The sequence below is a fragment of the Sorex araneus genome, chromosome 7, assembly GCF_027595985.1.
Source record: "Sorex araneus isolate mSorAra2 chromosome 7, mSorAra2.pri, whole genome shotgun sequence".
NCBI classification, from domain to species: Eukaryota; Metazoa; Chordata; class Mammalia; order Eulipotyphla; family Soricidae; genus Sorex; species Sorex araneus.
Window position 1 is genome coordinate 14516790 of NC_073308.1, and position 70060 is coordinate 14586849.

At 53.5% G+C, this 70060-nt stretch overlaps 2 protein-coding genes across 2 annotated transcripts; both read left to right on the top strand.

Annotated features, from left to right (window-relative positions):
* Positions 1-34896: 34896 nt before the first annotated feature.
* On the top strand, positions 34897-43148 carry ATF3 (activating transcription factor 3). Its single transcript, XM_004613001.2, has 4 exons — positions 34897-35193; positions 40035-40281; positions 41583-41690; positions 42203-43148. The coding sequence occupies exons 2-4, from the start codon at positions 40039-40041 to the stop codon at positions 42398-42400; spliced, it is 549 nt and encodes a 182-aa protein (XP_004613058.1). The 5' UTR covers positions 34897-35193; positions 40035-40038; the 3' UTR covers positions 42401-43148.
* Positions 43149-45633: 2485 nt separating this feature from the next.
* GARIN4 (golgi associated RAB2 interactor family member 4) lies at positions 45634-47244 on the top strand. The gene has a single exon (XM_012933726.2). It carries the CDS (start codon positions 45634-45636, stop codon positions 47242-47244), a length of 1611 nt encoding a protein of 536 aa, XP_012789180.2.
* Positions 47245-70060: the final 22816 nt, after the last annotated feature.

Below are 70060 nucleotides of genomic sequence, written 5' to 3' on the forward strand. Positions count from 1 at the left end.
GCAATCTGGGGACTTTAAACCGTCTGGGCTCAGAATCAGATGGGAAGCTTTGATGGCCACAGAGCCCCTTCGCTCTGGAGGAGGAAACAGGGACTGACTGGCTCCTGCCTACCTTATCGACTCCTCAGGGGATACCAACCCAGAATCATGTTCCAGAAAATGCCCGACCTCCCAGAGAATGTTCTAGAACTTTGATGTTTGCCCAATCCAGCTTGCCGGGACTACTAAAAAGATCCTAGGTTTGCCTCTACCCTCCACTAGTGGGACACAAGCATAAAGGAACCACGGGCCTTCCCCTTCCTTGGCTCTCCAGGGGCTGCCGTGATGGCTGGGGGCTCCCTCATGCCAGCCTGGAAGTTTGCACCTCGGGCTGTGGAGCTTGCAGGTGCCTGGCCGTGGGCACTCCCCAACAGCAACCAAAGACACAGTCTGGGTGAGACCCAGAGATTTGCCACGAGGCACTACACACGCAAGACCCTGCTCGCCAAAGCCCACAGGGAGAGTCAGGACCCCTCTTGGCAGACCCCCAGTTCCCCACTTCCTGAGCAAGAGGGAGAGATTGGCTGCAAGAAGCCAAATTCTTCTGTTAGCTCTGGGCAGATTCTTACATCGATGATGGTGCTTATGAGGTAGAATTTCTGAACCTCTGGCCACTGTCGAATCACGAATCACGAAATCCCATTGATTGCCAATTTCTCGAGCGGGCTCAGTAACCTCTCCATTCGTCCTATCCCTGAGATTTTAGAAGCGTCTCTCCACTTGGCCTTCCCAATGATGCTGCATTGGAGGCTCTTTCAGGGTCAGGGGAATGAGATCCAGCTAGTTACTGGCTTTAGCATATGGATACACCATGGGAAGCTTGCGAGGCTGTCCCATGTGGGCAGAAAACTCTCAGTAGCTTGCTAGTTTCTCCCAGAGGGAGAAGTAGGTTATAAGATATCCTACTTCTGGGAGCTTGCTTTTAAGTCTCTGGATGTTGGCTGTTGATGGGATTACACACACCTGGGTTCCTCTGCCGGTACCTTCATGCGTGAGCGTGAGGCCTGTCCAAACGTGTGGAGAGGGGCCTTGAGCATGGTTGTAGCTAGGTTCCGGTGGTCTTCGGCTGCCGGGAGCTCTGCTCGGGGCGGGGAGGGAAGCTGGAGCCCATCCCCTCCAAGGGGAAGACAGCCAGGCGTGCAGGCAAGAGACTCGGTTTATTTATTTAAAAATAAAAAAAATTCAGGGTGGGGTGGGGGGAGATGGGATTGGGGAGGGTAGAGGGATGTTGGGTGTACCGGTGGTGGAGAATGGGCACTGGTGAAGGGATGGGTTCTCAAACTTTGTATGGGGGAAACATGAGCACAAAAATGTATAAATCTGTAACTGTACCCTCACGGTGATTCACTAATTAAAAATAAATAAATTTTAAAAATAAAATAAAAAATAAATAAAAATAAAAAATTATTTTAATAAAGTTGTTTACGATGATTACCTTCAATATTCCAACCCTAATCCCACCACCATTACACCTTCCCACCACCATTTTTTCCAGTTTTCCTATCAACTAAGCCTGCCCCAACAGCAGTTCCTAAATAATTTTGTATTGTTATGAATAATTCGCTAAAATGATCATAAAAGATTTCTTTAAAGAAAGTGACTGGGGGCCGGAGCGATAGCACAGCGGGTAGGGCGTTTGCCTTGCACGCGGCCGACCTGGGTTCGATCCCCAGCATCCCATATGGTCCCCCGAGCACCGCCAGGAGTAATTCCTGAGTGCAAAGCCAGGAGTAACCCCTGAGCATCGCTGGGTGTGACCCAAAAAGCAAAAAAAAAAAAGAAAAAAAGTGACTGGCCACTGTCCTTAGAGGACCATATGATCTATGCTTCAGAGAGTGTGTCTGAGAATGGCATCTGTTTAAAGAGATGGGAAAAGCAGCTGGACCACGAGAAATTGAAAGAAGTGGAGAGACTATCTCACAGCAGTGCTGAGCATGGTGCACGGGCGGTGTATGGGCACTGTCTCGCTGAACCTAGGGCGGTGCATTCTGGGCTGAATAAGAAAGTTCTCTGGCCTCTGCAGAGCTCATGGTGTTCTATCCCCTCCCCCTTCCATTCCAAGCATTTCTAGAATCCATTAAAAATGCCAAGAGTGCAAGCATAGTAATAGGGCGTCATGCCTAGCAGGTGGCTTGTTGATTATTTTGAAGGTGACAGCATGAACTAGCCACTTGGGAAGCACAGTGACATGGTGCCAGCAGCCAGTGCGTGGGCGCTCACACAGTCCTAGCCTCAGGGACAGTTCATGCTCCGGGGCATTTCCAGCCTGTTCTTTCCTGGCCTCTCACCCTTCTCTGCCCCCCATGGCCACTCTGCCTGCCTTCTTCCTCTCCCGGAGGCAATCCTGGGTAAGAACCTTGAATACCCAGGAGAGCTGAGGGCAATTACTCCCCTATGCTCACTTGCCTTTGGAGACGGCAGGACTCTTCCGCCTGCGGTGGGGACCTGTCCCGAGGAAACCTGTAGCGGGCACTGGGCTCACCCCTTGAGCCTGCACTGATAATTGAGCTTGTCACTTTCTCCATTTAAATCCATCTTTGAAACTAGACTTTTGAGTCTTCTGCCTTATTTATTTATTTTGCTTTGAGGGTCACACCGGCGATGCACAGGGGTTACTCCTGGCTCTGCACTCAGGAATCACCCCTGGCGGTGCTCAGGGGACCATAGTGCAGCAGCCAAGTGCAAGGCAAACGCCCTACCCGGTGTACTATGGCTCCAGCCCCCATTCTGCCTTATTTTTGGTTTGGGGTCAGGCCCTGCAGTGTTCAGGGGTCACTGCCGGCAGTGCTGGAGAGGCACCCTGTGGTGCCTAGGGTAGAACCAGGGTCAGCTCTGAGCAAGACACCACCGGCCCTGGGCCTGCCTCTGCGCTCTGCAGGGCTCTCAGCACACGGGAGCCAGTGCAGCCTGGGTCGCCATCCGCCTCGGCCCCAAGAGTCCAACGTCAGACCCACCCGAACAGGTCCCCAGGGGGCAAAGATGGGCAGAGGCCTCGGTGCTCACACACGGTGCTCGCAGACCAAGTCCTGAGCCCTTGTGCAGAGCCCAACCTGGTACTGGAGAAACGGTGCGGCAAGTGGGGTCCACAGTTCTCGGTCTGGGGCGGACACGACCCCCGCAGCGGCCTTTGCTCCACGCATTTTCCTCGGGCTGCACGGAGCCCCCCACGGCCGTGCCCGCGGCTGACACACGCCCTTCACCGCCCCCCCCCCGCCCCCTGGGACAACCCTGAGGCGCGGGACCGCCAGTGCGGAAACCAGAGCCGTCCAGCCGGCACCGCCACCCTGGAGCACCCGGGCACCCGGACTCAGCGACCCGACACAGGGCCCCGCCCCTGCTCCGCCCTCCCAGTCAAGCCCGCCGCCAGCCAGGCCCCGCCCCGCCAAGCCCCGCCCACCGGGCCCCGCCCCGCCCCGCCCCACCCGGCCCTCCAGGGAACGTTCCAGAACCCGGCCCTGCTGGGGAAGCCCCAGTGGCGTTCCGGCGCGGGCGGGGGGCTCGTTCCCGGCAACTCGGTGTCCCTCACCTGGCGCGACCCCGCGCGGCCCTAGGCCGGCCGGCCCGCGCGCCCAGGTGCGGGGGGCGCGCGCAGCGAGTCAGGGACGCGCCCCCGGCGCGTGCCGATGACGTCAGCCGACTCGGGCGACCTCAGCGCCTCGGGCCCAGCCGCCCGCGAAGATTCGCGGACTTTCCATGGCTTAAAGGGGCCGAGCCGCGGCTCCGGGCTGACGCTGAGTGAGTGGGCCCCTCGCTGTCAGCTCGGCGCAGCGCCCTCTGTCCTGACGAGCGGGCCCTGTTTAGGCGGGGAGAGCCTGTGTGGCACCTGCGAGCGCGCTGTCCGGGCGCCTCCTCCTGGAAGCCCTCCTTGAATAACGCGCCCCTAGCGCGTTCATACAAATCTTTCACCTGGGGCCGACTTGGCCGTCTTAGCCCCGGTGCTGACCGAGTGCAAACACCTTGCGAATGTGAACTTCTCGCTCAGGCGCCTGTAGCTATGGGAGCTTCCAGAGGCGGTAGCCGGGTCCGGGGGCTCCGCACTGCGGCGGGCGGGAGCCGCGCCTCGTCACGGGCCCCTGCCCCCCGGCCCGGAGCGACCCCGGGCTGCCTGCCCACCGCACTTCCCGGCCGGGGCACGCCGGCAGGCCGAGTGCGCCGCCGCTTTAGCGCCCTGGCCCAGCATCGCCGGGGCTGCCCTTCTGGACGCTTCTCCCCCCCCCCCCCCCCCGCAGCCCCAGGAAATGTCGTGAAGCGCCACGAATGTCTCTGGCCTCTAATGTGGAAGGATTGTGACCCCCGGAGTCCCGGGCTGCGACCTCTGCCGGTGACTCACCCGCTGAGTGACACAGACGGGGCGGGTGTGTGTGGTGGGGGGGGGGACTGCTGGCCAGACGGGGGAGGCAAAGAAGCGTATTGTCCGTGTCCTGTGGTCTTATGGCTCCTCCGCGCACAGGGGCCCGGCGGTGGCAGCTGGGCCAGGACGCTGCCTTGGCAAGGAGCTCCTTCAGGACCCCACCAGGGACACCTGGGACATTTCTGTTCTAGCCTCAGCCTGTTCCGGCAAGAGGACACTTGCCACTGTGCTACCCGGGTTCATGCCACTACTCTCCCTGCTCCAGCTCAGCTGCTGATCTCCAGGGCACAGCCTCTGCTGTGCCGCCTAAGAGTCACACAAGCTGGTGAGAGTGAGGTGGTCTCACTCACCGTGTCTTAGATCTCTGTTCGCCCTTCTTTGCCCTCGAAACGCTTCTTCCTGGACTGGGTGCTGTGATGGGTGGGACACTGCAGAGGCCCTGTCATGAACAGCCAGTGTCCTCCCAGGCTTGCCCAGGGACAGCAGAGCATGTGATCCATAGCTACTTGGAAGGATGGGTGGGTGGGTGGGGAGTGGATGGATGGATGGATGGATGGATGGATGGATGGATATGGGGAGTGGATGGGTGGATGGATGGGTGGGTGGGTGGATGGGGAGTGGATGGGTGGATGGATGGGGAGTGGGTAGATGGGGAGTGGATGGGTGGATGGATGGGGAGTGGGTAGATGGGGAGTGGATGGGTGGATGGATGGGGAGTGGATGGGTGGATGGGTGGGTGGGTGGCAGTGATGGGGAGACTCCTTCAGAGGAGCTTGGAGGAGTGTGAGTGCTATGGAAGTGCTTCTTAGAGTTTCTCGTGCAGGACCATATCAGCCACTTGTCCAGACCCACAGAAAGGAGCCTCCCAAGGGGACCCTTGCCTCTCCTGTGGGCTCTGGGTTTTCATGACATGTAGGGGTATCCCTTGTAGCAAATATTTATTTAGGGGTCACCTGTGTCGGAGCCGGCAGTGGGGTGTTCCTCAGATCTCCAGCCCTCCCTTTGGCTCCCTTTGCCGTGCGTCTGTACCTGCTCTACGAAGAAAGCCTGTTCGCAAGACTGCAGGCGGGCAGACCGGAAGGCTTTCCTCAGACTTTGCAGAGTGAGCTGGAAGTGTGGGTTTCGTTTCTCTGTTTTTGTCTTTTTCGAGTACCCAGGTGGCGCTGGTGGCTCCTCCCGCCCCTGTGGCACCAGGGTGAGGCCGGTGTCGGCTGCGTGAGGCAGGTGCTGTGCCCAGGAAGGGTCTGCCGGGCACGTGAGGGGTACCTGCTGGGGAACGTGTCCACCGGGGCCCCCAGAGTCAGCTGCTTAGGAAGGCTGCTTTGGGGCCAAGTGGCCTGGCGTGTCCTCACCTACTCAGCCAGGTGCTGGCCACTGGGGCGTGTGCCTGGAGGGCAGGGAAAGGGCAGGATGAAGGCAGGCTCATTTTTAGATGATGGCTCGCATCTCAGAGGGCACTTGGGGCACGTTCGTCACCCACAGTCTGACGTCGTCCTGTAACCACTCAGGAGCAGCTGCTGGCTGCAGGGCTGGGGCGGGGTCTGCCTGGGTACACGTCCTCCAGTGCAGATAAATGTGAAGGGACCACCCAGGGGAGCTGAGCAGGGGACAAGGTCTCCACGGGACGGCCGGATTTCCAGCCCTCATCCCAACACGTGAGTCTCTTTGGGGGCTTCCAAGCAGGACGAACTCCAGGGGGTGGGGGTGCCTGGTCTGCAGCCTCCAGCGGGGGTTGCCCACCGTGGCCAGGTCAGCGCTGCCCCACGGGGCAGCAGGAAATGGCAGTAGCCACCCAGGGGCGCAGCTCCCCAAGAAGTGGAGGTCAGGGGGCTGTGGGGTCTCTGGTCAGATCAGTTGCATTCAGCTCAGAGAGTCGGGCGGGACTCCAGACGGCCCTGCGGTCTCGGCTGTGGGTGCAGCCGGCCGGGCTTTCGTCTCGGGTCGAGCCACACAGTCAGGCCGGGGCCCTGCATGGCCCCTCTCAAAGCCTGTGCGGGGGTGAGGGCTGTGAGTCATGCAGCCAGAGCCCAGACCCAGTTTGGCTGCAGCTCTAGTGGGGTGAGGGAGGGGGAGATGGGAGCCCCGAGTCCGGCTCGCTCTGGGTGTGCCCGTGCTGCCACGCCCCAGCCCGGCCCCCGCAGCTCTGCTGGCTGTGCTCCTCTTGGCGTGGAAGTGTGAGGCTGGGGGCTTCTAGCCCCTGTCCAAGTGGTCCTGTGGTTGGCAGAGGAGAAAGCCCGGGTCCCACTCAGAGCCTCAGCCTCCCACTTAAAACATGGGGTGATGGTGCTCTAGGAAAGTGGGGGGTAATGTCACTTAAGGATTTGCTGCTTGGGTCTGTGCCTGGCAGTTCTCAGGGGTTACCTCCTGTGCAGTGCTCATAGTCGTTTCCTGCAGTGCTCGGGGACCTATGAGCTGCCAATGCTCTCGGGGCCAGAACTTGGGGCTCCTGCCTGGGAAGCTGTGGCCCTGCCCAGCTCCGGTAGGGGCGTAGAGGAGGCTGGGCGGGAGGCTTCAGTGGGGACCTGGGGGCGGGGTGTCAGCCAGCACTGAGACCCCCACATTCCTTCCTCTTCCTCTTCACTCCTGCAGCTCAGGGGCGGCTGCCGGCTCATGCCTGCAGGCTGCTCCAGCTCCGAGTGGGCACAGCGCCATGGCCGGGGGGCACTGTGTGTGGGGAGCAGCCTCAGCGGTGGCGTCAGCTCCCATGCGAGGGGAGAGCCCCTGGGGTACCCACACTCGAGAGCCGCCCTTGCTCCAGGGGCTCCAGCTCCCGTTGGTCCTGAGCTGGGGCGGGCTCCTGGCGGTGGCTCCGCCTCCTCTGCGGTCACTGAGGCCAGGCGTGGCGGGCGGGGGCCACCGGGAGCAGTGCACCCCGGTGACTCATCTGACATTAACACAGGCTCTTTCGGGACTTGGGGGGCCTTTTTCAAATGATGAGTAATGTGAGGGGTTAGCAGGAAGGGCGACCCGGCCCCGGGCATCTGGGCACACAACACAGGACTGCTGCCAACAGCTGCAGGGGCCCTGGCCCGGGGTGCTCAGAAAAACCCCTTCCCCAGGATTCGGCCACAGCCGCTGGACTCCGCCGCTGGAAGGGCAGGCCCCTCTCTCCGTTTCCCTGGTCTCAGCACTTCGCAGGAAAGATCCTTGGCTCAGTTCTTGCTCTTTTAACACAAGGAAGAGATGGATTTCAGCAAGACAGGACCGCAGCGAGCACGCTAGCTTTGCAGGTGGCCCACCCTGCTTTGGTCTCCGGCATCACACAGGGTCCCCTGAACCCCACCAGGAGATGTCCCTGAGCACAGAGCCAGGATCAGCCCTGAGCAAGGCCAGGTGTGCACCCCCTGCCCCCCACCAACAATAAAAAGTAAAAATGAGATGGAATTAAAGTCTTTAGCAAATATTTTCTTTCTTTTTTTTTTTTTTACTTTTTTTAGGTCACACCTGGCAATACTCAGGGGTTACTCCTCGCTCTGCACTCAGTAATCACTCCTGGCAGTGCTCAGGGGACCATGTGGGATGCTGGGAATTGAACCCGGGTCGGCCGCTTGCAAGGCAAACGCCCTACCCACGTGCTATCGCTCCAGCCCCAGCAAATATTTTCTGAAAACCACTTTTCTTGATTGTTTTTGGTCCTCACTGGGTAATAATGCTCAGGGCTCACTCATAGCTCTGTGCTCAGGGGCCACTCCTGGAAGTGCCCTGGGAACCGTAAGTGATGCTGGGTGTCAAAGCCAGCTTGGCCATGTGCAAGGCCAGCGCTGTGCCCCTGTGCTATCTCTTCTGCCCCTGTCCAAGCCTTTGGGTGACCGGCATCACTAGTGAGAGTCAGAGCCTACCTAAGGCTGTAGGAAACTTGCTAGTACTGGAGGCCCGCCTGCCAGCTAGGGCCATGCGGAGATCCAGCCTGGCCGGCGGGAGGTCAGAGACCCTCTGAAACGGCCATTCAGAGCCCAGAGAACTGTCAGGGCTGACTTCGCCCCACAAACCCTCCCTCACACATCGTCCCTCAGTGAAAGGACAACCGGGACACTCGTGTCAGGACTCTGGCGGCAGGCAGAGAGCACATAAGCTGAGGCCAGGCCCAGGCAAGCAGAAGCTGCGCCCCCTCCCCGAGAGCCATGTTGAAGGGCATGAGAGGAGGATGCGGCAGGATGCCCATGTGCGGGGTGGGCAGTGGCAGCGGGTCCCGAAAGACCCTCCTTGCGAGTGACCCATTATGAAAGGCATCTCTGGCAGGGCAAGCCTGGGCCACTGCGCCTCCCCCTCCCAGCGCTGCCCTCACGCCTCTGGGGGCCAGTGCCCATCATGCACCTCATACCCTCCGCCGTGGTTCTGGGTGCACCAGACGGGGAGGCCTGGGGGGTCCTCAGGCACTTCAGGTCCTCAGGTTGGAAGCTACTGAATTCTGATTCACCCAATGTACAAATAGATACCAACAGAGTGTAGTAGGGTGCCACTATACCTGGTGCCACTGAGGTGTATAAGGGTGCTGAGTATTTGAGCGAAATACCTGAAATCCATTCTGAATGAATTCCAAGTAAATAAATTCAAAAGTAAACTCCAACTTTTTGAACCCTTATAAAATACATTTATCCTCATGTCACCTATATTTCCGTTCCAAAGTCTCCCCTCCCCGCTTCTTCATCCCTTCCTTCCGTCTCTCGGTCAGTTTCCATGCCTTCTGCTTTGTACCTTGTGATGAGTTGGTTGCTTTGGCAGGCATCATTCTAGAAAATGTCTCTGGAAGGGAATAAGACAAACACAGAGGCTCCTAGACCTAGATCTTTTCTTTTTCCTTTATCTAACTATTACAATCTTTTAAATTTGTTTTTGTTTGGGGGTGAACACCTGGTGGTGCTCAGGGCTGACTCCTGGCTCTAGCTCAAGGGTCACTCCTGGCGGACCGGGGCACCCAATGCCAACGGAACCTGGTTTAGCTTTGAGCAAGGCCAGTGACAAACCTCTGGACACAGTCTCCAGCCCACTCTCCTAGGGGGTGAGGGGCACCGGCCAGTGCTCAGGACTCACTCCTGGCTCTGTACCAGGGATCGCTCCTGGTAGGCTCCATCTGGGGTGTCAGGGACACAACCGGGTCAGCCGATGTCCCATGGCTCTGACCCCTTGCAGGCCACTCTTTCAGTCTTTAATCCTGGGCCCCTCTGCCTTTCCTGACAGAAAATGTTGGCAGAGACAGTGCCCCCAGCCTGCGGCTGGCAGGAGCAGCTTCCCAGGGAAAGGAGGCAGGGCAGAGGTAAGGGGGTGGGCTCCAGCTCCAGCTCCCCAGCACGGTGGGGGCCTTTCCTCTATCCACCCCAGTGTGAGTGCTCTGGGGTCGGTGCTCTGCACGCCCAGGAGCCTGCGCCGGTGCTCAGGGCTGTGCAGGAGATGCGTTCCTGCAAGCTGTCTGCACTGTCTTTTGCTGGACTGTTCCTTTGTGTGGATATTGGGCCATTTCCAACACGCTGCAGGTCACCCCCTGCCACTGTTTTTGTTTCATTGGATGTCTTCTTCACAACCTGAGAATCTCCCAGGAAAGTAGCCCTTGGGTAGCTCCTACATTGTTTCAGGTCAGGTTTCTGTGAGCTGTTGTCGACTTTCATTCTCTCACCATGATTCTGCTATTGCTTAAAGCCTGCAGGGATTTAGAAGGTTTTTCACAGATGTCAGCACTGTAGCACTGTCGTCCCGTTGCTCATCGGGCACCAGTAATGTCTCCATTGTGAGACTTGTTGTTACTGTTTTTGGCATATCCAATACACCATGGGTAGCTTGCCAGACTCTGCCATGTGGGCGGGATACTCTCGGTAGCTTGCCGAGCTCTCCGAGAGGGATGGGGGAATCAAACCCAGGTCGGCCTCGTGCAAGGCAAACGCCCTACCCGCTGTGCTCCAGCCACAAATGTCAGATAAACACACAAAGTCCTGCTTATCTACATGTGTTTTTTTTTTAAGGAATAGTTGTCCTCTATATTGAGGGTTTTTTAAAATTTGAGGGCCACACCCAGTGATGTTCAGGTGTTACTCCTGGCTCTACATTCAGGGATCACTCCTGGGAGTGCTCAGGGGACCATATGGGGTGCTGGGAAGGAACCCAGGTCAGCTACCTGCAAGGCAAACACCCTACCCAATGTATTATTGCTTGGAGCCCTCCTGATATTTGTTTATTAATGTTGGTTATATTTTTATATATTTTTGACACAGAGAGGTTTACAAATTTTAATTAATCAAGCCAGTTAATTTTTTTTCTGAAGAATAGCCTTTTCCATATGGAATTTTGAAAATTATTTCAAATCTTGCTTTAATAAAAAAGACCTCCTGAGGGTAAAGTTTACATATTTTACATGATTACAGTGAAATGCCTGCATCTTTTTGGATTACTGAGCGGCTTTTGGTAAATGACCACTGCAAACATAGCTGAAGATTAGAGTTGGGCAAGGCCCCGGCCTTGTCTGAGGTGTTGTTTGCATTTGGAAACAGATGCTCAGAGACACGTTGGACCACACACCTGGACGGGCAAAACCTCTGTAGGTGGTTTATCACCACAGAGCTGTTAAAATAGATGCACTTGTCAATGGCTCTCCATTGATTACTTCATAGCATACAATATGATTATGCTACTATAGCACTTTAACTTATGTGCATTTGTACATTTTGTTATATTGGTAACATATGCATATGTAATCTTATCTGTATAGCTGTTTTCTAGGTTCTGTATAAGTGAGCATCACCCCAGAGAGTTTCCTGTGCCCTCTCCCAGCTCCAGCCCAGAACCAGCCACATGTCCCTGTTTCATTACCAGAGCTTTGCCTGTCTTGAAGGCTTGAGTGCAAGCCTGGGAGTGGACTCTGGGGTCAGCAGAGTGCCCGTGCGTTGGAAGTTTCTTCTCTCCTCCTGGTCTTTTGTGTATCTTGTCTCAGGCCTGGGCTGCTACCAGCTGAGCCCTTCGGAACCCTCTTGTACATGTCCTATTGGCCAGAGGCCTCATTTCTCTTGGGCAGATACTGAGGGTTGCAGGGTCACAGGTGAGATGTGAGTTTAGTCTTAGGACAAGCTGCCAGATTCTTCTTCGCAAGGGCTTGCACCATCTTATACCCCACTGATCAGACACGGAGGTTTCGGGGCCACCAAGCCTGCTCAGCGTTCAGTGCTCTCAGTCTTTGGACTCTAACCACTACACCCTTGCCCGGTGACTGTGACTGTGACTCACATCTCTTCCATGACTAAACTTGTTGGACATGATTCATGTGTTTCTAGTCTTTTTTCAGTTTTATTTTAATAGTTTGATATTTCATATCTAATTACATTTATCTACCCAACTGTATTTTTATTAAGATTGAGATAAATCTCTGCATTAATTTTTTTCTCTGATTAATTCAGCACAGTTTGTTGAATAATCTTCCCACGATTGTGATGGTTAGTCAAAGATTAAGATCTTATGCACGATGGATTTTCAGAACGTCTGTTCTGTGCCATTGATTTGTCACTTCTGATCATTGTTCTTTGTTAGCTCCTTGGCTTACTGAAACCTGCTTGTCACATGCCTTCGTTCCTGGCAAGGCCACTGTCTCATCAACCCTTCCCATGTGTAGCAGTTTCCCTTCTGCTTTTCATTCCTAATTACTTTTTCAGTAAACAGAAGGATAATGTCAAGTTCTGAAAGAATTTTAGGGAGCTGTTTCTTGAAAGTAGATTGAGTAGACAGGCTAATTTGAAAAATGCTGCATCATTGCCATGGCACTTCCCTTCAAAGCTTATTTCTCAGTGCCGTGCCGTGGATTTTAGCCGAGGGCTCCTTCACGTTCTCAGTCCGGCTACTTCTTGGCATTGAAGGGAAGCTTTCCAGGTCAACATTGTTAGTTTGTGTCATTGTAACTTGACTTATTTTTCATTCAATTTTCTAATGAGATCGTATTTTTCATATAGAAAAGCTTCTGACTTTTGTATCTTCTTTGTATATTTGTAGTCCATTAAATTCTCATATAAATTCTAATAATTTCTAGTTGAATTATTTTTCTGAGTTACTGAAGTATAATTACATCATTAACAAATATTTATAAATCTTCCCCTACTCATATTTATGCATCTCATTTTATATGCATTTTATTGAACTGATAAGAACTTTTAGATCATAATTAATAAAGGTGGAAATAAACCAAACCCCTGTTTTGTTCCTTATTTTAATAACAGTATCTGAGTAGTTAATTCTTAAGTATGTTTTTAACTGTTTGAAATAAATATTTCTTGTTATGAGACGAGAAATTCTTAAGTTTATGATCATGACTTGGTTTAAAAAATCATTTCCTAATTTTAAAGACTGGCCATTTGTGTATTTTCTGTATCTATTGAGAATCTTATTAGGATTTTCTTTTTTTAACTGGTATATGTGATATATATTACATATATAATTTCAAAAGCTTAAAACATAAAATCTGTTACTCTAAGTGAATACTGATCAGGTTCTTCTTTTGATGTTCTCTTATTTGTATTTTCTTTCTGTGTTCATAATTTATTGTTTTATTATTGAGCTGCCTTTTAGGTCATAGTAGCAGGGTTTTTTAATAAAATACATTAAGAATGTTTCCATATTTTGTCATCTTTTGAGATGATTATTGAAGGAGACTCCAGGTCTGTTCCTTAAAAGCTGAAAGATTCTTCTCTAGAAAGTTCTCTAGGCCTGAACAACAGCTTTTGGAGGATGTCTCCCTCATACTCTCCTTCTAGTTTCTTGGTTGTAATTAATGTATTAAATTTCATATTCCTAATGGTGGTGATACATACACACATACACATCTATTCCCCAACTGACTGTACATTTGATATGGGTCTTTACATTTACAAAAATGTTTCAAAGTACTGTCTTATATTTAAACGTTTAAAGTATATTTAAAAGATGTTTGTAGTTGATATCACCTATCATCTTTTTATTTCTAATTCTATTATTCATAGGTTTACTCCATTTGCTTTTGCTAAAAGTGTGTCTAAAATTAAGTTATTATTATTATTATTATTATTATTGTTATCATTGTTATTATTACTTTCTTTTTGGGTAACACCCGGCTATGCACAGGGGTTACTCCTGGCTCTGTATTCAGGAATTACTCCTGGAGGTGCTCAGGGGACCATATGGGATGCTGGGAATCAAACCCAGGTTGGCCGTGTGCAAGGCAATCGCCCTACCTGCTGTGGTATTGCCCCAGCTCCAGTTTTTATTATTTTTAAAAGAAGTTCTTGAATTCTATAAATTTATCTAGGTTCTAATTTATTTAATTTTAGTTTTTATCTTTATTCTTCTTTCTCTTGTTTTCTTAGGGATTTTATTGTTGCTGTTTTTATTTATTTATTTATTTTTTATTGAATCACCATGTGGAAAGTTACAAAGCTTTCAGGTTTAAGTCTCTGTTATACAAATGCTCGAACACCCATCCCTTCACCAGTGTACATATTCTACCACCAAGAATTACAGTATACCTCCGCCCTACCCCCCACCTCCCCCGCCCCCCACCCTGCCTATGTAACTGATAAATTTCACTTTACTTTCACTTTACTTTGATTACGTTCAATGTTTAAACAAAAAACTCATTATTATTGTTTGGAGTTTCTCCCCCCAAAGTCGGACCTGCTGAAAAGGAAGCATTTGATAATTTGTTTTTCATTGCTGAGAATGAAGAGATATGAGGTCGAGCGGCCACAATAGCAGCTGCACGGTTTTGGATTTCTGTATTTTAGTATTTTAGTAACTAAGTCCAGAGAAATTTCTGCCAGAAATTGCATCATTGCCAGCTTGTACCTCTCTGCTACTTTATATTACACATATGAGTGCAACCTTTCTATGTCTGTCTCTTTCTTTCTGACTCATTTCACTCAACATGAAGTATCATGTTAACCCACTTATATGCAAATTTCATGACTTCATGTTTTCTGACAGCTACATAGTATTCCATTGTGTAGATGTACCAAAGTTTCTTTAACCAGTCATCTGTTTTTGGGCACTCTGGTTTTTTCCAGATTGTGGCTATTGTAAACAGTGCTGCAATGAACATAGAAATGCAGATGTCATCTCTACTATACCTTTTTGCCTCTCCGGGATATTTTCCCAGGAGTGGTATTGCTGGGTCAAATGGAAGCTCAATTTCTGATTTTTTGAGAATCGTCCAATATTGTTTTCCAAAAGGGCTGAACCAGTTGGCATTCCCAACAGCACTGAAAGATAGTCCCTTTATCCCCACATCCATGCCAACACTGGTTGCTTTTGTTTTTTAGGCCAGTCTCTGTGGTGTGAGATGATATCTTGTTGTTTTGATCTGCATCTCCCTGATGATTAGTGATGTTGAACATTTTCTCATGTACCTCTCAGCCATTCAGATTTCTTCTTTGGGAAAGTTTCTGTTCATTTCATCACCCCATTTTTTGATCAGGTTGGCAGTTTTCTTCTTGTGGAGTTCAACCAGTACATTGTATATCCTTGATATCAACCCTTTATCGGATGGGTACTGCGTAAATATCCTTTCCCATTCTGTAGATTGTCTTTGTATTTTGGTCACTGTTTCTTTTGAGGTGCAAAAGTTCTTAGTTTCAGATAGTCCCATTTATTTATCTCTGTTTTTACTTGCTTGGCCAGTGGCGTGTCATCTTTGAAGATACCATTGGCTTCAATGCCATGGAGGGTTTTGCCAGCCTTGTCTTCAATGTACCTTAGGGATTCTGGTCTGATGTCGAGGTATTTAATCCTTTTTTTTTGCTTTTTGGGTCACACCTGGCGATGAGCAGTTACTCCTGGTTCTACACTCAGGAATTACTCCTGGCGTGCTCAGGGGACCATATGGGATGCTGGGATTCGAACCTGGGTTGGCTGCGTGCAAGGCAAACACCCTACCCACTGTGCTATCACTCCAGCCCCTCTTTAATACATTTTGATCTGACTCTTGTACAGGTGATAGGTGGAGATCTAAGCCCATTTTTTCGCATGTAGCTGTCCAGTTTTGCCATTGTTGCTGTTTTTAAAGCTTTGGTTTGAATACTTTCAGTTCTTTTTTCTTTGAAACTAATAAACATAAAGACTTTAATTTCACTTTTAAATATAGTTTATCATTTTTAATTTTAATTTTTAATTTTTAACTGTTGTGCTTTAATTCTCTTACAACTGCTATGTTTTTTCTTATTATTTTTTAAAATTTTATTTTATTTTTATATAGTTGTTCACAATAATTCATTACATTTAACATTAAACACCAGTCCCACCACCATGCACCTTCTCACGACACCATAAGAGGAAACTGTGTAAAGATTGTTGTATTTCATCCTGGAACTGCTATGTTCTTTTTTTTTTTTCTTTTGGGTCATACCTGGCGATGCACAGGGGTTGCTCCTGGCTCTGCACTCAGGAATCACCCCTGGCGGTGCTCAGGGGACCATATGGAATGCTGGGAATCGAACCCGGGTCAGCCACATGCAAGGCAAATGCCCTACCGGCTGTGCTACTACTCCAGCCCCAAACTGCTATGTTCTTATAAATTAACTTCTATTTTGTTTCATTTTTACTCTGACCTTTCTTATTTTGTTTAATTTCTGTGATGAGTAGTTTTATTGTCCTGTGATCAAAAAATCAAGCTTGTGCAGTTTCTGCTTCTGAAATATTCCCTCATTTTGGTTGTATGCACTGCAAGGATCTTTTTCCATACTATGTTTTCTTTCCATTTTGTTTATCATGTATATATTATTTAGTGTGCATGCACACTCTTATTGTCTGAATGCAATCAAATAAATATTTCTCCCTTTATGCTTGTCTCTTACACAAAAACTCTTTGCCTCTGTGGCAGTAAGAAGTGTATTTTCCTTGGAAAGTGGAACTTTTGCTTTCACATTTCAGAGTCTGTAGTTGGGGCACTGGTCTGAGTGGGAGGCGAATTTCCCTCTCCCCGGACCAGGTGCCCCCTGTGGGGCTGCTGTCTGGGCTCGGGGTTTGAGCCGTGCATCTGGTGTTCACCCCTATTCCAGCACTCTCACCAGCGTCGGTACCCTTGTGCTCTTCAAAGTTTGTTGGGTCTTTCCATTCATTGAGGCGATTTAGAACAGACTCATTAAAGACAACACACAGGGGATCTAAAAAGTTAAAATGACAGTAAGTCTGTAGGGAAATGTATAAGAGATAATGAGCCTTTCACATTATGAGCATTCTAATAATGAACTGGGTGCCTTTTTTCTACTCATCTTATTTCTGGCATTTTATTATTCAGTAATGCTTCCATTTTCTTTCTTTCTTTTTTTTTTTTTTTTTTTTGGGTCACACCCGGCGATGCACAGGGGTTACTCCTGGCTCTGCACTCAGGAATTACTCCTGGTGGTGCTTGGGGGACCATATGGGATGCTGGGAATCGAACCCGGGTCGGCCACGTGCAAGGCACACGCCCTACTCACTGTGCTATTGCTCCAGCTCCACTTCCATTTTCTTAACAGAGACTTTGCACATCTTTCTGTTTAAAAAGCAAATTTATCCCAGGTGCTACATCATTTGCTATTACTATGTGAATGGATTTTTTTTCCTATTATATTTTCTTTTATTTCTTTTTTTTTTCTTTTCTTGTTGGATTACACTTGGCGATGCTCAGGGATTATTCCTGGCTCTGCTCTCAGGAATTACTCCTGGCGGTGCTCAGGGGACCATATGGGATGCCAGGGATTGAACCCGGGTTGGCTGCATGCAAGACAAACGCCCTGCTCACTGCACTGTCACTCTGGCCCCTCTATTATGTTTTCTAATTAATTTTTCCTCTAGTAATAGTATTGACTTGTGCATGTGCCTCTGTGTGTGTGTGTGTGTGTGTGTGTGTGTGTGTGTGTGTGTGTGTGTGTAGTACCTCTGGTGAATCCTTTTGAGCTCTGAGTTTCTCTGTGACTTTCCTTGACTCTTTATATCTATCTATATCTATCTATATATATACTCATACTTCTTGTAAACATGAATTAATGTGTATGTATATATGTGTATATATGTATATTATATATTTATTTATTTGTATATATGTGTGTATATATGTATATTATATATTTATTTATTTATTTTCCCATCCCTCCAACCCTTCAGTTAAGACCTTAAAGCAATGCTGAATAACTGTGACTAGTAGACCTGACTTGAGTGGAAATGCCTCAGTGGGGACAATGAAGGTCATGTTTGTTTGTGGATTTTGATGACTGGCCTGTCAGTAAGGGAATGGCCTTCCATGCCAGTTTGCAAAGATATTTCACAGTAATCAAAAAAAGCCAACTGTCTTTTACAGCAAAACTAAATGTCTTTAGTAGCAAAACGACACTGAACCATGTCTGCAGGGGCCCATGCCGAGCTGCTCAGCTCTGGTCAGAAATCACTTTTGTTGGGTCTGGGTTGTCCGTCCTGAATGAAACTTCCTTCTTGAGCTGGCTGTGTTCCGGGGGTGAATGTGATGGGAGAGTGGAAATGGGGGTCTGGTGTAGAAGGTGCTTGGCCCACTGGGGGCTCAGACCCATACAGGCCAACCATGGCTGCATCAGTGTGAGGGCTCTGGGCTAAGCCAGAGTCAGGAGTGAGCACAGAATCAGGAGTCAGCCCCAAGAATAGTGCCAGGAGTCAGCCCCAAGAATAGAGCCAGGAGTCAGCTCTGAGCACAGAGCCAGGAGTGATCCTTGAGCACAGAGCCAGGAGTCAGCCCTGAGCACAGTGAGGAGTGAACTCTGAGACAGGAGTAAGATCTAAGCATTGCTGGGTGTGGGCGCCAAACAAGAACAGCAACAAAAAAGATGAGTCTCAATCCCAGTGTAGCTGTCCAGAAATACTCATTTTTTCATTTTCTACCCACCTCAGCTGGTATGCTGTATTGAGGGATGAGGACAAAAGTCAGGCTGGTGACAAGGGCTCTGGGGGGTGAGGAAGCTGCTGCAGGGCAGAGCAGGAGGGTCCTTGATGTCCGCTGCAGAGCGAGCCGGAATCAGCATTCAGGGGTGACCTTAGGTCACCCAGCGAGGGGACCCAACACCCCTGGAGAAGCTTCTTCCCAGGGAACTCTGAAACTCGAGCAGGGACGTGTGGTCCATGGGTGCTGCCTTGCACGGAGGTGGAGGATTAAGTGAGAAGAGACGGCACGTCCCCATATCCCAGCCGGGCATCTGGCATCGAGGAAAGGCAGTCACACCCTCTCCTCTGAAGGCCCCCCGCGACCCTCACAGAGCCCCCATAGTCCCCCACAGCCCCCACAGAGACCCCACAGAGACCCCCACAGAGACCCCACAGAGACCCCACAGAGACCCCCCACAGCCCCCACAGAGACCCCACAGAGACCCCCCCACAGCCCCCACAGAGACTCCACGGTCCCTATAGACCACACAGAGACCCCACAGACCCCACAGCCCCCATAGGAGATCCCACAGAAGCCACACAGAGACCCCACTGCCTCCACAGAGACCCCATAGAGACACCTCCATAGCCCCTCACAGCCCTCATGGAGACCCTGACAGAGACCCCCCCATCCCCATAGGCCCCATAGGGAACCCCATCACCCCTCACAGCTTTCCCCACAGAGACCCAGGACCTCTTTGGGGTCGGCCCTGTTGTTGGGGTTTTCAGGGTCAGACCTGGTTGGCTTCATGCCACCCTTTCCCGTTGCTCTAAATCTCTGGCTCCTGGATAGTTTTTCAGGACATTAAGGGGTTGGGGAGGTAGGCCAGAGGTTAAGGCATTTGCCTCAAACACGCCAACCTAGATTCAATCCCATAGGGACCCCTGGGCCTCACCAGGAATGATTCCTGAGCACAGAGCCAGGAGTAAGCCCTGAGCACCACGTGGTGAGGCCCCAAACCAAAAGTGAATGAATAATGAAGTGGAGGCTGGAGTTGTTTCCTGGGCTCGGGCAGAACCTCTGAGCCGGTGGGTTCCCAGAACTGCTTCTACTCCAGAGTTTGCAAAAATGAGGGTCCCGGGTATTCAGCTGTGGGGTCTCCCCTGCAGGAAGTGTGCTTTGAGGATGTGGGGCTTTCCGGGCGGAGAGCCCAGGCAGTGGACAGGCCAGCAGGGACGCTTGCATGACCCCTGTGGAGTGCTTGGCGCCTCTCTGTGTTCGCAGAGGCCACTGGTCTCAGCGCCACACTGTCGACACCCTGCCCAGTCTCTGTGCCGTGAGCGTAGCAGCCAGTGGGCAGTGAAGCTCCGCAGGGCCTCTTGAAGTCTGGAACCTTCCTTCATTCTGGAGCAGGGCTCTCGTGCTCTCGAGTCTGGCCTGCCTGCACAGCTGGGCCGGGAGGACATGGAGAGGCTGAGGATGAGGCTGACAGGGGCCGGTCCTGGGGTGTGCAGGACTGGACAGGGGTCAAGTGCCCGGCAGATGCGCTCTCTGCCCGTGCTTTTCTTCCTGGAGCATCTGTCCCCACCTGTCCTCAAGACCCGCCATTCTGAAGGACATGCCTTCTGGCCTCCCCATGCTTGGGGGACCTCCTAAAGGTCCCTGTGTCTGGACAGCACCCCTCCCCCCACCGCTCCCACTGACAGCCACGCCAGGCTGCTAGATTGTTCTCGGGCTCTACCTTAGCTCCCATCTATGGGAATTATAACCTGGGGACTCATCAGACTCTGAGGAAGGTCCGCGGGGCTCCAGCCAGGGCAGAGCGGGGCCTCTGGGGGCGACAGGCCAGCTCTGCCCAGGCTCTGTGCAGCTCCCTCCACCACGCGTGGCCATCGCCATGTGCTAGTGAGGATCAACACTTCCTGTCTTCCTTGCTCTCTTCCCCCACTGCCCCTTGATGGGGCAGGAAGGAGTGCGGACAGCCCCATCACGGGCCTCGGCAACACACCCACATACAGCAAGAGCCTTGTTCTGGTTTCAAAGAGGTATCTCCCCCGCACACATACACACTCACATTCATACACACACACACTCACACTCTCATACACACAGAAATACACACTCACACAGACACATACTTTCACACACACACAAACACTCCCATATACACACACACACACTTTCATACACACATACACTCACACACAGACACAAACATACACTCACATACAGACAGACAGACAGACACACAAACACACACACACACACACTGGGCCTGGCCATTTGGTGCTTGGGCTAGAGAAGCTCAGAGTTGGCCGTTCCATGTCTGGGTTTGAACCCTGGGCATCGGCTCTTCCACTGAGCCTGAGCTTAGGTCCCTGACCCAACAAAGCAACACTTTTGAAAATGATGGTAACATGTGGGCCAGAAAGACAGCACAGCAATGAAGGCGCTTGCCTTGCACATGGCTGACTCGAGTACAATCCTCAGCACCAGGTAACATTCCCCTAGCACTGCCTGGAGTGATCCCCGAGTGCAGAGCCAGGAGTAAGCCCTGAGCACCACTGGTTGTCACCCTCCATGACTGTAACTTGTAAAAGGACGTAACATTCACCATACCATCCATTATTTTTATCTATCTTCAGCGAAATCAAAGTTTTATTTAGCAAAGATGAGAGGAGGGAGGACTCCCATAAAGTAGAAGAGTTCACTCCCTGGGTTGAGATGTGGGTGCCCCCGAGAGAACACAGCATTGCTGAGCACCCAGTCCAGTGTACAGGGTGCCCCCCCATTGCCAGCACCCAAATAGAAACCCGCCTCAGCTGCTCCCTCTGCTACCCTGCTTTCTCTGCCTTTCTGCCCCACAAGTATCTACAGAGTGGAGCCACCACCTCATCTTTGGGGTCTGATCGCTCCCAACCACATAGTCAAGACTCCCCGGTGCTCCTGCATGCAGCCCAGTTCCATTTCTGTTGAAACCTGATAAGGACAATGTCCCCCAGCCCCCAGGTTAAAATAGGGCTGCACTCAATGCATTTCAAAAAACCAGTTGATTCTCCTTTTCTTTTCTTTTTTTTTTTTGGGGGGGGGGAATTTACATAGCTTATTTATTTATTTATTTATTTATTTATTTATTTTTGCTTTTTGGGTCACACCCGGCGATGCTCAGGGGTTACTCCTGGCTCTGCACTCAGGAATCACCCCTGGCGGTGCTCAGGGGACCATATGGGATGCTGGGAATCGAACCCGGATCGGCCGCGTGCAAGGCAAATGCCCTACCCGCTGTGCTATCGCTCCAGCCCCTACATAGCTTATTTAAATAGAGCTGAGTACGAATTGCAATGATTCACCCAAGACATCGGGTATTGCACCAGAAATTACCTGGTACTCAAAGAAGGGGCAGGAAACAGCTTCCTGCTACCAGGGCTTGGCTTTGCCGGCAGAGAGTGTGGGTGGCCAAGCGACTGGAATCTCAGGGCCGTGCCGATGGACGTCTCGCACGGGGTGATTCTCCTTTTCATTCCTTGTTTTCTGGTATGCAGTCATCAGGCACAATCATCAGGCCAAGTCCCTAAGCAGGGCATCTGCTACCTAAACCAGACAATTCTTGTTAAGTTATCAAACCTCCTTAACTGTGAGGGATAAAGGCAGCAAGTTTATGCAACACAACCCAACACGCACCGTTATTCTGCTCCCAAACACCATAGCAGGCAGTCTGATTATCCGATTAGGGGCGTCGGGTGGGGGAGTTCCAAAGAAATAAGACAATTTTGCCTGGGTTCAACGATTCCAGTCCCTTTCGCTTTAGTCATGGTGGATTTGAAATGATAATAATGACCCATTTAACAAAGCTGGCAGTAATTTCTAACACCATCTAATGAGCCAACTGTGTTGATGCTTCCAGAACTCTCTGCAAGTGCCACACTGGCTCATGGAACAGAATCAAGAGCAAATGTCTTCTGCTGAGAGCTCTGAGCCTCCCTGAGTCCAGGACCATTCTCCTCCATTTCTTCACACTGATTATTTGCTGAACAGATGAAATGACTTGTCCTCTAGACTCCGCTCCCCTCTCCCTCCACCCCCTCAGTTTCCCTAGATCTGGGACTTCATCAGCCCCCAGTCCAGCCCCCAAGTGGGGAGTGGCGTCCAGGCTGTTAAATGTTGTATGATGGGAACGGCATTTTCAGACAAGTACCTTTTAGCCTTCCCTGCAAGGTGACACACGTGTCCGTGCCTCCCTCTGTATTGGCATTGGGCACATTCTGTCTTCATCTCTCCTCTGCACCTACAACGCCCCGCTCACCCACAAAGCCACTCCCAGAACTTCTGAGTTCTTAGGGTTCACCCAAGACAGCTCCATTTCAGGGTAGTCCTTGAGTTTCCTACAAAGAAGGGTCCTCTGAGACCCTCAGGCTTAAAGGCCAACCTGAACATTAGCCAGCAGCTCCCTGCTAGACCTTCCCGACAGCTAGCGAGGGGACTTCATCCTGTCCCCATCCATTCTCGAGTTTGGGGCTCAGGGAGATGAAGAGCTGGAGACTCAGCAGGGGCAGGGGAAGTGAGCCGCCGTCCTGCCCTCACCAGGAAGCGTCTTACTAGAACTTCTCATCTGGCAGGCTTTGTTATTATTCTTTGCAAGTTGTACACAGATAAGTTACACTTCAGAGGGTTGAATGAAGAAGCACCTGACAACTCCCCACAGTGTGTTGACACTCTCCACACTTGTGTTCTGATTACTACCAGGGCCAGCCAGTGCCGGGTGTTCACCCCCCATGGAATCTCCTTGACTGCGAGGAAGGATAATGGCGTGGGGAGGGAAAAATGGAGCAGAGGGGCGAGGCAGGAGAGCCTCAGAGAGGGGCACAGGAGGGAGGAGGAGAGTGGGGCTGTGCAAACAGACAACTTGAGTCTAGAGAAGTGAATGAGGAGCCACCGACATGAGCAACATCAACAAGTTTCAAGTCTCTAGTACCTACGACCCTAAGTGCATGGTGAGATTCGTGGGGTTAATCTAAGTGCTGTCTGTGGCCTGCAGAGTCCAACAGAGCTTTTCTGCACCAGTGAAGGGCAGCGCTGTTAGTATGTCCATTCTCTGTGTGGGGTCAGGAAGATGGGATACTCCCTGGGATTGCTCTGGGCTTACTCCCAGCTGAACGCATGTTCAGAAGTCGCTCCAGTGGGGCTCAGGCCGCCCTGTGCAGTGCGAGATTGAACCAGGGTCAGCCTCATGCAAGGCAAGAGCCGTAGCCACTTGCTCTCTTCAGCCCCAGCTTGTCACTGCACTAACGAGTGGTGTGTTTGACTTGGGGGTCCATGGCTCCCAGACCCAGCAGTCAATATCAGCCAAAAGTCCTGCTCAGCGCTGCTGGGTTTTACTCACTGCTGTGTACCTGAGTCTCTCTGGGTGTCCGAGGCACTGTCACCCACTGTCCACTCTCCTCCCCGACTCTGGTGGTCGCCCACCCTACTTCTCCTTGGGTGGGCAGCGCGGGAGCTGGTGAGCCCAGGGTTTGGGTGCTGTGGGGCGGCCCACTGCAGGGTACAGACCTCGCGGTCCTCCCGACCACACACGACCAGGTAGCTCAGATGGCGCTCCTGGCTCCTCACGGCCAGCCAGCAAGGGCCTCTTGTCTCTCAGCTCTGCCCACGACTGCCGGCACCAGTAGGGCAATCCCAGCAGCGCCCTGTCCGAGTCCAGCTGAAGCACAGTTGAGTGGGTTCCCTTGGCTGTGGCCACTGCACTGGGCTGCCCGGCACTGGCCCTGTCTCCAGTGAGGCGCCTCTGACCTGCCCTGTCCCCGAAAGCAGGGAGCTTTCGTCTCTGGGGCACAAGGACCAGCGACAGGAGAGGGACCCTAGAGACGGTTGTCTGAGTGGGTAGAGAATCGTTATGTCGGCTGGGAGGGTGTGACGGGGCCTTCACAGGCTGCCCCGCTGTGTGGTTCTGCTTCCCATTCTGCCCTCACAACCTTGACGCTGGGGCTCTCCCACGTGTCTGTCTCCGTGATCCATCACAGTCCTGAGGGGGCTGAACTGGGGAGGGAAAGGGGCTGTGGGCAGCCGGGCCCCGGGATCAGCTCAGGCAGCCCTGCTGGCAGACTCTAGGAGTGCCCCAGTTGTTGAGACCCCCGCCCCCCAGCCCTGAACTGAGAAGACGGGGAACCCCTGAAGCTCAGGGTGAAAGGCCTGAGTGGCGAGAATACAAGCCGCATGCAGCCTGGCCTCAGTACACAGGTCTGCTTCCTGGACTGGTCTTCCCGGCCAGCAGGCCTGCCCCGGCTCCCTGCCCGCCACCCGCCTCCACCTTTATTCTCCGAAGCTTTGCAGGTCCGCATTCTGGCCCTGTGACCTCACCGTCCAGATATCCATGAATCAGAGAGGTTTCTAAGAACTGTGTTTTCAATTGTTGACTTTATAACAATCAGAGTGTGCTGTAATTACCAAGCTGACGTTTGCAGAACCTAAATAGAACAAGCGCTGATTGTGTGGGCGTTCATCACTCTGGTGATAAAGGAGAAAACAGACGGTGACTCAGGTCCAGCCGGCTTTCGTTTTCAGTTTGTGTTTCTCTGCATCTGCATGTCGGGGCAGGTGCTGGCGGGATGCAGCGGGAGGGCTGGGAGTGAAAGCAGTGGCTCCGCTGGCTTCTTCCCGGGAAGGAGGACCTGGCCTGCCCAATATGGACAATGTGCCATGACCATACTTGTGGCCATGGACTCGTGGCCGACCCTGGGCCGCGAAGTCTTCAGAAGAACGTGTAAAGTGACAACACTGATCTGCATGAGAACCCCTCTCGCTTCCCTCTGCTATGTCTGTTTCCCCCGCGTGCATGTTTTCAGCAGGAAACCCTGGTCTGTCCCTGGAAAACACTGGGAGTAGCCCCTGAGCACTGCCAGGTTGGACCCCAAACCTAGGATTGACAAACTAATCATATAAGTTAGCTAGTGAGCCCTATGCTGTGTCCTGGGCCTCAGCAGTGAGTCCTGTCTCGGCCCACTCGGCGAGCTCCTGGGACACTGCTGTAGCCACCAGGAGTCAAGTCAGGCAAGGATGCGGTTTTCCAGGCGGGGCATCCAGGACACATGGCACCTCCTTGGTGATTTTTTTTCTGGGAGAGTTGGCAGCTCCCTGGCTGTACTCTGGTGGCTCAAGCCAACAGTATGTGCTTGAGTCCAGCTGTGCTGGATGCCACCAGGACCAGCCCTGATGTGCTCAGGGGCCCACCGGGACTGGATCAAAGCCAGTGCCTGTTCCAGATTTCGGTCCCAGCCCATCCTCAGAGACTGCTGTGAAGGGACAGACAGGAAGAGAAAGGCCCTTCACATGTACCATCCCAGGCAGGCGGTGGTGGAACACTTGCCCTAGGTTTGAACCCTGGACCCAGGATGCAGGGGTGAGGGACAGGAACCATTCATTCCTCACTGCCACTGACCCTCATGAAACCCAGGAACCATGAGGACTTTGGAAGGAGACAAAGCAGGAGGGCCATGATAAGTGGCTCTGAACCCTGCACGACGAGCTGAGCCATGTCCACGAGACTGCAGCACGCACTGGAGAACCGCACCCCTGTGTGTCAGGGCACCGAGACAGCAGTGTCCCAGGCAGTGGCTTCCATGGGGCTGCTGCTCCCCTGAGCCCTCTCAGTGGGGCTCCTGCCCCCAACCACCCCCTTACTGATCACATTCTTTGATTAACACAGAAGGCCCCTGACCTTCAGCAGAGTGCCAAGGTCATTTTGTTGTCATTCCGGGCTTCACTCTCACTCCCCCTCAGTTCTCTTGCCGCAGGACCCTCGGCTCTTCTGTCTCATGAATGTTAATCACACAGGTTCCGTGGATGCTTTGAGTCTGCCCAGAACTCTTTTGTCCCCCATGCCCCACCTGTTTTATTCCTTCCTGCACCCCATCTCTCAGCCCCGGCCTCTGGGAGAAGTGCTGGACGCACGCTCTGAAGCCAGGGTTTGCTTGGGTGGGATTTTAGGCAGAGACCTCTCCTACCTCAGCTCTTCAGCGGCGCGCCTCTGAAAGGCACGGGGTGATGGTGGCCTTCAGCTTCGTTTTCTACCTTTCATCTTTCTGTAAGTAACATGCACCCTATAGAAGGTCTGAGAAATTCAAACATAGAAAGGAGAAGGAACCCCCATCCCTATTTCTACCCACTAGAACAAAACACTCTTCATAGTTTATGGCAGTTTTGGGATTTTTAAAAAATTTGTGTATTTTCTTGTTCACGGTTTTTGTGCTTTTTCACGAGTCTATTTGGAGGCCCCCAAATGTTGCTCAGAGCTCTGGGTCCACCCCCAGCCATCTTCAGGCAACTGGAGCCTGAGGACTGGGTGTCGGCCCAGGGTGCCAGGGCTGCCAGGGTACCCACAGGTGCTCACAGATCTCAGGGACTGGGTAGCTCAGGGATGGAGCCAGACCAGCTGGGCTGGTGTGAGCCGTGGGCTGGGACCCCTGGGATCTGCTTCTCTGCAGCGTCAGACATTGAAACAAGAGCCTCACACATGGTGAGATCTACAGGATAGTTTTCTACAAGAGTTTTAAAAGTTAATTGGGAGGAAGCCCCCAAGCAGTGCTTATGGGGGGCCCTTCCTGCTGACACTGGACTGGCTATATGGGAAGAAGGTTCAGAGCTTTGGTAAGGGGGTGCTTACCAGGATCCCACCAGGATCACAGCCTGTGACATTTGAGGGGATCACCTGGTACTGGGGATCAAAGTTGGGACCTCCCCCATGAGCTATCTCCTGGGCCCTGTCAGAGGTAAATTTTTAAGAGCACTGCTAGGTTCCTGGCAAGATTGAATGACAAGCGCAGAGGCTCCCCAGATAGCTCCCACCCCCACCTGTGCACCCCTATTCCCAGCACCCTCAGACGAAAGTGGCTCTTGCTTAGGGAAACACTCCCATTCCCCCTGCACCCTCTCAGCCCTTGAAGGTTCTCTTCTCCTAAGTGTTGAGGGATGCTCCAGCATCTGTTCAGGCCCCAGTTTATTCAGCCACCGAAGGGCCTGGTGGGTGCTTCCGAGTTTTGGTGATTATAAATTAAGTTACGTGTAAGGGTGGGGAAACATAAGTTCCCAGGTCCTTAGGATATGTGATGCCAGGGAGCATGTTTATTTTGGTCTTGGATTTGGGGCCACATATGACGGTGCTCAGGGGTAATTTCTGCTCTGCACTCAGGGGTCACTCCTGGCAGGCTCGGGGCCATATGGGGTGCTGGGGATGGAAGCTGGTCATCCACAGGTAGGACAAGAACCCTCCCCACTGCACTGTCCTGCCTCATGCCTAGTCTCACTGCAGTCGTGACTAGCATCTCCTGAGGATGGATGATGCGGTGACTTATCCTTAACAACCTTCCTTGATGCCTTCCTTGATGACCCTGACGTGTGGCAGGGCCTCAGCCTCCCCATAGTCAGTTCCTTGTCTGCCTTTGCCCTTCGGGGCCCTGGCCCCCAGCAGCCATCCTCCTGATGAACACAGGATGGAGCCCAGACAACTTACTCCCCTCACTGGGACCTGATGTGGAAGGGGCTTACAGGGGTTTTTGGGATTCTCAGTGTCCACCCTCACCCCCCCACACACTGCTGACCTGCAGCTGCCTCATCTTCTCCACAATCTGCACATCTGGTGACCAGCCCCCTGCCTCCTACGGGAGCTCCTGTTCCTCCCCTGCCCCTCCACAGAAACCGCTCAGCCTCTGGCACAGCTCACAGCCTGTCAGCATCGTGGGCGAGCCCACACCCCCCAACTCCAGCTCTTCAGTATTAGGTGTGAAAGTTAGTGTCCACACTAGCCGTGAGCAACTGCAGGTGGGCACAGCAGGGCATGTGGACACTGTGTCATCTGTGTTAGGCACGATCTGTCCAGGGCAAGCTGCGGTGGCTCTTGCGGCATGGACTAGTCGGCTGCTGTCGAGCACCCCTGGGGCACAGGCGGCTCCGGGTCAGGCACTGCTGCTGCCTGTGTTCACGTTTGAGCCATACTCGATGCTCAGGAATCACTCCTGGTGGTGCTGGGGGCGCCGTATGGAAGCTGAGATGGAGCCCGGTGAGCCTGTGCAAGGCGAGTGCCCTCCCCACTGCGCTCTGGCACTGCCCCTGGACACTGCTTTTTGCATGGTCACTTCCCCCCAAACAAGCTGTCAAGTGTTCTGGGTCATGAGCTGATGCCTGATGTAGCCCTAAGGTTGGAACTGATTAGGGTCACGCTAGAATTGACTGAGGGGTTGCTGTGACTCACGCTGCCATCCGTCACTTCAGTTTCAAGTACAAATTCATCATCAGATGACTTCAGTTCATCATATTTCAGGAAACCAAAGAAAAGTCCAAAAAGCCCTGCTCACTTTACTCGGTCAATAGTCAGTCATGTTTGTGGTTAGAGCACGTTCTGGGATAATGGCACATTTGGCAGACGACAGAATATCACGGGAGTGTGTCGGGGTGACCTGGAGTCTTTCAAGGCACAGCCTGCTGGACTTTAGGAGTAGTTTTCTGAGAAGGTGAGTCTAGAAGGTTCCATGTATTTGACAAGATTTGGGCAAGGCAGGGGTGTTTGCCTGCCTGCCTTCCTCCCTTCCTTCATCTCTTTCTCCTTGCTTTTTTCTTTCCCTTTCCTTTTCTTCCTCTTTCTTCCTCCTTCTGTCCCTCCTGCTCTTCCTCCCTCCCTTCCTCCCTTCCTCTATCCCTCCCTCCCTCCCTCCCTCCCTCCCTCCCTCCCTCCTTTTCTTTCTTTCTTTTTTTTTTGGGTCACACCCGGCAATGCACAGGGGTTACTCCTGGCTCATACATTCAGGAATTACTCCTGGCGGTGCTCAGGGGACCATATGGGATGCTGGGAATCGAACCCGGGTCGGCCGCGTGCAAGCCAAACGCCCTACCCGCTGTGCTATTGCTCCAGCCCCTTTCTTTCTTTCTTTCTTTCTTTCTTTTTTTTTTTTTTTGGTCACACCCGGCGATGCACAGGGGTTACTCCTGGCTCTGCACTCAGGAATCACTCCTGGCGGTGCTCGGGGGACCATATGGGATGCTGGGGATCGAACCCAGGTCGTCCGCGTGCAAGGCAAACGCCCTACCCGCTGTGCTATCGCTCCAGCCCCTCTTTCTTTCTTTCTTTCTTTCTTTCTTTCTTTCTTTCTTTCTTTCTTTCTTTCTTTCTTTCTTTCTTTCTTTCTTTCTTTCTTTCTTTCTTTCTTTCTTTCTTTCCTTCCTTCCTTTCTCTCTCTTCCTTTCTCTTTCTTCCTTCCTTCCTTCCTTTCTTTCTTTCTTTCTTTCTTTCTTTCTTTCTTTCTTTCTTTCTTTCTTTCTTTCTTTCTTTCTTTCTTTCTTTCTTTCTTTCTTTCTTTCTTTCTTTCTTTCTTTCCTTCCTTCCTTTCTCTCTCTTCCTTTCTCTTTCTTCCTTCCTTCCTTCCTTTCTTTCTTTCTTTCTTTCTTTCTTTCTTTCTTTCTTTCTTTCTTTCTTTCTTTCTTTCTTTCTTTCTTTCTTTCTTTCTTTCTTTCTTTCTTCCTTCTTTCACCCACCCTCATCTGTGCTCAGGGCTCATTCCTGGCTCTGTGCTCAGGGAGCACTCCTGGTGGTGCTCAGGGGACCATGTGAATGTCAAAGGATGAATCTGGGTCAGCCTTCACTCTGTGCTATCTCAGGCCCTGAGGTGGGGAAGGGGTGTCCACTTTCAAAAGAGGGTTTGGCTGAGCAATGACAAGCATCTCTAAGACATGGGGACTGACAGTTGACCAAAGTTTCCAGGCAGTGGGACCTGTGTCTTGCTGTCCTGTGCTCCCAGTGCCTAGGGCTTCTGCGTGCACGAGCCATGAGTACAGGGGCTAAACCCTGCACAGGTCCTGCCCCATGGAGCTTGGTCCCTTGCACGGCTCCTGCCTTGTGTTGGCCGTTGGAAACAAACTGCTGTGAAATCCGGCATCACGCAAGGGTGACTCTGGAGTGGGGGCTATGTGGCGGCAGTCTGAGGTGGGCGAAGTGGCTACTGAAAGCCCCCCCCAAGCCTGGAAGCACTGTTTTCTAGCCACCCTCAGTTTGGGGGGTGGCAATACGCAGCAGGCTCAGAGTTGACTCTGGCGCTGCACTCAGGAATCACTCCTGGAGGGGCTCCAGGAACCCTGTGTGGTTCTAGGGACTGAACCATGTCAGTGAAGTGCAAGGCAAGTGCATTTATCCCTGAACCATCTCTGGCCCCAGGGGATGTTATCTTCATATGATAGGTGAGACAAAGGCACACACCGGGCCCCCCCCCACTGTGCCTCGTATGACACTCGAGGGAAAAAGTGAGACTCTTCTCAGGAGCACTGGAAGTGGCATGTGCTTCCAGCAGCGGCCCAAGGTTTTCCCATTTCCTTTATGGTCTAGGTGAGTAAGCCCATGTTCCCATGTTTTTTGTTTTTTTTTTTTTGCTTTTTGGGTCATACCCGGCGATGCACAGGGGTTACTCCTGGCTCTGCACTCAGGAATTACCCCTGACGGTGCTCAGGGGACCATATGGGATGCTGGGAATTGAACCTGGGTCAACCACGTGCAAGGCAAACGCCCTACCTGCTGTGCTATTGCTCTAGCCCCATAAGCCCATGTTCTTCTTTTTTTTCTTTTTTTTTTGGGGGGGGGTCACACCCGGCAATGCACAGGGCTTAGTCCTGGCTCTGCACTCAGGAATTACCCCTGACGGTGCTCAGGGGATCATATGGGATGCTGGGAATCGAACCCGGGTCGGCCGCGTGCAAGGCAATCGCCCTACCCGCTGTGCTATTGCTCCAGCCCCAAGCTCATGTTCTTGAACCATTTATGCACATGCTACATCTCACCCATAACAAAGAGCATGCTTTGGAGAAGGGAGAAATCCGTGGTACAAAAGACCACATCCCAGTCAGAGTGAGACGCAAAATAGCAGCTTTCAAAACTGTCCCCCAAATTTCACAAACCCACAACTCCACAAATCCACACGTGAGATCAAATACAGGAAAGCAGAGAAGCAAATCTGTGAGGCTGTGGCTCTGGGGGTTCTTCTTCCTCTTTTCATGTTCCCCATGTCCACTATAATTTTAAAAATGATGCTGACCCCATCGCACCCCCAAGGAACCCATCAAAGTCAGACTCTTCCCAGGATGCCCTCAAACCCTGTCTCTATGTCAGGCTGATCCAGCCCAGTTAGATTTCCCAGACTGGAACAGCCGTGATGGGGCTGGCGCCCCGACTGGCCAGCGGGGAAACTCCCGCGCAATGCCAGGCAACACAGGGTGCCGGTATGTGCAAGGGGGAAGACACTGGCCTGGGGTCAAGGTGGGGAATCTGCACACAAGATCCCTGAAACTGTAAGGGTGCCTGCACACCCCCTCTCTAGCCAGATGTTGGACAGACAGACAGACACCACTGGAACACAGGCTCTGGAAATCCAGGTGGCCTCTGTTTCTCAGCTCCAGTCTTCAGGAAACCAGCATGGACTCTATGCCTTTAGGACTTCCCAGCTGTTACCCCAGACCCAGCTGAATAGCCACCCTGAATCTCCGTCCAGTCCTGCGTAGGGTCCTGGCACCACAGGCAAAACCAGATGATCAGCTGCCAGCCCCCTTGCTCTGGGCAGCCAATGCATTGCTCTGAAGACGGGGCCAGTGGGGGGTGCTGGGTGAGCATGCGGGCTCTGTATGGAAGTGTGTTCCTGGGGAAGCTCGGCTTCGACCCCAACACTGGGCATTGATTGCAGAGAAAGTCGGGCTCTGGGGAGATGTGGACCCCCTAGACAGAGTCCCCCTGTTGTAACTAGGAGGAAACGGAAACGCTGGTCCAAAGCCTGATTCCCCCGAAGAGGAGAGCCCAGTCTGCGCCCTGCGCCTTCTCAGGTGGTACCAGTTCTCTGGAGAGGACCATGTCTGGGTGATGCACAGAATCCCCACACTCTCAGGGCTTTGGGGAGCCGAGGAGAGGCGCCCGGCCTCCTGCACTCCGTTTCAGAGGTGCAGAAGTGGGCTGAGCTGCTGCCAGGGGCTTGTGGGTATAGTGCGTTTTGTTTGTTTGCTTTGTCTTGGTGGGGAGGCTGCTCCCAGCTAGGGGTTTGTGGGGGTGCTGGAGGGTCCGCCCCCGCAGCAGGAGCTGGGAATCAGGCCAGGGCTTTCACATGCAAAGCAAGCGCATAGCCAGCCCTGACTTGCATTCCTAAAAGTCTGGGGGAGCAAATGCAACCTTTGGGAGTATGAAGATAGAAGGGTCCTGGGCTGAGAAGGAAAACTCCCGGAGAAACTGCCCAAATCCTTAAATTTATTTATTTATTTTTGGCTCCCTGCAATGTTTTGATGTTTAGGTTTGGTTGCCACGAGTGGGCTGTTGGTAGCTGTCTGGTTCTCTACCCTCCTCTTTCTACTGTTCTCCTTCCCTGAGTACACGCTGCAACAAGCACTTTCCAATCCTTATCTTGCCCAGGGAAACCTGCCGGACTGATCTGAAGGGAGATCCCTGGGGCTCTGGCAGGTACCTTCGGTAATGCTCCAACCTCTGCTTCTCAGCCCCCCAAACCCCAACCAGGTGGCAGTGGGGACTCCCACCTGTCCTTGAGCACCCCCCCCCAGCACAGAGCTGGTTCATTGGGCATAAGTGCATTCGCCAACCTCAGGGTGCCCCAAGGTCCCAGAACCTTGGCCCCGACCACAACCACCCTTCTGCCGCCCGTTCCTTTCTGCCTGCAAATTCACCAGCAATTCTAAGTGCTGGGGGCGGGGACATATGTTTTCCTTGGTTGAGTTTCATTCACCAGGGGTGGCTTCGCTCTTCACCGAAGCTTATCCCCCTGAGGGGAGAAAGGGAGTGCTTGGCTGAGCAACCAAGAGGCTTAACCCGGAGATTCGAACCCTAGAATGAGCCGCAGGACACCAGGTGTCTGAGCGGAAGGTGTGCACCGTGAGTTGAAAGAAAATCCCTCTGAGGACTTTTCGATCTCTCCTTGGCAAATTCTCTTGTATCTTTTGGGGGAAGACGGGGTTTGTCTATCCCTGCACTCAGGTTCAGGTGAAGACTGGACGGGTACGATCCGAGGCAGAGCTCCTATGCAAACCCGTGGAAGACTCCTGCGGCATAACAGAAACGGGGGAGAAGCCCGAGGTCCGCACCTTTGCGTCTCCTCGATTGGGGCGCGGCGGACAGGACCATCAGCAGAAGACGCCGGCTCACGTCAGTGCACAAAAGCCCGCCTTCAGCTCTTGCGCCCGACGGGCTGCGCAGACACGCCCCAAGTTCACCTGACCGCGCGGAGCCGCCCGACGGGGGTGCGGAGTGCGGGGCGGGTCTGAGGGTGTGAGCGTGGGAGGGGGGGAAAGGGTGGGGCCGGAGGAGCCGTTACCAGGTCGAAAAGCAAAATATAAACAAGCAACCGGCTTCCTGCGCGCCCAGGCTGCGGGGGCCTCCGAGGCTCCAAGGGCCCGCGCAGAGCGCGGGGTCGCTGCCCACCCGGGGGCTTCCTCCCGCGTCCCCCGGTGCCTGCCCTCACTCTGGCGAGACGCGGGGGACGGGCTGCTCCGGACTAGGCAGGCACCTGGGGCGAGAATTACTCGGGGTGTGGGCCAGCAGCTCCGGAGATGAGCAGGCATGAGTTGTGTGTGTTCGAGTGGGGGTCCAGTCTGAGACAACATGAGGAAAAAGCCTGGTCCAGGCCCGAAGGGCCAACGTGACCTTCGACACGCCCCTGGGGGGTAAGTGGAAGCAGGTGTCCCGCCGGGTTTGCACTCCCACACCCTCCGGTCACTCCCAGGCAGGATCCAAACGCCTTATCTTCTCCTTGGGGATTTGGGAAAATCCCCGGTTCGGCCTAAATCCAGACTCCCCACGGGCCGCGGGATCGTATCAGGAATTCGTTTTTTGAAAAGATCAAATCCAGTTCGCCTGAAGTCTGGGCCGGAGGGGCCCGACTTTTCCCATCACCTCAAAGTCTACCGTGGGACCGCGGTGCGGCTGCGGTCCGTGCGCTCCCGCCCCGAGCGGGGGTCCGATCCAGACGCACCGGCTCTGCGCGCAGAAACGCACGGGGACCCAGAGGAAGGGTTTTCCCTGCAAACGCCCGCGAGGGAGGAGAGTCCCGCTCCGACCCGGTTCAGGGACCTCAGCCCCATGCCTCTCTCCCTGGTCCCGGCGTTCACCCGCCCGTCTGTGAGGAGGACAGAGCGCCCGCGCCGATCTGCTGCCACGGGCGGACGCGGGGCGGGAGCTTGGGACTCTGGGCGCGAGGGTGGGGCTGGCAGATCGGGGTCGCGAGGGCAGGGGCGCGTGGAGCGCGCGGGCGCTACGCAGCTCCCCGGATTCTGCGGCGGATCCTCGCGGGCCCGCGCACGGGTAACGGTGCGCGGCTCATCACAGAGGCCCGGCCCGCTCGCGGACTGGAGAGGGAGGCTTGGGGCGTGGGGTGGGGGTGTTTTCCTGAAGCGCCACGAATGACCACGCACTTTAGAGAAAGGTCGTGCCCGTTTCCAGCCTCACCTAGTCTGGGCCGCGGCCAGGACCCGCCCCTCCATCGCCGGAGCGGAGGGGGACGGATACCGGCGCGGTGCAGTCATGCGGCTGGCTTGGGCACCATTGGCTCATGCCTGGGGCACGCGGCCCCGGGAAGCACATCTGGCGGCCGGCCCGGGAGGCTCCAGGCCTGATATGGAGCGAGAGGGCGGGCGGGTGTGTGCCGGAGCGTGCGGAGCCGGCTCCGCCCCGACTTGCATCACCACTGCCCCCGCCTCCCCTAGCCGTCCCCCGCCCCCCCCACTGGCCCGCCGTGTTGGGCTGGTTCTGGGGAGAAGCTATTAATAGCATGACGTCAGCCGGGGCCTGGCAGCCCGGAGTGGAACGGGCGCGCCTCCAGAGCTCGGGCTATAAAGGGTGATGCAACGCGCCGCCGGCCACGGCCGCACGCAGTCCGGCGCTCACTGCTGTCCCGCGCTCCGCGCCCCGCGCCGCGTCCCGCCGTCCCGGCTCCAGCGCGCCCGCGTCTCGGACCCTGGCCGCCCCGCGAGGACCCCGCAGGTGAGCCCAGCCGCCGGTACCGGGGCGAGAGCCGGATAGAGCTCCCTCGCCTCCTACGCCTGAGCCCACCCACGCCGCGCGCCCCCAGCCTCGGGCTCCGAAGCCCGGCTGGGCGCGTGTCCCGCCCGAGCCGCGCCTCCGCGCCGCGGAAAGTTTGTCCCCAAGAACTAACTTTCTCTTTTGGCTCGGGGCGCGCTGGGTTCCTGGTGGCGGAGCGACGCGCCTCCTCCGTCCGCGCACCCTGGGTCCCCGCCGCCCGCCCCGCGCCCCCTGGGTTCCCACGGCTCACCCCGAAGTGCTTTGGGTCCCCGCCACCCGTACAGCACCCTCTGGGTCCCCGCCGCTCACCCCGCGCCCCCTGGGTCCTCGCCGCTCACCCCGAAGTTCTTTGGGTTCCCGCCGCCCGCCCCGCGCCCCTTCGGTCCCCGCCGCTCACCCCGAAGTGCTTTGGGTTCCTGCCGCCCGCCCCGCGCTCCCTGAGCCCCCGCCGCCCGCTCCGCGTCCCCTGGGTGCCCGCCGCCCACCCCGCGCCCCCTCGATCTCCCCGCCCGCCCCGCGCCCCCTGGGTCCCCGCCGCCCACCCTGGGCCCCTTCGGTCCCCGCCGCTCACCCCGAAGTGCTTTGGGTTCCTGCCGCCCGCCCCGCGCTCCCTGGGTCCCCGCCGCCCACCCTGGGCCCCTTCGGTCCCCGCCGCTCACCCCGAAGTGCTTTGGGTTCCTGCCGCCCGCCCCGCGCTCCCTGAGCCCCCGCCGCCCGCTCCGCGTCCCCTGGGTGCCCGCCGCCCACCCCGCGCCCCCTCGATCTCCCCGCCCGCCCCGCGCCCCCTGGGTCCCCGCCGCCCACCCTGGGCCCCTTCGGTCTCCGCCGCTCACCCCGAAGTGCTTTGGGTTCCTGCCGCCCGCCCCGCGCTCCCTGGGTCCCCGCCGACCGCCCGGCGTCCCCTGGGTCCCCGCCGCCCGCCCCGCGCCCCCTCGATCTCCCCGCCCGCCCCGCGCCCCCTCGGTCCCAGCCGCCCGCCCCGCGCCCCTTCGATCTCCCCGCTCGCTCCGCGCTCCCTCGGTCCCCCCACCCGCCCCGCGCCCGTGGTTGGGAGCGAGCCCTCGGACACGGCCGGCGGAGCTGGGGGTCCGTAAGGGGGCGTGAGCAGGTCCCCGCCCGGGAATGAATGGCTCGGGAAGGTGGGGCGGCCCGGAGTGCGCTCGGCCGCGGTCCCTGGGCGGAAGGCGACAGCACTCCCGGGATTTCCTGTCCCCGGCCGGTCACACGCTGTCCCCTTGCTCCCGCCGCTCTTCGGCAGAGGCGGGGCCCCCGAGGTGATTTGGGGCACGGGCGCGAGGCGGTTCTCGGGGCGGCCGAGGCTCACTGAGCCGGACCGCGACCCGGCTGCCGTTTGCGGTCGCCGCGAAGGCCCGCGCCGGCGGGAAACTGAGACTCCAGAAGATGATGGAGAGAAAGGGGCGGGCCGGCGTCTTGGCCGAGCGGCTCGGCCTCTCGTCACTGACAGCCTCGGAGGTGTCAGGGTGCTGCGCGCCGGGCTGTTTCTCCTTCACTCTCCCCAGCGGGTCATTCTCCGTGCCCTCCCCCGTTTCGTCCTTTCTCCCTCATGTTACTCCCGCGGTGCCCTTTGCTTTCTTACAAAGGAGTATGAACACTCCGTGGGGCCAGACAGAATCTAGGTGTCTCTTGGTGCACCTGTTTCAGTGTGGATGGAGCCACACCTGTGAGGTCTCCTGGACTTAATTTATTTGTGGGCCACATCTGGCGGTGCTCAGGGCTTACTGCTGGCTCTGAGTTCAGGGATCACTCCTTGGCCATACACAGGGGACCATATGGGGTGCTAGGGATCAAATTGCAGGGTGAGCTGCTGACCCCTGTACTATCTCTCCAGCTTCTGGTCTCCCCAACTTTGAATGAAGGGGGAGTTGTTGTTGCTGGTGGAACTCCAGACCCCCTGTCCTAAGGTCCCTGGCACTGTTTCCTGGTCCCCTCAGCCTTCCCATTATTGTCCTGTACTGTCTGCCCACACGGCTCTTCCTGGCCAGGCTGCTGCCTGTCAGCTCCCCCTCACACACTGGGTGCAGCAGGAAGTGCCAGTAGTCTGGCCCAGCCTGGCCCCCAAGATACTCCCCATCAATGTCCTTGGCCACTGTTTCTTCACGGCAAAATGAAGAGCTGGCTTCGTGGACCTGCTGTGGGGGTACTGTCTCCCAGAGTGTGGAGGGGCCACACTTAGCAGCTTCAGGAGCAGGAAGCATGTCGTCAGGACAGTGACACCTGGCTGCTGCTCAGGGATGTAAGAAGCCGGTGCCAGCAATGTGGGGGTGTGGGTAGGGGTATCCAGGAAGGACGGGTCATTAGAGGCTGGATCTCCGGCAGGCATCAGCCAAAATACAGAGTAGGGGCGCAGTGAGTCCTGACTTCTGGGTGACATTAGGAGCACCCCAAAAGTGGCATGGTGAAATCAGGGCACTTTACACCCCATTGTCCAGCCTGCCTTCAGGATCATCAGAACTTCCCGAAAGCCCCTCGCAAGTGGGTGCACCCTGCTGGTCTTTCCAGCAGAGAAAAGAGGAGGCCCCCTAGAGGGTGAGTCAGGAAAGTCTGAGCACCAGGCTTCCTCGGCTGTGCTTGGGGTGATGAAAATCACCAGTGAAAATGCAGCGTGTGGGGAGCGGCCGGGAGCTCAAATATGGGAGCAGGGTTTGGGGCAGGACAAGAGGCCAGGAAGGTTTCGGTTTCTTAGAAGAGCTGAGAGTCGCCGGGAGGGAGGGGCGGGACTCCTCCTACTTGGCACCAAAAGCCCACCTAGGTCCTGCCTTTCTCTGGGGGATGGGGAGCCAAAGTTCAAGCCCCTTCTGAGTGCCAGTGTCTGGGATTTAATCTCCTTCTGTGGGATCAGCCAGTATCAGACCCCTGCGAAAATCCCTGAGAAGCTAAGTTTTGTCTTCGCTCTGCTTCTCCGTGTCCTCTTCCTTCTCAGAGTCCTCCGTCTTCTCCTCCTCCTCTTGCTTTAGGCCCGCAGCCAGCAGTGCTTGGAGGCTCCTCTCTATCTGGGGGCATGTGACATGCGGGGCAAGGGGTCCCCCACATACAGCCTGGGGCAGAGTTTCTTATGGGGGAGGCACAGGTGGAGGGCTCAGGGCTTACTCCTGTCTCTGCACTCAGGGACCGTCCCTGGGCCCATGCAATGCTGGGGATTGGAGCCGGGTGAGACGTGCAAGGCTGGGCCTCCGACTCTCGCCTCTCTGGCCCCTGGGGCCGCACTTCACATACTTCCCTTCAACACCCTTCTCACCAGGGACTGGCTGCTGGGTGTGACTGCCAAAAACACCCTGTTCGTTTCTGAATCAGATGTCATGTTCTTACTTTACTGAATTGTTGTATGAGTTACCCACGATCACCTCAGCCCCACAGCGGGAGCTGGGGGTTAGTGGACAGAACAGGCCTGAGTCTCTGTGGTCGTAACCTGTCCCTTTCCGAAAGGCATTTGATATGTTGATGCCTGTTTCTTCCCCAAGCCTGCTTTCCACATTCCAGACCAACAACACTCCGGTTTTTATGGGGGCTGCTGGCTTGACGCTGTCAGTGGGGTGGTGGTGGGGGATTCCCAAACAGCAGCCTCCCACTCTGAGCAAACTTTCAGAGTGAGCTCAGCCCTGGAACCATGGAGTGTGGGGGTCACGTCCACAGAGGAGGGTGAGAGCCACAGCGGCTCCAGCTCCTGCCCCTCAGACAGGGACGCCGGGACTCCACTCTGGCCTCACAGCTGGCTTCACTTGTGTTTAGCACCTGTCCGGTCTCCTCCTGCCGGCAGCTTCTCAGGTTCCCCTGCCCAGCATTAGCTCAGACCCAGCCTGACCTGGACCTGAGTGGCCAGCAGTGGGCAGCCAAAGGACTTCTTGTCTGGCCAGAGGTTTCCATCTCACTTGAAGGGGGTTTGGGTCATGACACCCTCCTGGTCTCCAATCCCCGCCCCCGCCCGAGTGGCTCAGGGCTGGCCCTGGCCGGAGGCCTGTATGAGGTCCACTGTGTCTGTTTGCAGGCCCGCTCCTGTGGGGATGCTGCTGGCCACCCATGCAGTGTGGACATGCCAGGGAGGAGCGCAGTGGCAGCGCGTGCACCTCCGCAGGGATCCACCTCTTGGGACCAGGAGCTCGCACAGGCTCAGGGAACACTCCCTTCAGTGCCTAGCCTGGGCTCAGTCCTGAGTACTAGACCTGCCACTGGTGGCCCCTGGACATTGCAGGGTCCATGCAGCACCACCTCTTGGGCCCTTGCATTGACCCACTTGTCCAACTGGCCGAGAATCAGCAGGTTCAGGCTCTGGCACGAAGGAATGACAGGGCAGTGTGAACAGGCACAGCGGGCTCGTGCACTTTCCCCGTGATGCCCTGAGAGCTCTCAGCTCCTCGGTGACCAGACTCCTGACCCCCGAGGGCTCAGGACCCCTCGGAGGAGCAGCTGCTGCCCCTACTCTCCTTGTGGGGGTTCCAGACTGCCCACTTGTATCTCAGACATTCCAGTAACTGCAGAGATCCCACGATTCTGAGAGACACGGGAGGTGGGGTTACTTCACGGTCCAGGGGGGTGTCCAAGTCGCCAAGCTATTCCCCTTGCAACCCCCACCTGCCCCTTTCCCATGCCTCCTCAGGACGCTGCATTTCTAGAAGTTGGAGCAGAGAAAGTGGGGAGGACATGCCTGGGAGGAATGCTGGGAGTGCCCTCTGGGAGGGGGAGGGACCCGAGCGAGGGACTGAGCACGCCTGCTGGGCTGTGTGGTGGTGGCGGCTCTGTTCATGCCCCGTCTCTGAAGACGGAGGGGGTCCCCTTGTATCTTTCAGCAAAATGATGCTCCAGCACCCAGGCCTAGTGACTGAGTCAGAAGTCAGTGCTGCGGCCGTTGTGCCATGCCTGTCCCCACCAGGGTCACTGGTCTTCGAGGACTTCGCCAACCTGACCCCGTTCGTCAAGGATGAGCTGCGGTTTGCCATCCAGAACAAGCACCTGTACCACCGTGTGTCTTCCGTCCTCGACTCTGTCACAGCAGGCAGCGCCAGACCCTTTGACATGTCACTCAGCAAAACTGAGGTGGGTGCTATGCAGTACCAGGCCCTGAGCTGGCCACCAAGAGCCAGGCATGTCCAAGCATGTGCCAACTGTGTCAGACACATGCCACAAGTGTTTCAGTCATGTGCAGGTGTGAGCCAAGCACGTGCCAGAAGTGGGCCAGGTATGTGCTAGTTATGGAGCAGTTGTCAGGGCCAGCCGTGGGCCAGGTGTGGTCCACTGGTGGCCTGGGTAGGAGCGTCCTGGACAGGCTTTGGTTTGGCTGTGTGCCGGGTACGGCAGCCACCACCCTGCCACCGTCAGCTTTTCTTCCACCAGTAGAGGCAGCCCCCCCACCCCCCGTGGTAAAGAGACTCTGAGAGCTAGACAGGGGCTGGGGAGCGGGATGGGTGCTGGGGCCCAGGTGGGCACAGCGGCGGCAGTGGCCTCTCGGGGTGGGATGTGGTCACTTTCCTAGAGGGCAGCAGCCCCTCCCCGGGGCTTCAGGGTGGAAGCTCGTGGTTCGACTTGCTTTCTGTGTTGCTTTTTTGCCTTTACTGTTGTGGGGGCCGTGCTCAGCCTGGCTCAGAGCCTGGACGGCTGTTGGGGGCAGGGCTGGCAGGAGAGGTGGAGGGCGGTTGCTTGCCTGCCTTAAAGCTGATTCAATCATCTGATCACCCACTGGACCTTGGGGGCAGGGAGAGAGGGCTCAAGGCTGACCCCCAGCAGGTGGCCTGTGCTGCTCAGAGACGGGGAGTGGGCTGGGGCTGGAGGCTGTGGGAAGCTGAAGTACCAGTGAAGAAGGCCCAGGGTGGTGCCCAGGGTGGTGCCGGTTTTTCCTCACCAAGGACCATTGCCAGTGGGCACAGACAGAACCAGCCATTGTATGCAGATGCACAGTGTCACCTGCTGCTGCACATCTGCTCCAGGCACCTTCGACAGGCCCCAGCACCAGCTGAGAGAGGGCCGAGGCCCCAGCTGTGTGGACAGGCGGAAGCCCGTCTTCAAAACCCAGGGACGCTCCTGCCGTCTGGAGCTGCTTGATGACACGCCCTGCGTGGCTTCATTGCAGCATGTGGGGACACCCAAGGGTCAAGCTCAGGCCTCCTGCGTGTAGAGCCGCTGCCCACCCTGTGTACATCTCCAGAACAAACCCCAGTGGGAGATGGGTCCTGCCAGCACCATCTCATCCCGTTCCTGGTGGAACTTACCCTTCCTCCAGCCCTTTGGTAGGGGGTTGCCTCAGTTTACCCATGTTTGCTGGTGGTCAGGCAACGTGTTTGAAGAGGGTCACTTCTTACCTCCCACTAATGCGTGGTGTCATCTGTCCTTGGGTTTCACAGGTGGTCCCGGAAGAGGATGAGAGGAAGAAGAGGCGGAGGGAGAGGAACAAGATTGCAGCTGCCAAATGCCGGAACAAGAAGAAGGAAAAGACAGAGTGTCTGCAGAAGGTGGGCGTGCCCCATCTGTCCCCCTGCTTCCATTTATCCTCGTCTAACCCATCTGTCCCCATCTGTTACCTGTCCCCCATCTGTTCCTGTCTCCACCTACCCTTGACTGTCTGCCCCACCTGTCCCTGTCTGTCCCCCACCTGTCCCCCATCTGTTGTTCCTATCCTCCATCCACCCCCATCTGTCCCCTGCTGCCCTATCTGTTCCTGTCTTTCCTCATTTGTCCCCCACCTGTCCCCTGCCTGTCCCCTCCAGCCTCCATTGCTCTCAGAAGGGCCTTTCCCGATCTGGCCAGAGATGCGCAGGGGTGGATGTAGGGGCCCTGCAGGAGATGCAGACCTGTGAATTGGGGCCACAGCAGCTTCAGGGGCCCAGATTTCAGGGCCTGGCCAGGCCCCAGGTCCAGAGCTGCAGGCTGAGCCTCTGAGTAATGGGACAGCAGGGCACCGGCAAACCTGCCTGATCAGGACCTAGCCCTGGCTCGGTGCTCACCGGCCTGGTGCCCCTCACAGGAGTCTGAGAAGCTGGAGACCGTGAACGCGGAGCTGAAGGCGCAGATCGAGGAGCTGAAGAACGAGAAGCAGCACCTGATGTACATGCTCAACCTGCACAGGCCCACCTGCATCGTGCGCACGCAGCACGGCCGGACGCCCGAGGATGAGCACAGCCTCTTCCTGCAGCACCTCACGGAGGGGGCACTGCAGAGCTGAGCTGCGGCGGGGGCCTCGGACTGCCCCTCCTCGCCTCTTCCCACAGCTACAGAGACCCTGCCCCGGGGCACGGCTCAGAGCCTAGCAGCCGAGAACCACGGGGACAGGGCCAAGAGGGGCCTCTTGCTCGGGTCCCCTCTTGCCCAATTCCAGGCTGCTTTTGAACTCTCAGGATGGTCCCCGGCCAGCCCTGCCCACCTTCTAGCAGATTCTACAAGACCAGGGCTCCTGCCTTCGGACTCCTGCACCAGTGCCTAGATCTCCTGGAGGAGCCCAGAGAGTGAGGACGGTGTTTTGCAAAGCCGAGGGCTGGCCGGGCAGGCTTCTGTCCACGTGCCCACGTGGCCCTCTGTGTGTTCTCGGCTCTGCTCCTGGCCATAGGCTGACCCGGATGAGCAAGAAGGACTTTCTGCCAGCAGGCATGCCCTGGGCTCACCTCTGGTGTCACTGTGATGTCCAGGCTAGCCGCGGCAAGGTTTTCCTGAAGGCTCCGAGTCAACTGATCTGAGCCCTCTGCAGGGAAGCTCTTGGTAGCCAACTGACCCCAGAACTTCAGTGTGGCCGCTGTTTCGTTTCTGTTGGTCACTGCATGGCCACAAATGGCCACGGGCTGCTCGGGCTGATAGTCAAAGTCCTTGGGGTGTTTCGTCCTACTCAGTAGTGTTGTCATGGTTTCCTGTGAGAAGGAATGTCACTTATTTATCTTAGATTCCTGCCTTGTCGCGATAATAAATATCAAGAGCTGAGGTGCCAAGGCTCTGTGCGCAGCTGCTCCCTCCTTTCCGCCGGCTTTGTGCTCCGGATCCAGCCACGACCCCATCCTGACCCGGGGTGGGGGCCGTCGGTCCTGGGTTGTGGTTGACTTTAGCACCCCATGTGGTCAGTGTCTGCAGGGTGGTCCCGGGAACTCGCTGAGGTCCAGGCCTCCCTCTGCCCCATGGCACTGAGGCTGTGCAAACCCTGCGCGTGGCCTGGAGTCTGCTTCAGTCTTGGTGGGTGTGGAGGCTGCTGCGCCTGCGGCCCGACCTGCCCAGAGTGGCCGTGTCTTGTCTGTTGGTTGAAAAACTTCATAAAGAGTGAGGAAGGGAAGGAGAGCGCCAGGTGGGTTTCATCACTGTTTGGGAGCCACACACAGCGAGGCTCTAGGGCTACTTCCCACTCAGTGCTCAGGGATCAAACTCCTGCATGCGGAGTGTGCACTCAGCCCTGCGCAGAACATCTGGGTGAGCAGGTGTGGGGGGTCAGATGGAGGCGTCTACACCGCGGGGGCATCAGGCTTGCTTCCACGTGCTACAGACGCTGGCTTCTGGGCCCAGCAGGCATGTACCGAGGTGCACCCTGGAGCTCCTTCCAAGCCCTCCAGGACCCAGGGCCCTCCCTGCACAGGACTCCCTAGTGAGGCCCCCACCTTCCCCTCTGACCGAGGAGCTCTCAGCACCACTGGGTGCTCACTCATCCTGCTCGCAGCCCAGCACCCTGCAGCCAGCCCAGTTGGCGGAGAGTCACTGGGCTTCCTGGGCTGCTGGCCCCCCACTTCCCAGGTCCAGCTGGTGGGGCAGCCCAGGCCTCTTGGGTCTTGGCTAGCACTCACTTCCTCAGCTGCAGGGGAAACAGCCTGGCATGGGGACCGGCAGCAGGCTGCAGTGGCACACAGTAGGCAGAGCCCCATCAGTATGGAGAGGGCACTTGCCTCACATGCAGTCGACCAGGTTCCATCGCTGGCACTGCGCAGGGCCCGTGGGGATAGCCCCAAATTCAAAAGAAGTGAACGTGTGTGGAGCACTGGGCGGAGCTGAACGAGCCGTGTGTGGTCGTCTCGTGTCTGTGCTGGTCCGAGTTGCGATGCTTTCGTAAGAGGAATGACCATTTATCAGCAGCCCACTAGCTCATCCCTGCTTTAGTTTAAAACCTGCTTTCAAATTTGGACTCCATGCACGTGTGTATTTGTGTTACAAAATACCAGGTATGACATTTAGGGGACACTTCATAGCAATGAGTGCTCTCACCGCCACTGTCCAAAGTTCCAGCTTGCGTGCACCCCCACCCCGGGGCCACTGGCCACTAGCACTCACCACCCACCCTCTTCCTTCAGCCACAGTTCAACTGCTACTCAGCTGCCTGCCTTCTAGCCTCACTCATTTCCCGTGGCTGCTTCATGGCTTTCCTGTGGCTCCCTCGTGGCTTCCATAGCTTGTCCGTTTCTCAGGGAGACGCCAACCCTGTACCCATCTTCTGTGGATAGCAGCTCACTGAACAGATCTCAGGCATGATCCAAGCTGGGAGCTAAGCGAAGGTGCTGGACTCTCTCTGAGCTCTGCAGGAAGTTTGGGACCCATGGCAGGTGGGAGGATCTGAGCCCAGTCCCACCCCTATGGCTTCCATGGACCCCAAACACCTTGTCATAGGAGGGGCCACTTCAGAGCCACTTCTCCGTCTCCATTGTGCTGGGAGCAGAGGGGAGAAGTGGAGCCCAGTGACAGCCTGAGTGAGCAACGGGGTGAGGAGAGGGGGTCCCTGAGGAGGCCATCGTGGCCAGCCCCGTGGGTGGCTCTGGCCCTTCTAATGTGGCCCTAGCCCCAGGTGTCCCGAGCTTGGTCGAGCTTGATTCATGCCCATAGTTTCCAGGAGATCCCAGCAAAGGCCACAGGGTCCACTGGACCCGCCCCTGCCACCACTGTCCTGGGAATATCACCTATGGCCAGGAGGACCCTGCCCCCACCTGCCCCTGGGGACAGCAGGCTTTTCAGTTTGAAGGGAGGACATTGCCTGTTGGAACCTCTGGACTGGTGTTGGGGTGAGGTGGCTGTCTCATCCTGTGGTTCTGCTGCAGGGAGCATGGGGTCCCCCCAGTCTCTGGCAGGCCAGCCCAGCCCAAGGTGTGGGTGCTGGGGAGAGACAAAGGGGGCTGTGGCAGGACAGGTCACAAAGGCCCCCAGGGGATAAATAGAGGCCTGCAGGAGCCCCTGGGAGAGCAAGCTCGCTTCTCCTGCGAGATTGCTGCCGACAGCCGGTCTGGGGGACAGCGGCCAGGGCAGAGGTGGGGAGGTGCCTGATCCCCCTCATCTCTCCGCTTTTGGAAAGATCAGTCTGGGGCCACCACTCCCCCTCCCGGCCCCCTCCGTGCCGCCCCCACCGCTGGGAGGCGGCGCTACCCGCAGGGGGCACTCTCAGGGCGGGGTGCAGGCGCGGCGTCCCTGGGGCCACGCGGGGGTCCTGGCGGCCTGCAGGCGAGCATGAGCCTGCTGCCGTACTACACGGCGCAGAGCGCGGCCGTCGGGGGCTTGTTCTGCACCGCCATGGGTAAGCTGCAGCGGCAGCTCCAGCGGGGCGAGTACGACCTCTTCAAGTATGCACCCATCTTTGAGAGCGACTTCATCCAGATCACCAAGAGGGGGGAGGTCATCGACGTGCACAACCGGGTGCGCATGGTCACCGTGGCCATCGCCTGCACCAGCCCCCTCCTCCCGCTGCCCGACGTCATGCTGCTGGCCCGCCCTGCCACTGCGGGCGAGGAAGACCGCAGCGGCCAGCACAAGGGCAAGGCGCGGCGCGCGGCCAGGGCCCTGGAGCTGACCCGGCTCCTGCCCCTCCGGTTCGTGCGGATCTCCGTCCACGACGGTCAGAGGCAGCAGCTGCGGCTCAAGTTTGCCACCGGCCGCTCCTGCTACCTGCAACTGAGTCCCCCACTGCAGGCACCAAATGACCTTTTCACCTACTGGGAGAAGCTCGTCCACCTGCTACGGCCACCCATGGACTGTACCGGCAGCACTTACGCCATCCCGGCCAGGGACCTGGACTCCGTCACCCTGCTGGAAGGAGATGGACGCCAGAGCCCGGGGCTGGCTGCCCGCCGGGCCCGCCAGGCCCAGGACCAGGTGAGCATCAGGAGCCTCCAGGGCGTCTCTGATGTGGCTGGAGCCTCCTCTACGGGCTTTTTCGGTGGGGAGGGGGCCCAACAAGATCCGCAGCAAGCCATGAGGGGGCCCCAGGGAACTACTTCCAGCCGGAAGCCTGTGGAGCTGGACCAAGAGTCTGTGGAGGGGTCCCTGTCAGAGGACACAGCAGCCATGGCCTTGGACGACCTGGACCGGCTCAGCATGACCAGCCCCTGCACCACCATCAAAGGCCGAGGGGGACACAAAACCACCCTCACAGGGACCGGAGACGTGTCCCTCAAGGGCTTGAGGCTGGCCATGGCAGGGCCAGAACCTGACGGCCAGGCTGCAGAGGACACGCCAGGTAACACAGAAGGGCCTGGCGAAGAGCCCCTGTTCTCACCCCTGGCCCAGGGAGAGGAAGCGGAAGATGCAGGCCAGGCCCCCCTTGGCAGCAGGAGCGGGCGGCGGGAGCAGGAGGACAAGGACAGTGGCCCACAGGGCAGCAGGCACCAGCGCCGGCTGTCTGAGAAGCGTCGCAAGGCGAGCAAGGACTCGGCCTCTTGGAAGCTGGTCAGCAGCCGCTCACTGACCAGCCGTTGGGGTGCCCGGAAAGACAAGAAGGAGCGAGGCCGCGGCAGCTCAGGGGGCAGCAAGTGGGGAGTCGTGCACAAAGGCATCAGCCACGCCATCGCCAAGGAGTCCAGGGTGGCTCACAAGTCCAGCCGGAGCCTGGCCACAAGCAGCGCGGGGGCCACCACCCGGCAGCTGGGCCGCATTGGCACCTTCCTGCGGAGCCTCACTGCCCCGCGAGCCCGGGCCGGGGAGCTGCTGGCCACGCCCGCGGCAGAGGCTGGGGGCATGGAGGCGCTCCCCGAGGCCCTGGAGCACGTGCCAGAGGAAACCGAGCTGGCCGCCAGCGTGGCCACCAGCGTCCCAGAGACAGCGGCCTTGGAAGCTCATGCCTAGTGCCCCGTGCGGGGAACTGCAGAAGGGCCCTGAGCTCCTGTGTCTCCCCAGACAGTCCCAGGCACCTCCAGCCGCCCTCCCTGCAGTTTAAATAAAGACCCAGATCCGAGCAGTGGCGTGCCTCGTGCTCTGGACAGCTTCGGGCCGGCCTGCCGCCACCTCACAGTGGCCTCTGTGATGTCACCTGTGAGGACCTCAGCAGAGACCCCAGGACGGTCCGGCGGTTTCTCCTGACCATTAAATTCAGAGCCAGACTGTGCTGGGGGCCAGGGGGGCAAGCCCTCTGCTTCCCTGTGCCTTTATTCTTATACACGGGGGGCTTGGACACCAGGCCTCACTGTGCTCAGGGAACCAGCCTGGGCGGGTCAGGGGACCCCAGGTGGTGCCAGGGATGGAACTGGGATTGGTGACATGTCAGGTGAGCCCCCGAATCCTGGAGTTCTCTCCTTGACTCTTCCCTGCTTAGACCCCAAGCACGGGTGAGGGGTCGAGCAGCTCTAGGCAGCCTCCAGAGTTGTCAGAGGTGAGGGGCTCAGGTGCACGACCCCAAAGATGCCCGCAGGTCCTCAGAGATGGTGCCGGACGAAGGATTCCTCTAGTGCCCTGGAAAGCGCCCAGATCTCCGTCATGAGTGGTACATGGGGCTGGAACACGCAGACAGGAAACACTTGAAGCCTCTGTGAGAAAAGCCAGTCAGGTCTGTGTTTGCTGAAACAGGAGAAAATGTCCACATGGGCAGGATTCTTTGGGATGCAAACATGGGTGGGAAGCCAGTGGCTAGAGAGCCATGGGCGGGGGCACCTCCCACACTCTCCCCTCTGAGCTGTTAGCGTGCTCACTGGGCCACTCTGAAGTGTCTCCCTCAAAGAGGCTTCACTCGGTTATGGGAGCCACACCCGGTGGTGCTCAGGGTTTACTCCTGGCTCTGTGCTGAGGGATCACTTGGCGGTGCTTGGGGGACTGTACGGAGTGCTGGGGACCAAGCCTGGGTCAGCCGCGGCAAAGCCCCCTACCTGCTGTGCTATCGCTCTGCTTCCCAGAAGGCTTTGCTTCCTGCTTCTAAGAAGCCCTCAGACCAGTCTCTCGAGCTCACACTCACCCTCGACAGAAGGGGCTGGAGAAGGGGACTGGTCCCCGCTGTCTCACCCCAGGCGGCTGTTTGTGGTGGCAAAGCGGCCCACAGTGCCTCCACCCGAGCTTTGGGCAGAGACAAGCCCCGGCCTTCCTGGGTTCAGAGGCCTCAAGAGCCCCAGCCCTTGATGCTCCTGACTCAGGTCCCGATGTCCCCTGAACCGGGGTCTCCTGGGTAGCTGCTGTCCAGACTCAAGTGCTCTGGAATGTTGGGTCACTTCCTAGAGCCCTGTCCCCTGTTGCTCATCAGACTCCTAGGGGCTTGGGCCACCCCCGGCAGTGCTCAGGGCTGATTCCTGGCTGGGGGCAGGGTGAGGACCCTGTGTGGTTCCGGGGATGGGGTTGCCTGCCTGTAAGAAGGCACCTTAACCTCTCTCTGTGCCACCTTTCTGGCTCCTATTAGACTTTTACCAGCTTGCATTATTTTTTGTTTTTTTTTTTTTTTTTTTTGCTTTTTGGGTCACACCTGGCGATGCTCAGGGGTTACTCCTGACTCTGCACTCAGGAATCACCCCTGGCAGTGCTCAGAGGACCATATGGGATGCTGGGAATCGAACCCGGGTCGGCTGCATGCAAGGCAAACGCCCTACCCGCTGGGCTATCGCTCCAGCCCCCAGCTTGCATTATTTTTTAAATTTAATTTTTACACAGGCCTGTATTGGCAAGTTAAGTCATTTCAGGCAGTGTCCAACACCGACTCTTCAGTGTCACACGTCCCTGGGAGCAGCTCGACTGCTTCCTGCAGTTGGGTCTTCAGGAGCTGACTGATGGGCTTTGGGAAGTCATCCTCCCAGCCCGGGGGTTCCCGTTCTTCCAGCCAGGGGTGGGGGAGCCCTGTCCTTCCAGCCTGCGGGCCCCCACCCTTTCAGGCTGCAGGAACCAGGCTTGGCGAGGGCTGAGCCTAGTGGTGAAGCCTCCGCAGTGGGTGGGGTTTCGCAGCCCCGACACCACCCCAGGCCCCTGCAAACAGGTTCCGGGGCTGCCGTGAGAGTCATGGCATGAGGCAGTGGTTCTTGAGAAAGGTGAAAGATGCGGGAGACGGGCAGCAGCCCTCGGCAGCTGGCAAACAGCCTCTGGATCATTAACCCGCTGCTGGGGCCGGGCCGCAGGGGGCAGAGGGAAGTTTGCTGTGACCGAGGGCGGGTCCACATTCCTGCATGGAGTGTTTCCACACAGGCCCGTGCTGCTCACCCACAGGGGAGGATGTAGTCCAGGCCCCACTGGCACCCAACCCTCCTGGGTTGGGGTCTTGGCGCCTCTGCCCGCAGATCAACCCACCATCGCAGGTGCAGGTCCGCCAAGCCAAGGGGGTAGGGCAGGCACCCCAGGCTGCAGGCGGGGGTGCACCCCAGCTGCCTACCGCCCTGACCATGTGTCCTGGAGGAGGCAGGAACCTGGACCAAGTTCTGAGAGGAGGGGACAGGGCTGGGGGGCTGCAGCCCCAGGGGAACAGGAGGTCTCGTGGGGTGGACGGGCCCCAACAGGTAGTGCTCTGCTCAGTGTCACTGCAGGGAGCATCTGTGGTGGGTGGGACTCGAACCTTGTCTGTGCAAGACAAGGGACTCACCCCTGTCCTTTCTCAAGGGCGCAGAGGGTGCTGCTGGCTGGAGCAGATCTTGGGGTGCAGGTGTGGGGCTCTTGCATTGCACAGGACCTGGAACAGCCCAGCATAGTTTTTTAATTAATTATTTTAATTGAATGACTGTGAGATACAGTAACAAAGATTTTTTTTTTTCTTTTTTGGATCACACCCGGCAATGCTCAGAGGTTAGTCCTGTCTCTGCACTCAGAAATTACTCCTGGTAGTTCTAGGGGACGATATGGGATGTCAGGGATTAAACCCAGGTCAGCTGCATGCACGGCAAACGCCCTACCCTCTGTGCTATCGCTACAGCCCCAACAAAGCTTTCACATTTGAGTTTCAGTCATGCAATGATTGAACACCCATCCCTCCACCAGTGCACATTTTCCACCACCAAAGTCCCCAGTATCCCTCCTCCCCAACCTCCCCGCCTCTGCCGGACAATTTACCCCATACTCTCTCTCTACTTTGAGGCATTATGGTTTGCAATATAGATACTGAGAGGCTATCACGTTTGGTCCTTTATCTACTTTCAGCACACATCTCCCATCCCAAACTATCCCTCCAACCATCTTTGACTCAGTGATCCCTTTTCTATTCCAGCTGCCTTTCTCTCAAGCTCATGAGGCCGGCTTCCAACCAGCAATATTCCTGGTCCTTGTGTCAACTGTCCTTGGGTGTCCATCTCATATTATGTTATTTTATATTCCACAAATGAGTGCAGTCATTCTATGTCTGTCCCTCTCTTTTTATTTTACCCCCTTTTTATTGATTCACCGTGAGGTACAGTAACAGAGCTTTCATGTTTGAGCTTTGATCATACAATCATCACTCATCCCTTCACCAGTACACGTTTTCCACCACCAAAGTCCCCAGTATCTCCCCCCCTCCCCGCCATTCCACACCTCTCCCTGCCTCTGTGGCAGACAATTTTCACACTACTCTCTTTCTCTACTTTGGTAACCTTCGATATTTGAACCCACCACCACTCATACCTGCCAAAAATGCAATGTGTTTTGTACTGCATGTTCTCGAGGGCACACACTCTAGGAATTCTAAACTTTTAATAATTCAGGTCTGGAGAGATCGCTGCAGCAAGTTGCTCGGGTCCGAGATTCGTTTGTGTGTCTCTGGATCGTGGCCGTGTGGGAGCTTAAGTAGACGTGGCCATGTGCGGTCGTCATCTCAGAGTCCCATCAGGGTGGGGAAAGGAGAAGGTCCGATTCTTCCCCTGTCCCGTGAGGCCTGGCGTTTCCTGCCACCGCCACCCGTACCTGGAGCTCTTTGCTGAGCTGTAGAAGATGGCGGCCGCCGGGGCTCCTAGAGGGCAGGCAGAGGGACGGCACCTGCCCCCGTCTGGAGTAGCCCAGCGGAAATGGCCGATTGCAAATGGCCAGGCCCATCTCTGCAGCAAGTTGCTCGGGTCTGAGATTCGTTTGTGTGTCTCGTCTGTCCCTCTCTCTTTTTTTTTTTTTTTTGCTTTTTGGGTCACACCTGGCAATGCACAGGGGTTACTCCTGGCTCATGCACTCAGGAATCACTCCTGGCGGTGCTCAGGGGACCATATGGGATGCTGGGAATCGAACCTGGGTCGACTGCGTGCAAGGCAAACGCCCTACCCTCTGTGCTATCGCTCCAGGCCCCTGTCCCTCTCTTTCTCACTCATTTAATTTAGCATGATACTCCCCATGTTGATCCACTTATATGCAAATTTCATGACTTCATATTTGCTAACAGCTGCATAGTATTCCATTGTGTAGATGTACCAAAGTTTCTTTAACCAGTCATCTGTTCTTAGGCACTCGGGTTGTTTCCAGATTCTAGCTATTGTGAACAGAGCTGCAATGAACATACAGGTGCTGATGTCATTTCTACTGTGCTTTTTTAGCATCCTCAAGATATATTCCCAGAAGTAGTATTGCAGGGTCATATGGAAGCTCAATTTCTAGTTTTTGAAGGAATGTCCATATCCAAAAATGCTGGACCAGTTGGCATTCCCACCAAAAATGAAAGAGAGTCCCTTTCTCCCCACATTTGCACCAACACTGGTTGTTCTTGTTCTTTTTGATGTGTGCATGTCTCTGTGGTGTGAGATGATATCTCATTGTTTTGATCTGCATCTCCCTAATGATTAGCAATGTGGAGCATTTTTTCATATGCTTTTTGGCCATTTGTATTTCTCTTTTGAGGAAGCTTCTGTTCATTCCTTCTCCCATTTTTTGATGGGGTTGGAGGTTTTTTTCTTGTATAATTCTACTAGTGTCTTGTATATCCTGGATATTAATGCCTTATCAGATGGGTATTGGGTAAATATTCTTTCCCATTCCATGGGTTCTCTGTACTTTAGTCACTTTCTTTTGAGGTGCAGAAGCTTCTGAGTTTAATGTAGTCCCATTTGTTTATGTTTGTTTCCACTTGCTTGGTCAGTGGTGTTTCATCCTTAAAGATGCTTTTAGCTTCAATGTCATGGATGGTTCTGCCTACATTTTCCTTCATGTACCTTATGGATTCATGTATGATATTAAGATCTTTAATCCACTTTGGGACTAGAGTGATAGCACAGTGGGTAGGGTGTTTGCCTTGCACATGGCCGACTTGGGTTTGATTCCTCTGTCCCTCTCAGAGAGCCCGGCAAGCTACCAAGACTATCCTGTCTGCACGGCAGGGCCTGGTAAGCTACCCGTGGCGTATTCGGTATAACAAGTCTCACAATGGAGACATTACTGGTGCCCTCTTGAGCAAATGAATCAACAATGGGACAACAGTGCTACAATCCACTTTGATCTGACTTTTTTTAAATGTAGGAGAACTGCTATTTATTCAGCCATTGATTAAGCTAATTGAATTGGGCATGAACTCCACATTACTTTTTTTTTAATTGAATCACCGTGAGATACAGTTACAAAGCTTTCATGTTCGAGATTCAGCTGTACAATGATCAAACACCCATCCCTCCACCAGTGCACACTTTCCACCACCAGTGTCCCCAGTATATCCCCCTCCCTCATCCCAGTCTTCACCCTGCCTCCATGGCAGGCAATTTCGCCAATACTCTCTAATTTTGGGTATTATGTTTTGCTCAATTTTTTCCACCACCATTCAAGCCTGCCTGCAAAGGGCAGATGCTAGATAATTTATTGTCCATTGTCCTTTTGAATATCTTGGGTGCCGTGGCTGTGAGCTTCTAGAATCCTAGATTGTAAATGGTTGGGTTCCAGAGACACTTCTGTAGGGCACGAATTCATTTTGGGATTCAATTGGGAGTCTCTGGACTAGGGCTGTTGGTGCGCTAAGATGGCACCTGGGGCACATTGTGGGTGTGACATCCAGGCTGATGAGTGGGCAGGGAGCCGGGGAGGGACAGCCCAGCACCTCTGCCACCATGCAGCATGGAGATTTAGTCCTGAATCCGTATACCTGGGCCTTGCTTGTGGAAGCTCTTGGTCACTGGGTTTCCATTTGGAGTAGGCGGAGAAAAATGTACCTGCTCCATCTTGGGTGCCCCCGTGAAATTGGCTCAGTATGGGGCCCGGAGAGATCTCTGTCTCTGTGGTGTCTTCCAGGACTCATTGCTGTGTCTCTGGATCAGGGCTGTTGGTGAACAAAGGTGGCACCCTGAGGCACATTGTGGGCATGATAGCCAGGCCTACTAGTGGGCAGGGATCTGGGGCGGTGCAGCTCGGCACCTCTGCTGCCATGGGACCTGGAGATTTAGTCCTGAAGCCCATATACCTGGGCCTTGCTTGTGGAAGATCTTGGTCACCGAGATTTCATCTGGAGTAGGTGGGGAGATTGCACCTGCTCCATCTGGGGTGCGAGGTGAAATTGGCTTGGTGTGGGGCCTGGAGAGATCTCCAGCTCTGTGATGTCTTCCGGGACTCGCTGCTCTGTCTCTGGTTTTTTATTTCTTTCAAGATATATGAGTCTCTGAAGCAAGGCAAGTAGTAGAATTTAAAGGGGGTCACTGGACTTGGTCCGTGACTGCCAGTCCTGCCATGTATATTGGGAACTACCTCCTCCAACTCCGTGAAAGCCTGGAGATTTCAGTCACAAACTCTGCATACCTGAATTTTCAGCAGACTATATCTTGGTGACATCCATCCTGAGACAGTGGAGTCAGGCCAGGGGTGTGGCAGAGATTTTGGATTGTGGAAGCAAGCGGCTGCTGTGGGCTCTGCCTGGGCAGGCACAGGCCAACCTGCCCCCCTCCATGTTACCCCAGTCTGTTCAGCCATGCACCGACCCAAGATTAACTGTGGCCTTTGATCTCTTTCTTGATTTATCTATGGGTCTCTGAAATAAGACCAATAAATGTGCTTGTATAGCTGAGCCGGAGGTGGTTTGTGGCATGACTCCCACATACCTAACTGTTGGCCATTTAATTTCTTGGTAAACTTAGTCCCAAGTTGTTGGGGCCCGGCCAAAGGCACAGTAGCAATTTTGGGGTGTCAGGAAGACTGAAGGCACCATCAGGCTGCTGATGCACTCACCCCACAGGTACAGGATGACCTGTTGGTGGCATCATATCCCCTGATCTGACTTTTGTGCCTGGCATTAGATAGAGGTCAGAGTATTGTGGGTTTTTTTTGCAGGTTGCTGTCCAGTTTTCCCAGCACCACTTGAAGAGGCTTTCCTTGTTCCACTTCACATTTCTTGCTCCTTTATCAAAGATTAAGTGATCATATATTTGAGAGTCTGTGACAGAATATTCAACTCTCTTCCATTGGTCTGCAGGTCTGTTTCTATTCCAATACCATACTGTTTTAGTTACTACTGCTTTGTAGTACAGCTTGAAGGTGTTTGAAGGGAAGGTGATGCCACCTATCTTTTTCCCAAGGATTGCTTTAGGTATTCATGGGGTTTTATTACTCCATATGAATTTCAGGAGTGTTTTGTCTATTTCTTTGGAAAATGTCATGGGTATCCTGATAGGGACTGCATTAAATCTGTATAATGCTTTGGGCAGTATTGCCATTTTTTTAATTAAAATTTATTTTTATTGAATCACTATGAAAAAAGTTGCAAAGCTTTCAGGGTTCAAGTCTCAGTCACTCAATGATCAGATCCCCATCCCTTCACCAGTGCACATGTTCCACCACCATGAACCCCGGTATACCCCCCCTTCCACCCCCCAACTTTTGTGGCTAATGATCTTCACTTTTTTTTTTTTGCTTTTTTTGGGTCACACCCGGCGATGCACAGGGGTTACTCCTGGCTCATGCACTCAGGAATTACTCCTGGCGGTGCTCGGGGGACCATATGGGATGCTGGGAATCGAACCCGGGTCGGCTGAGTGCAAGGCAAACGCCCTACCCGCTGTGCTATTTCTCCAGCCCCTGATCTTCACTTTATTCTCTCTATACTTTGAATGAATTCAATATTTCAACAGAAAACTATTATTTAGAATTTCCCCCAACAAACAAATGCTGAAAAGGTATTGCTTGATAATTTGTTTTCGATTACTGAGAATGAAGAATATATGAGCTCTGATACGGATTTCTGATATTTTAGCTCAGTTCACAGTTCCGTGTGCAGCTGCTCCGGTTCTCGTCTGGGTGGAGAGCGTGCCAGTAACACCCCATCCCAAGATCTTCTGCGCGCCACGTCACTGCAAGCTCTACCTCTGGGTAGTGGGTTCTAGAAGATTGCGGTCGCCGCGTGGGTGCCGCCACGGCCACTGCTGCCACCCCCTCCAAAAGGAAAGGTCGAGAGAGAAAAACCTTTCCCCACCCAGGGCGGCATGGGGTTGTAGCTCAGTTCACAGTCTAGATGCATTTCTACAGAAGCCGCTGGTGCCGAAAGTGGTTAGTAGGCCTCCGGGATCATGGTCTTTTAGGAGCCGAGGAGCCGTTTCATGTGCGGCTGCTCTGGACCCAGTATTGCCATTTTGATAATGTTAATCCTCCCTATCCATGAGCAGGGGATGTGTCTCTATTTCCTAGTATCCTCTTTTATTTCTTGAAGTAGTGTTTTGTAATGTTCCTTATACAAGTCTTTCACCTCTTTAATTAAGATGATTCCATGTGGCTGGAGCAATAGCACAGCAAAGCGTTTGCCTTGCATGTGGCCAACCCGGGTTCGAGTCCCAGTATCCCATATGATCCTCTGAGCCCAGAAGTAATTCCTGAATGCAGGAGCCAGGAGTAACCCCTGTGCATTGCCGGGTGTGACCCAAAAAGTAAAAAAAAAAAAAAAAAAAAAGATGATTCCAAGTTAAGCTTAGTTAAGCTGATTTTCTGAGCTACTATTGTGAATGGGATTTTTGCTTTTGTTTTTGCTTTTTGGGTCACACCCAGTGATGCACAAGGGTTAGTCTTGGCTCTTCACCAGGAATTACTCCTGGCCGTGCTCAGGGGACCACATGGGATGCTGGGAATTGAACCTGTGTTGGCTGTGTGCAAGGCAAATGCCCTACCCGCTGTGCTATCACTCCAGCCCCACGATTGTTTTTTTAAACACCGTTTTCTTCTCTTTCACTATTTGTATATGGAAAGCCATGGACTTTTGGCTGCCTTTTGTAGCCTGACACTTTACTATACAAATCTATTGTTTCTAGGAGCTTTTTTGTAGAGTCTTTAAGATTTTCTAAGTATAGTATCATATTGTCTGCAAATTGTGATAGCTTGACCTCTTCCTTTCCTATCTATATGCCCTTTATATCTTTTTCTTGCCTAACTGCTATGGCCAGAACTTCCAGTACTATATTGAATTTGGAGTGGTGAGAGTGGGAAACCTTGTCTTGTCCCCAGTATTAGAGGGAAGGCTTTCAGTTTCTCCCCACTGAGGATGATGCTTGCCTTGGGCTTGTGATAGATGGCTTTGACAATATTGGGGAAAGGTCCTTCAAAGTTCATTTTTCTGAGAGTTTTCATCATAAATGGGTGCAGGATCTTATCAAATTCTTTCTCTGCATCTATTGATATGATCATATGGTTTTTATCTTTTCTTTTATTGATATGATGTATTGTCGATTGACTTGTGAATGTTAAACCATCCTTGCATCCCAGGGATGAATACTACTTGGTCATGGTGGATGATCTTTTTGATGAGTCATTGGATTCTGTTTGCTAGAATTTTGTTGAGGATCTTTGTGTCTGTGTTCATCAGAGATATTGGCCTGTAATTAGTTTTTTTTTTTTTTGAGGTATCTCTGTCTGCTTTTGGTATCAGGGTGATATTTGCTTCATAGAAACTGTTTGGAAGTGTTTCTGATTCTTCAGTTTCCTGGAAAAGCTTTTAAAAAATTGGGAGTAAGTCCTCTTCAAAATTTGGAAGAATTCGGGGCTGGAGCAATAGCACAGCGGGTAGGGCGTTTGCCTTGCACGTGGCCGACCCGGGTTCGATTCCCAGCATCCCATATGGTCCCCCGAGCACCGCCAGGAGTAATTCCTGAGTGCAGAGCCAGGAGTAACCCCTGTGCATAGCCAGGTGTGACCCAAAAAGCAAAAAAAAAAAAAAAAAAAAAAAGGAAGAATTCACTAGTGAATCCGTCTAGGCCAGGACTTTTGTTTTGGGGGAGACTTTTTATTACCATTTCAATTTTCTTGATGGTGATAGGTCTGTTCAGGTATTCTGGATTCTTCTTGGTTCAGCCTCGGGAGGCTATAGGAATCCAGGAATTTTCCCATTTTCTTGTTTCGTGGCATAAAGATTCTCAAAGAAATCTCTGAGGATCCTTTGAATTTCTGTAGTTTCTATTGTGATGTCCCTCTTTTCGTTTCTGATTATGTTTATTAGGGTTTTCTCTCTCCCTTTCTTTGTGAATCTTGCTAGAGGTTTATTGATCTTGTTTATCTTCTGAAAGAATCAGCTCTTATTTTCATTGATCTTTGGGATTGTTTTTTGGACTTCATCTGGTTAATTTCTGCTCTAAGTTTTATTATTTCCTTCCTGCTGCCTGGGTTGAGCTACTTTTGTTGCTTATTCTCCTAGCTCTTTAAACTGTGAGGGTAGGTTACTTAATGTGGGCTTGCTCTTCCTTCCTGAGGAATGCTTATAGAGCTATGAACTTTCCTCTTAACACGGCCTTTGCCATGTCCCATAAATTTTGGTAACTCGTGTCTTCATTTTCATTTGTTTCCAGTTATCTTTTGATTTCCTCTTTGATTTCCTTTCTAAGCCACTTGTTCAATAGTAGTCTCTTTAATTTCCAGGCGTTTGATTTGATGTTCTGTTTGTGTGTGTGATTCACTTCTATTTTCAGCGCATCATGGTCTGAGAAGACCGTTGATACAATCTCTATCTTCTTAATTTTATGGAGGGGTGTTTTGTAGCCCAGCATTTGGTCTATCTTAGAGAATGTCCCATGCACACTTGAGAAGAATGTGTATTCAGCTTTCTGAGGATGATGTGTCCTGTATATATTTACTAAGCCCCTTTCTTCCATTTCTTTCCTCAGATAAAGTATGTCCTTGCTAAGCTTGAGTCTGGTTGATCTCTCAAGAGGTGATAAAGCAGTGTTGAAGTCTCCCACTAGTATTGTGTTGCTATCAATGTCTTTCTTTAAGTCTATGAGTAGTTGTTTTAAGTATTTTGCTGGTCCCTCATTAGGTGCATATACATTTAGGAGTGTAAGTTCTTCCTGATGTACAGATCCTTTGATCAATAAGAAACTACTTTCACTGGCTCTTGTGATCTTCTCCAATCTGAAATCAATGTGATCTGATACTAGAATGGCCACCCAAGCTTTTTTGAGGGAGTTGTTTGCCTGTAAATTGTTTTCCAGCCCTTGACTTTGAATCTGTGTTTGCTCTGACTGTTGGAATGTGTTTCTTGCAGACAACAGAATGTTGGGTTCAATTTTCTGATCCATTCTGCCACTCTGTCTTTTTTTTTTTTTGGTTTTTGGGTCACACCCGACGATGCACAGGGGTTATTCCTGGCTCTTCACTCAGGAATTACCCCTGGCGGTGCTCAGGGGACCATATGGGATGCTGGGATTAGAACCCGGGTCGGCCGAGTGCAAGGCAAACGCCCTACCCGCTGTGCTATCGCTCCAGCCCCCCTTTTTTTTTCACTCTGTCTTTTAATTGGTGCTTTTATTTTTTTAATTTTTTAATAACTTTTGCTTTTTGGATCACACCCAGCGATGCTCAGGGGTTACTCCTGGCTTTGCACTCAGGAATTACTCCTGGCAGTGCTTGGGGGACCATATGGGATGCCGGGGATCGAACCCGGGTCGGCCATGTGCAAGGCAAACGCCCTACCCGCTGTGCTATCACTCCGGCTCCTTAATTGGTGCTTTTAGACCATTGATGTTGAGAGATTATTTTTATGGGGTTTTGTCCCATCTTTCTGCTGAAATTTGGTGTATTTGAGGGGTTTGTTTTGTCTTAAAATAGCCCGTTTAGTTGTTCTTGTAACCATGTTTTTTTTTTTAATTTATTCTTTTATTGAATCACCATGTGGAAAGTTACAAAGCTTTCAGGTTTAAGTCTCAGTTATACAATGCTCAAACACCCATCCCTCCACCAGTGCACATATTCCACCACCAAGAATCACAGTATACCTCCTCCCCTCCCCCCCACCTCCCCAGCCCCCGACCCCGCATGTGTAACTGGTAAATTTTACTTGTAACCATGGTTTTGAGTCTATAAAGTTCCTGAGCTGTTGTTTGTCTGTGAAACTGTGTTGTTCCTTCTGATATGATGGTAATCTAGCTGGGTAAAGTATTTTTGGTGAGGCGTTTATTTCATTGATTTTTTTTTTCAGTATATCCCGCCATTGTCTTCGGGCCCTGAGGATTTCATCAGATAGGTCTGCTGTAAATCTTTTTTTTTTTGCTTTTTGGGTCACACGTGACGAATCACAGGGGTTACTCCTGGCTCTGCACTCAGGAATTACTCCTGGCGGTGCTCGGGGGACCATATGGGATGCCGAGATTCGAACCTGGGTTGGCTGTGTGCAAGGCATATGCCCTACCCACTGTGCTATCACTCCAGCCCCGACAGTTTCTTCTTCATCAGGGTTTTCTTCCTGTCCCGCTAGGACTTCAATGTTTCTTATGTTAATTCCTCTTGGCTTCATCGCAGTTTTCTCTTGACATCTGTTAGTTCATGTTGAGGCTCTTTTTCTGCTGTTGTCTGGAGATTCTCTGCACTTCATCTTGGAGCTCACTGGTTCTGTCTTCAGCAGCTATTACTCTGCTGCTGAGACCTTCCACTTTGTTTTTCAATTCACCTATCAGGTTTTTCAGATCTGTCATTTCCATTTGTAATTTTGTTTGCATTTTCCCCATTTCTACTTTTAAATCCTCTTGTATTTTATTGGCAGTGTGTTCCATTGTTTATTTTAGTTCCCAATGCATCCTCAGTGGCTCCCTTCTAAATTCCTTGTCTGAGAGGTTGTCTAGCACTTCAGTACTAGTTGAGTCTTCTGGGCTAGTTTCTTCACTAACTAAGCTTGGTGGGCTTCTACATTGCTTTACTATTGTGACCTGTGCGGTTTAGACTTTCACGCTCACTGGTACTATTGTGTTTTTGGTACTATTAATTGAGATGGGGCTGATGAATTACTGGCCTAATGTGTTTTTGGTGATCCGGCTAGTGAAAGTTCCACCTAAGAGGATAATTTATGGTTCTTCTGGGATATAGAGGGGGAGAATAACTCACAACTGCATTAGTCGCGGCAACTCCAGATGCCACCATCACTGGGCCTGTACCTGGGTTCGGGGAGATGAGCCAGTCCTTGAAAGTTCCAGCCCAGCATGTTGACACACTTTCTGGGCTGGGACCGGGTAGAGAAGTCAGGGTCTGAGCATGGGCTTTGCAGGAAGGGGTCGGGATGGACAGAGAGATAGACCGGGATTGGGATGGACAGGGGGAGAGAGGGGGTCGGGATGGACAGGGGGAGAGAGCAGGGTCGGGATGGATGGGAGAGAGAGCGTGGGTTCAGGGTGGACAGGGAAAGATGTAGGGAGCCATCTTACAGAGTCCGGCTCTTATCGTCTAGTCAACCGGAGGCTGCTTGGGATTCCTGTGATCTTATCATTTCACCATTTGTCTCACTAGCCAAAGGCCATGCCTGATCAACATTCTACTACTGTTCCTATGGGGGTCTAAGCATGCATACCACCCCCCTCCCACCAAGAGGTATAAGTATTGTAACTGCTGTGAATAAACTTCTCTCTCTCTCTCTCCTCCTCCTTCTGGCTCTGCGTCTGTTCATTCGGTTACGTCCCCTCCTTAGCCCCACGAGGGGTCCTCCCTGCGGGACAGGATGGGACCCCACATCTGGCGCCCAGCGTGGGGCACGAGGGGACCACCGAACGCCCGGTCAAGTTCACGTCGGCCGACGAATTCACGGAAAAGTGAGTGTCTCTGAGGGTCGCCTCTCTCTTGGCGCACACCCTGGTATGGGACCGGGCTTGAATACAGTCTCGTGTTGAGGACGAGACGGTCACTGGCGGAAAGGCTTGAATTCCCTTATCTTGTGTGTATGTGTGAGTGATTGTGCAGTCTTGGACGTCCTCGTCCTTGTACTGAGTCTGTGGCTCCACGACTTGGCATCCTTAAGATCCCTTTAAGGTTACGGAGTCCGAGTGGGCTGTCTGCGATTCCACGAGGAACATATGGTCTAGGGTGGTGCTAGTTTAGACACCGGCCGCAAGTCACCTCTCAGGCTGATCCACTATGGCTAAGTTCCTCACCGGCCAGACATGCATTTGAGTGGTTTGTTCTTGTGTCTTTTGTGTTTTCATTTCGGTCGAGTTGGCAGAAACTACCTCCCAGTGTAGACAGTCACTGGTGGGAGGTCGAATCCCTTTGTCCTGTGTTTTCATTTCTGTCGAGTTGGCAGAAACTACCTCCCAGTGTAGACAGTCACTGGTGGAAGGTCGAATCCCTTTGTCCTGTGTTTTCATTTCTGTCGAGTTGGCAGAAACAGCCTACCAGTGAAGCAGTTACTGGCGGAAGGCTTGAACCCCTTTGTCCTGTGTTTTCATTTCTGTCGAGTTGGCAGAAACAGCCTACCAGTGACCCTTTCTTTTCTCTTCTTGCTTTATTGTCTGCTTATCCTCTGTTTCCTTCACCTGTGTTCACCCTTGGGAATTCCCCGTTTGTTGCATCTTTATTCTAGCTATCTTTATCCTAGCTGCTATTTCCATTTTTGAACGGTGCCTTTTCCAATTCCGCCCTTTTACTCCCTAGAATTATGGGACAAAAACCTTCTAAACAGGAGCTCTTTATCAATAGCCTGAAAGACTCCCTTAAAGACCGTGGAGTAAAAGTAAGGAAAAAAGACCTAGTGCAATTTTTTCTCTTTATAAAAGATATTTGCCCCGGGTTCCCTCAGGAGGGGACTATTAGTAAAAATAAATGGGCCAGAGTAGGTGATTGTATGGAAGATTATTATAAACGGTTTGGTCCTGAGAAAGTCCCTACTTCCGCTTTTTTTTATTGGAACTTAATAAATGAGACTCTTAAGCCGCAAAAAAGACAGCCGGAGAATCAGCACCTGGTTTCTGAATCCAAGACCTTTCTAAGGAAAAAGTATAAGAATTTCAAGGCTCCCTTAGTTTGTGGGGATGAGGTCCCCTCCATGCAGAAGGCTGACTCCTCAAATTCTACTAATGTATACTCTGACCATTCTGCCCCCCTACCTGAGCCCTCCCGAGCGGAGGCACCTCCAAAACTTTATCCTGTGATTTTTGATATTCCTGATCCTTCTCCTCCCGAACCCGAATCCTTACCCCCAGAGGACGGGGCTATCCAGGAAGATGAGGTAGCGAGGAATCAGCCCTCAGCCCCTTGGCCCTCGTTGGAAAAACAGCCACCCCCTTACCTGTCCCATGCCACTGCCTTTTTTAATTCCCCACATAATACCAGTGAGGCAGTCCGCCAGCTCACCCGGGACACTGCTGCCTTACGCGCAGTCCTCCAACAGAAGCAGGAATATGTCCACCTTTTGACTCAAATAAGGCAGCTGGATAAAGAACTAGTAAGTGCCCAGCAGCCTTCTGCCCCCTCTCAAGGACCTAGTAAGAAAAGCTCGGTCTCTCCTTCACCCCGCCACACTTCAGCGTTAAAACCCGTGGCTGCTTTTCCAGTTACCAGGTCCCATTCTCGGGCCCCCAATTACCCCACCTCCGCCACGGCTCCACCCGATGATGATTCCTCAGATAGAGAAGCGGAGGAGGCCGATCTGCCTGAAGAAGGGGCACACACTGGAGAGGAAAATCCCCCTAAGGACGTAATTCCTCAGGCACCAACCCGCCAAAGCTATAGTAGATTAAAATTTGGGGACCTGAAAGATTTAAAGGCTGCTGTTTCTTCTTGCGGCCCTACTGCTCCCTTTACGCTTGGCCTTTTGGACTCCCTTAGTGAGGGATGGCTCACGCCAAACGACTGGTTCTCAGTCGCTAAGGCTGTCCTCAGTAGAGGAGACTATCTCTTGTGGAAAGCAGATTATTCTGATCAATGCCAAGATATGGCGCGCGGCAATGTCTCGGCAGGAGGCTCTTCCTCATCCTGGGTCTTTGCTAAATTTCAGGGTCAAGAACCATTTGATTCTAACGAGGTGCAGGCTCAATTTCCCCCAGGGCTACTTGCTCAGATACAAACCGCTGCCCTCCGGGCCTGGAGGAGACTTCCCTCTAAAGGGTCAGTCGTAACATCCCTAGCCAAGGTTCATCAGGGAGCTAGTGAGCCCTATAGTGATTTCATTGGGCGCCTCACAGAGGCAGCTGAAAAACTTATGGGAAGCGAAGAGACAGATAATGAGCTGATCCGCCACCTGGCCTATGAGAATGCTAACCCCACCTGCCAGGCCGCACTTCGCCCCCATAAGCGTGGGAAGACCCTTTCAGAATACATCCGGCTATGCTCCGATGTCGATCCCACCGCCCAAAAAATAGGGCTTGCTATAGGGGCGGCCTTCAAACAGTTTGCCATTCAACCAGTGAACAGCCAGGACAGGCTGTGCTTTGGCTGTCAGCAGCCTGGACATTTTTTAAAAAACTGTCCCAATAAAAAAATCACAGCCCAGGCCTAAAACTCTTTGCCCTGAGTGCAAACAGGGCTTCCACTGGGCATCAGAGTGCCGCCAGAAGGCCAAGCCGGGAAACTTGATTCGGGGCCAGCCCCAGGCCCCGCAAAACCAGGGGATGTTCCCAGCTGCAGCCCTTCTCCCCAGTGTGGAGCTTCAGAGCTCCAGTCAATAGATTCACTACAACCAGCCACTGCAGGGAGCAATGTGTTGGATATTCCCTGTCCTGATACAGTTACCATTTGCCCCACTCAGAGTCCCGACATATTAAATTCTGGTGTAAAGGGACAAGATTTGAGCCCCCAGGTAGAAAGGGAGCTTGCTCAAGTGAACCTTGCAAGCAGCACATCAGGTTTTCATGGTTGTCTGGAGGATTTCCTAACAGTGAAGGTAAAGGCGTCGCCAATCTCTGACTCCACTCATGGAGTGCATCTAGAATCTCAGCGACAAGCAGCTGAGTGCAGGGAACAGGAAGCTATCCCGCGTATGGGATATGCAGAGCTGAGTTCTGTACCTAATGGGCATCAGGTTTTGAGCCAGGATAAAAGTAAGGAAATTTGGAATCAAAGAGTTGTGTCTATTGGTGAATTTGCACTGGCAAACCAAGCAGAACTTTGTATAAAAGGGCTCAGCTACCCTGAGAGGCCTCAGTCAGGTCAGAGGTGGAGAAAGCCTTGTCTAGTTTCTAGTCTTAATTCCAAAGACCATCAGTCAGGAACTCAGTCTGGACAACTGAATCTCAAGTTTTTTATCAGAACCTGTGGTGATATGCTATTTCCAAAGAAGATTATTCAAAAATTCAGGCTGGTACAGTTTTATTTTTGGGGAAGTGAACTTCTACGTCTAGTTCATGAGATGCCACCTCTAGGAAAACGGCTTCAGGGCCAGTGGGTACGTGGTTATTCTCCCACTCAGCAATTGCTTATTGACCCAGGAGGCACAGAGATGCCTCATTCCTGGGTGCTCACCCACTCAGCCACTACAGATGCTGAGTCTGGTGAGGGACAGAAGGCATTGTCACTAGGATACTTCTGCTTGTGTGTGTGCATGGTTATGAAGCAGGTTATTTTGGATACCAGAAAAGAGCTTCCAATGAAGGCTGTAACTTGCCACATTGGTTTTTTCATTGCCCATGTGCCAGGGCTGGCTAATATCATCTCAAACTCAGTTTATGCTGTTGGTTTCTTCCCTGGTATTATGACTATGTCTCTAAATGCATCAAACACTATAGTTCAAAAATTGCTTCAGCAGCTACAAGCTGTTTTACAAAAGTGCTCTGAATTTTTTTTTCCTTTTCCTTTATTACTCTTATCTGATCTCATTCTGGTCTGACTGGATCTATGACTTGAGCACAGTTTTTTAAAAAAAAAAAAAAAAAAAAGGAGGTATGCCCCGTTTGACTCCTTGTCCTTGACACTGTTCACTTTAAACCTTTTAAATTTACCTTAAGGAGAGCCATATGCAGCAGCTGAAAGGCATTTTCAGGAAAATGCACAGACTCAGGAAACTACTAATTCTCCTATGTGGATTAAAATTGACAAATTGGATAGCAGGGAGACTCCTCACTCCAGGAAAAGGCTATGTTTTTTTTTTTTTTTTCAACAGACAACCCCACCAAGAAACTTTGGGTCCCGTTTTGCATTCCATCAGGAGCCGAATTCATCTGCCTGCTTTAACTTTCAGAACTCTGCAGTTTTATAACCCTCCAAATTCCAGCCACAAGCCATCACCAAGCTGATTTCAGCTGGAAGCCACAAGGAAACCAGAGGAGGAGTTTGCATCAGAGGGCCTACAGCAAAGGCCTCTAGCTCCTCTATCATATCACAAGGCCACATTAAGAGCATTCCTTGTATCCTTCTTTTACAGGTTGTAGAATGGAAAACGCCAGGACCCCATATTTTGGATTAATAATTCTTTACTTTTACCCTTTCCTTGGAATTCACAGGTGCCTCAGTTTCCAAAGGAGGAAGGAATGACTTTTAACAGGAACACCTTCTCATTTCTCTCTAGGATATCCATTTGTATTGGAGCTTTTCCTCTGTCTCTTTATCCACAGGCGTGGAGATGTACCAAACCCCAATGGTCGAAGCCTCTAATAACTTTAAAAAGTATTTTTTCCAAACATAAGCTAGGTTGCACAGATATGACTGCTAGTGAACCTGACCAGAGAATGGCTGCATCCCTCTGCTGAAGGACTCCTGACAGAAGTTGTGATGCTCCTGTTCCAGTGCTCCCTGCCTGATCCAGTACTTCATGAAATTCATCAGACTCCTATAGCTGCTCCTCTAGGACTCATTGCTGTGACCACTACTGCTGCTGCTGCAGAAACAGCTCTTCAATTTTGATCCAGACACTTCATTTCTTCAGAATGGGACTAACTGACTCTCATCATTGGTGACTTGCCTCACCCTTGGACAGTGCAGGACAATTGGACGCTTTACTACTACAAGCACTGCTCTGGCCAAGGGTCGGACTGAAATTTTACTACAATTTATAAGACTGTATTGTGTTTGGAATTGTTCCTCTTTCTATTTCAAATTTTTGTAATTTTGTAAACAGAAAAGCGGGAGATGTTGGATATCATTGGTTTGTCCTTTCCCCCTTGCCACTAGGAGCTTAGGTTTATCAGTCACATCCATCAAAGTGCTCCCGAGTCACTCCCATTCCTTTGTTTATCTGTGAGTCCTTTTCTCCCTTGCTATGAAGACTTCAGCTTTATTTGGTATTAAAGTCGAGCCTATATAGGTTCACTACCATTGGCTTGATTTGCAGGACGCTTATATCTCCGTTCAGATTCAAACCTCATCCCCCCCTAGTTCTCTACCTTGAGGATGCCGGGCTCCCAGGGATTTATTCTTGTGGTTCAGGTTGCCAGGCAAAGCACTGCAAGGGAGGGCTGATACCCGGGCCCGGCTCCCTGTGAGGTATTCCGGTATAGCATAGAGGTTGCTCCAAGACCAGGGGACTGATAGGGCCTGTGAGGAGCCCCCTGCATAGACCTGATCATCCCTTCCCTCCTCTCCCTGCAAAAATGGAGTTTTTGTGTCACAAGGGATACCGGACAATGCCTCCCCTGACCACATTTAATTTAAAACAAAACAGGGGGAGATGTAGGGAGCCATCTTACAGAGTCCGGCTCTTATCGTCTAGTCAACCGGAGGCTGCTTGGGATTCCTGTGATCTTATCATTTCACCATTTGTCTCACTAGCCAAAGGCCATGCCTGATCAACATTCTACTACTGTTCCTATGGGGGTCTAAGCATGCATACCACCCCCCTCCCACCAAGAGGTATAAGTATTGTAACTGCTGTGAATAAACTTCTCTCTCTCTCTCTCCTCCTCCTTCTGGCTCTGCGTCTGTTCATTCGGTTACGTCCCCTCCTTAGCCCCACGAGGGGTCCTCCCTGCGGGACAGGATGGGACCCCACAGAAAGAGAGCCGGGTCGGGATGGATGGGGAGAGAGTGGGGTCGGGATGGACAGGGGAGAGAACGGGGTCGGGATGGATGGGGGAGAGAGCGGGGTCTGGATGGATAGGAGGGATAAGAATCTCCTCTCTCAGAGTATGGGGAATATTGTCTGCCCTGGAGCCAGGGGGAGGGTGGGAAAGGGGGGGTATGTGGGGGATATTGGTGGTGGGGAATGTGCACTGGTGGAGGGATGGGTGTTTGATCATTGTGAGATTGTAACCCAAACATGAAAGCTTGTAACTATCTCACAGTGATTCAATAAAAAAAAAAAAAAAAAGAATTTCCTCTGTCTTTCTCCTCTCTCCCTATCATTTCTTCCTCCTCTCCCCCTCTGTTACCTCTCTTTGGACCCACACTCGTTGTCTGCAGATACCCCTGACATGCCATGTGTCACTCTGTGTGTCCCTTCCCAGGATACAGACAGAACGCAAGGGCACTGTTTCCAGATAACTGTGATATGAAGGACAAATGTGGCCCATTTTCATGGAACTTTCACACAGTTCTCTGAAGACCTGCTGGGCACTGCATCCTTCCCCTGCGTGCCACAGCACATGCGGTCACGGGCAGCACCTCTGCAGTCCTTCCCACCCCGTCATTCCAGTAGCTTCCCCGGAAAGGACCAGAACATCTGCACCCAAGCGCCCCGGCCCCTCTCTGAGCACTGACTGGCCCCTGCTGTGCCATGGTGCCTGAGGCAACCCCAGGTCATGCTCAGCCCGGTTCTCCCGTACTCTGTGCTGGTGCCCTGCCACGTGCTGGTGCCCTGCCACGGCTCATGCGCTGCTCAGCGTGGCTCAGCCTTGTGTGCCATGAAAGTGCCACAGTCAGCGCATTCGTTTCCCACCTCCAGTGTGGAAGGTGCTGCAGCTGGTTGCTGTGGGGGAAAAGCAGCATCTCTGCAAGCTGGCCCTGGGAAAGAGACGCACCTGACTTTAGGTGACGTTCGGTAATGGTGAATCGGAGTGTCCCACTCCAGAAACCTGCAAGAGTTCCAGTTGCATTCTCACTTTCACTTGATTCAAAAAAAACTTGGGGGGGTGGGTGGGGGCACACCTGGTGCTGCTCAGGGCTTATTCCTGGCTCTGCTCTTAGGAATTGCTCCTGGTGGTGGGGCTGGAGCGCTAGCACAGCGGGTAGGGCGTTTGCCTTGCACACGGCCGACCCGGGTTCTAATCCCAGCATCCCATATGGTCCCCTGAGCATCACCAGGGATAATTCCTGAGCCAGGAGTAACCCCTGTGCATCACCAGGTGTGACCCAAAAAACAAAAAACAAAACAAAAAAAAAAAGAATTGCTCCTGGTGGTGCTTGGGGGACCACATGTGGCACCTGGGATTGAACCCGGGTTGGTCACGTGCAAGGCAAATACCATACCCGATGCACTCGGCACTTGCCTTGCTTGTGGCCAACCAGGGTTAGATCCCCAGTACCACGTAGCATGCTCCCCACCCCACTAAGCACCCCCAGAAGTAATCTCCGAGTACAGAACCAGGAGTCAGCACTGAACTCTGCCCCAAATCCAAAAAATTTAAAATGATAAAAAATATTCCATTCTAGTGGAACCAGTGCAGTTTCTCACAATGAAACACACTTGGTTATTCATAAGAAACATCTCTGAAGTGTTTGTGTGCATGTGTGTGTGCATGTATGTGTTGTGTATGTGTGTGAGAAAGAGAGAGAGAGAGAAGAGAAAAAGGTGAAGCCTTAGTTTTATTTCTAGATTTTCAAGGTTTTTTAAATTTTATTTTAATGGTTTCTCTGTTGATTCTAACCATCCTGCCCCAGTGCCTTTGCTTTGAAATCTGTTACCCTGGTCTTGTAAGGACAGTCATTTGTTCTAGAATCTTCTACAGGAGGAAGGTGATGGGGCCCCATGGAATCCCCTGGCAGCCTGGTCCAGAGCCTGGTGTCATCCCCACATCTGGTGTGTCCAGGGCAATGACCAGAGGAGGGACTGGGGGGGGAGGAGCAGCTGCTGAGGTCACCCGGCATGATGCAGCTCCCCTCCTAAGTGCCCCCTGCTGCCACTGTAACACGCCAGGGACTCCGGAGCGTGTCAGGAGGCCCTGGCCCTCTCTCCTCTCCAGTGCCCCAGCCCTGTTCAGCATCACTCTCCGCACCCCTTGCCTCCCCCGCCCCCACAGGACTGAGTCCCTCTCCTGGCAGTGACCAGAAAACTTCAGGGTGTTAGAGTGGGTACTCAGGGGGCCAGGGCACAGCTGACGGTAGGACTTCTCTCTCCTGAGAGCCAGGCCAGGCTTGGGAGAGTGAAATAGGAACCGGATCCCCAGGGGAGGCTGCCTGGGGGGCGACTTATGCAAATATCATGCAAATCACCACAGGGAAACTCCGCCCCTCCCAGCATTTACTGGAACTCAGATAAGCCCAGAGGGGTAGCTAGAGGGAAATGTTGGCATATCCCCCCCACCCCCCCCCCCGGGCAGCTGGACAGGGCCAAGAGTGGCCTGAGTGCTCGGCACACGGCAGAGGCTGGGGGGCTGGAAGGGTTGGAATACACTCTGAGTGCAGGAGCCCCCATTCCGAGCACACATGGTCTCCTGAGCACTGCTGGGTGTGACCCCCAAAGCCAAAAAAACAAAAAAACAAAAACACCCCCGCCCTGGGAACCCTGTGCTGCGCTGAGAGGAGT

Bases quoted from the DNA above. Each gene is read 5' to 3' on its own strand.
- GARIN4 (XM_012933726.2), top strand. From the start codon at position 45,634: ATGAGCCTGCTGCCGTACTACACGGCGCAGAGCGCGGCCGTCGGGGGC.
- ATF3 (XM_004613001.2), top strand. From the start codon at position 40,039: ATGATGCTCCAGCACCCAGGCCTAGTGACTGAGTCAGAAGTCAGTGCT. The intron at 40,282-41,582 runs GTGGGTGCTATG...TGGGTTTCACAG, and splicing joins TGTCACTCAGCAAAACTGAG to GTGGTCCCGGAAGAGGATGA. The intron at 41,691-42,202 runs GTGGGCGTGCCC...TGCCCCTCACAG, and splicing joins AGACAGAGTGTCTGCAGAAG to GAGTCTGAGAAGCTGGAGAC.